Source organism: Strongylocentrotus purpuratus, unplaced genomic scaffold (assembly GCF_000002235.5).
Source record: "Strongylocentrotus purpuratus isolate Spur 01 unplaced genomic scaffold, Spur_5.0 spur5_scaffold_13, whole genome shotgun sequence".
Lineage (NCBI taxonomy): Eukaryota > Metazoa > Echinodermata > Echinoidea > Camarodonta > Strongylocentrotidae > Strongylocentrotus > Strongylocentrotus purpuratus.
This window is the reverse complement of record NW_022145598.1, coordinates 24962483-25015537: the sequence shown is the minus strand read 5'-3', so window position 1 is coordinate 25015537 and position 53055 is coordinate 24962483. Positions and strand designations below refer to the sequence as shown.

The 53055-nt window shown below is 37.9% G+C and overlaps 2 protein-coding genes across 2 annotated transcripts; both read left to right on the top strand.

Moving 5' to 3' along the window:
- The first annotated feature begins 11722 nt into the window (after positions 1-11722).
- LOC100892771 (coagulation factor V) lies at positions 11723-19481 on the top strand. Its single transcript, XM_030983643.1, has 5 exons — positions 11723-11839; positions 12935-13549; positions 14860-14937; positions 15498-15579; positions 17981-19481. Exons 1-5 carry the CDS (start codon positions 11746-11748, stop codon positions 18162-18164), a joined length of 1053 nt encoding a protein of 350 aa, XP_030839503.1. The 5' UTR covers positions 11723-11745; the 3' UTR covers positions 18165-19481.
- Positions 19482-23977: 4496 nt separating this feature from the next.
- On the top strand, positions 23978-52424 carry LOC100892467. The gene is made up of 5 exons (XM_030983227.1): positions 23978-24371; positions 46001-46189; positions 47296-47383; positions 49060-49259; positions 50620-52424. The coding sequence occupies exons 1-5, from the start codon at positions 24308-24310 to the stop codon at positions 51288-51290; spliced, it is 1212 nt and encodes a 403-aa protein (XP_030839087.1). The 5' UTR covers positions 23978-24307; the 3' UTR covers positions 51291-52424.
- Positions 52425-53055: the final 631 nt, after the last annotated feature.

Genomic DNA, 53055 nt, shown 5'->3' with positions numbered 1-53055 from the left:
ACATTCGTTCCATCAGCCCAAACTTGGAACATGGCGATTTGGACAACATTTTTTTAAATACCCCGGTGCTCAGTCACCCGTTGCAAAAATATTATGAATAGGGTATCATTCGACAGAAAACAAATTACTCTTTATTAGGAAATAAATTTCAAAGTCATATTGGTTATGACTTTTTAATGAGGAGCTACCAAAGCTGGGTACACTTTTTTATACGCACTGTACAACCGAGCAAGGACAATCCTAATGATTGGTAAAACGACCTCCATTTTAATAATGAAAATGAGTTTAACGCTTTCAGGTTAATATGAAATGATAGACAGGCGGGAGATCGTTAGTGTGAATAGTGTTTTTACTATTATTATTGGTGCTACTATTACAGTAATCAGGGTAGTGGTAGTAGTAGTAGTAGCAGTAATACATTTCGTAGTAGTAGTAGTTTCTTTGTTAGTTTGTTTCTCAATTGATTCTATTGTTTATGCTGTATGTCGTGAGAACAATCACCGTACTATATGCGACGTTATCGGAGATACGAATCCAAACGTACTATGTTCTGTACCTAATAGGCCTGTCCTCACTATCTCGAGATTGCCAAATATCCAGCTATTTGAACTATCCCGATCGCAAACTATCCAGCTAATTTGCGTCTTCATCAGACCGAAGTAACAATTAGAAGGATATATGGTCAGGATTGTCATCCCAAGATATCTTGGGATAGTTTGCAAAATATCCCACTATTTGGCAAAATATCCAGCTATTTGTCCCGTGCGTCTTCACTAGACTGAAGATTCGCAATACGCGCTAACGCTGAGCAAAATATCTCGAGCTAATTCTCAAGGTCGAGTTTCAAGTTTCGAAGTCAAATCTCGAGATAGTGAAGACGCGATTTGTTACTTCGGGATTATTTCCCAAATCAGAAATAGCAGGCTATTTGGCAATCTCGAGATGATGAGGACACGCCTAATGAGCATATAAGTACAATATCTGCTGAAGCGGCATTGCTAATCCACGTATGAAATGAAGGACAAAGCGTTAATTGTTTTGTTACAGCTTTAAAACTCGGAGAGGTAAAATATGACCAAGCGTGATGAAGAAAAAAGTCCCGCTGCTTTGTTATGTAATTATTGTGAGCGACACAATTAACATTTCTATTTCTTTTTTAAATAGAAGAGCGGGAATATGAATTGCATAGTTTGGTTACACCAGCAAATATAATAAAGTAATTAACCTTCATGAAAAGAACGTACAATTATTGATACAAATGAAAAGGACTTCAAAGTATATTTTGAAAATAGAACGACATATACTACAGAAATTTCCCTTTCAAGATGTTTAACCGCATTAGATGTGAGTGAGTGTGAGAGAGATATAGAGAGAGACAGAGTGAGACAGACAGAGAGAGAGACAGAGAGAGAGAAAGAGAGGGAGAGTGAGAGATATATTTATATTCATATATTCGTAGAGAGAGAGAGAGAGAGGGGAGTGAGAGATATATTTATATTTATATATACGTAGAGAGATAGAGAGAGAGAGAGAGAGAGAGAGAGAGAGAGGTTTAAAATCATAAATGATTATTCAGGTCAATGACATTTTTAGAAATATAAAAATGTTTTTGTACCCTGCAGAAAATACGGTGATTGATTTAGTAGTTTAATGTTCCAGAAATATGAAACTGATGTACAGGGTGTATATATGTATATGAGGAATGGAGTTTCTTTCATATTTGTTATTTTATATTACCTACCCGTACACTTCTGCGATGAATCAAGTCTATTTCATTTCCTATTATAAAGGATACGATTAAATATCTGATGAGTAGGAAACTGATCCGTTTCGTCACCTATGGTACTGGTAAATAGAACTTTAAAAAGAAAACAAAAAATGTTACAGTGAATGACCAAGAATATCACGAAAGGATACCAGCATAAATATGAAAATGGTAAAGCCATGTATTTATTATCATTTTATCATTCGAGTCATAAAAGAGCAGACATTGAGAGAGGCTGATGTATCAAAAAGATACCTTTTAACAAACAAAAAAATCCCTTAAATAAATAAAAATGGATTATAATAATGAACTTCAAACTGCCTTAAAAGCGATGGTAATAAAGTCGTTTTTGTTCCATCGTGTAAGTCATGGATTTGTAATGTTTGAGAAGGTATCCATGGAAGTGAGAGATTGGAAAATTATATTTTTGATAAAATGAATGAGTCGAATTCTTATACAGGCTTTATCTCTGTTAGGAGACGAATACAACTTACCTAACGTTTATATAACCTTATACTGCATAGTGAATATTACATTCCATATTCAATAATTATTTTGGGGGGTTTTCTGTCCAGTTAAAATCAATTGAAAATAATTGTCTGTGTATTATTCGGATGACCTGAATTACACAGCTTATCTCCATTTTGGTTTGTGTGCTTCCTTTCAGATCTAAGTTAGTTGTCTCGGATAAATGGCTTTAAGTTGTTGCATTATTATTTAGCATTACCGTTACAACGACACCTATACTAATAAATGCACCTTTTTGCGTAAGGGGAACTCTGTTCACGCTTTGATTTTGCTGACCGCGAATTTTGAATTTGATACGGGTAATGAATGCGTCATGAGCTGAAGCCACCGATCATTTATTTGCGCTGGGTCGACACGCTACACTGATTTGCAAAAGGAAACATCAGAAATAGATATGCGAAGACAATGCGTTCCCTCAGGATCCGGTGTTTTAAGGACACCGTACCCACTGTTCAAAACACAGGACAAAGAGTGTAGACAATTATTCCTGATCACAAGTCAGAGAGGAGTTAGAATGTATAGAGCTGGGTAACATTTCCGGAGAATGACTGTCTTAATCGATATCTGCCAAATGAATAATCCAAGGGGGTTCCCCTATATAGGCCACTATATGCACACAACTCGATGAGGCTTTTTAAAAAATTGTTTTACCCCCTTCTGAATTGTTGTGCTAACACTTTTTAAACTTAAAAAAGGTCATGTTTTAATCATCTTTGTTCAGTCAATACCAGTTCGGGTTCTTGTTCTACTTACTCGAGTTCCCTACGTTTGCATTTTGGAGGAATAATGGTGGGCAAAAATATATCAGAGAAAGCACATTTTCCCCTTAGTTTCTATTTACATCACATCCACACGAATTATGGTACGGATTTATAAAAATGGTTGATTCGAATCCGTAAACCTCGGCTTCTCGTGCGACTCTAGCAAGCTGTTAGGGGTCGACTAGCATATACAACACTGTTCATTTTGTTCGGTGGTGGGAATTTCGACACCCCCAGTGAAACCGATATGTGTCTGATATACTACGAAAGTCTATGACTAATACTTCGCCGTAACCCATGCTGTAACCTTGGTTTTGCATTTTTGTTAAAGGAAACCTCACCCTTAACAATAGGTATTCTGAAAAATGAGATGTATTCCCGCCCTTTGATGTACAATAATCCTTGCGAGCATGTACAAGAGATATATAAATGAAGATATTCCCGGCATGATGTGATGCCTTTTAGCTTGACGTTGACGCAGCCATTTTCTTGAAAATCATAATCCTCTTTTCGTCCCACTCTTCATCCCACTTTCCCCCTCCCTCTCAACCTCCCACTCATCCTCTCCCTCTCTTCTTCTCTCCCTTCCTCCTCGCTAACGCTTTTATCCCCCTTTCTCTCTCTCTCTCTCTCTCTCTCTCTCTATCTCTCTCTCTCTCACTCTCTCTCTCGCTCTCTTCCTCTCTTCCCACTATCCCTCCTCTTTCCCTTTCTCCCCATCCTCTTCATCCCATCCTTATTACCCGATTGCCGCAATCAAATCAGAAGAAGATGGAATCCACCAGTGTTATTACGGAGGAGAATTTTCCTGCATATCAATAATATTGCTTTGTCTTTGATATTTTCACAATGGTGTGAAAACAATCGATAATACACCGTTCAATGGATTGGATAGACAATTATGTCTACGCATGCATGCAAACGGAATATTGGTGTGTTTTTTCCTTCTTCAATCTTACACTTAAACCTGTATTTCCACGTCATGCCAGTTATGGGGCTGTGATCTTCAAGGCATCGTTTAACAATGGTAAATCTGAGATGCACGGTCCTACGTGTTATCAGTGTCTGTGATATGGTGTAATATTGAGGCCCTAACAAATTGCGCTTCAAAATGATCAAGAAGTGCCTCACAAATGTAAAAAATCTTTGAGTAACCGGTTTTTACCATACTCGTTTCCCCCAATAGACTGTAGTGTTATGAAAACCGTTTGGCAAACGCAAAATTGGATTTCGATTTTCAATCATAAATATCTTGATAATCAGACAGGCGATCGGCTTGTAAAGGTCATGGGGTTCCTGACTGACCTAAAGGTGTATAACTATCATTGCAGCGTGAGTTAAATTTAGAATTCTGTTTCAGAATCTGAGTCAAATTATTCAAGCTTTATATGATATTGCTAAGAGGGGAAAATCGTAATGGTCATAGAAGCATATTGGTGAAGTATGAAGCAATCGGATGAAGTGAATGAAATCACTAGAGTTATGAAAGCTGTAAATTGGCAGTTTTATTGGTAATGTCTCTATGATGTAGCACTCGGGGACTCTGCTCTTAGTTCCAACACTTGGGGCCAACACGCAAAATGACTAAAGATACAAAAAAAATCATCGTTTTCGTCATCGTCGTCTTCATCTGATCATCAATATTGTCATTTCTTTGGTTCGTTTGAAAAAATTCTTGATAAAAACCCATAAAAACCTGTACAATAACATTTGTTTCCTTTTTAAAGACACATACTTACAGCTTTAATCTGTAAACATGGTAAGTTGAACGTGGGAGAGACCGTCGTTACGAAAAAGAAATTTAAAACAAAGAGGAAGAAAGTAAACTGCATTTCACGAAGTCATAATACGTAATTTGTTAAAAGCAAATTTCCTGACCTAAAACAGAATTCAATTATGGTTGTGACATGAGTAGACTCCAATGGTTGATCAGGAAAAGAAACGGTGTCATTCACGTGAAAGGTAAATTTGATTTACAGTTCGAGAACGCATACATTAATCATGAACATGATGTAGGAAAATTAAATGCTGTATATTCCAGTGCGCGTGTGACTTCATTACAATATACTCGAAAGAGCTTTGAAACAGAGCTTTGAGAGAGAGGCGATAGGGGGAAAAAGGGAAGAGAGAAATAGAGAAAGGAGGAGAGAGAAAGGGGGTACATGGAAAGGAGAGAGGGAGTGAGAGAGAGATAGAGAGAGAGAGAGAGAGAGAGAGAGAGAGAGAGAGAGAGGGGGGAGGGAGAGAGAGAGACACACGTCAGAGGGGCTCGAAACAAAGAGGGATGAAAATAACGGAGGGTATAATGAAGGGGGAGAATAAGAACAGGAACATGAAAGAAAAATAACCACAACCACAAGAACTATATTCAAATAGATATAACGGAATAATATCGAACAAATATAACACTACACAGAAATATGAAGGAAGGAAAGAGAAAGAGATGCGGACACGATGAGTGAGACCGAGAATAAAGGCAAACAATGAAGAATTACAATATTTTGACACCTTACTGAGATCGAAACTAACTCGGAATAGAACAGCGTAATAAAATAAAATACTTGTAAATGAGTTAACGGGACACATCCGTCCGTTTTCTACCACACACGAAAGCTATGTTGAACAAATACAACTCTACACAGAAATATGAAAGAAAGAAAGAGAACGAGATGCGGATAATGATGGCTTAGACCGAGAGTCAAGACAAACACCGAAGAATGACAATATATTGACACCTTACTGAGATCGAAACTAACACGAAACAGAACAGTGTAATGAAATTTTTTTTTAAATTGTAAATGGGTAAACGAGACATATCAGTTTTTTTTATATACTATAAACACAAACGATCCTTAATGACAGAGGCACTTTGTGCTTGTATCATGAGCTGCACTGAGAGCAGTTGCAATCTCACATAGATTACAGGATTACACTTTGTCTCTCCTGTGACATTTTTGCCCCTTCCCTCCCATTTCCCTTGACTCACATTAGAAGGCCCAAGAAAGAAAAAAGTCAATAAAACTAGGGCGCGGTAGTACATATTCCGGGGGACCGCCCACACGCCTTTCTTTAATTAGTTTGGATACGCCACTGCCCCTTAAATTCCCCGTCCCGATAACGGAGGATCGCTGCCCCTGGTCGACATTATTATATTGCTGGTGAAAGATACGATACATATTGAAACCAGACACGCCCTAATGAATGATGATGACATCATCGGGTAAACACCCTTATTTATCACACGAAAGTAATAAACACTAATGGTAATATTGATATACCACCAATGTATCATTCGAGTCTCTTTGTGATATTTGAACAGTTAGTGAATGGATACATTTCTAGGTCCGTATTCGCCTCGTTTTGTGTTTATTCGCAGTCCAATTAAACAAAGTATTATGACGTATATATCCCGTATTCTTTTAAAATTTTAACCCGACGCTGGGCTTAACAATTCGTTCATAATCGGATTTAACGAAGGAAGTTGGTCTGAGTTCTAATTTTTCCCTTTTTTAACGTATTATCTGAGTCCCGGACTCTGTTTTACCTGAAGTAAAGAATACGGACTGTCGAGTTCTGAATTCATAACCATGATTTTAAAGTTTTATAGATTTCAATATTTCAAAGAGTATTTCAGAGCTTTTAGTGACAAAATATTATGGACAACTCATTTGGCATCTCTTTCCTAATTGGGTAGTCTTAATGATCCATAACTCACCTGACACTCGGCTAAACATGACACTAATGATATAAGCATATTCATTCTAAATATACATGTAGCTACGCAAAAACGTTGTAATCATGTACTCATTAGGGACTTTTAGATTTGCGTGGACTAATACGTGTGACGTCCATTCAAGGCAGTGCTTAATAAGGACGTCGAGCGTAGCTACGACGACTTCGTACACTCCATGTAGGCTAGCTCCCTTGAGTAAAAGCTCACCATCTCCCATTTTTTACTTCTCAATTTCTCTTTATTTTACCTACTACCATGATGGACTATTGTGAATTTTGTGTTTCGAAAAAATATCTTGAATGAGAAGAGGAGAATAAGGAAAAACTGTCAATAATTCAAGGTCAGTGTAGCCGATGGATTCAACTGACGGTTGCCATGGAAATGGATTTGATGATGTATTCCCCCTACCATTGCTGCTGTTTCTATCTCATCGTTCAAAGATTCCGCCCTCGAACTGGCAAATAAAGGTTGCAATTTGCATGAACAGAACAAATTCTTTAAAAAAAAAAAAGGGGGGGGGGTCCTTCAGTCAAGCAAAGGAATATCCTACGTTACATGTGCTTTGGGGATCTAAAATGGCTGAGGGTGCATAAATTGGGGCAAATGTCGTTCTTGATGTTTCATGTGAATATGACATATAACAGACATTTGGGAAACGAGCGCCTGCAATCCAAAAAATAGAAAGAATATTTTGATTACTTCTCGTCTTCTAGCACAAGCAGATCCCAACTTAGATTGTCAAATGAAGTGGGGGAAAATAACCTCCGACTTGTTTGCAGATGACTTCCCGATCAATCATTATTCAATTTATGATGTCTCGAACATGGTCAAAATACCACGCGTTTATCATGTGACGGTCGCGTTTGACCGAGATAGGTAAGACTCAATGTCGTATTTTGCCCGTTTATATAAGGTCGGTTTTGATGATGTTTGTGAAACTTGACAGATGGCAAACACCCATAACCATTAAATTAAACTTGAGCCCCATTTATTGTTTCGGAAAGGCAATAAACATCTTTGCACAATATTTCTGAAAAAGAACCGCTACACTTTGTCATACTAAACTTCCTATATTTCATATGCTAATCCACTTTATAATGACTAAAATGCTGGATATTTTGTCTTATTAGACCTTTACTGTTTGTATACGATAATAATTGCAGCGTTTGTTTTTAGTACGTTTTACATTTGTTATTCTAATAGCCCCTTTCATATTCCGTTTCGTAAAATAGCATCTGCCTGTGATGTTTTTTGGTTCCTCGATATAATGTTTACATCTAGACTACGTAGATAGATCGCTTTATTCACAATATTTACACAAATTAGGTTAAATAACCTTCGTAATTTGTTTTAATTGTTTGATGTGAATGCTCATTTATGTGCAATATTCATTGTAGAGATTTATATTATATAAATGTACTGGGAGTAGCAAGTGCGGGGGCACATGCCACTGGGCAACAGTATAGCATTTCACTTTTACGCACCCTGACCCACTTGCCGCTCCCACTCCTTTAATTGTTTCATATTCTTATTCATATGTATTTGTCTCTTGCCATTGTTTTGTATCTGTACTTTTCACGATTGGTCAAATAATTAAATAATAATAACAATTGTAATTTTAGGTCATAAATATTCGTCCGATTTTGAGCAACTGTGAAGTCTCTCTCTCTTTCTCTCTCTCTCTCTCTCTTTCTTTGATACTTAATCGTTATCAACATGTCAACATCTACTAAAGATATCACTTTATTGCGAAATAAATTTCTCATATTCCAAATATTCAGATTTGGACAAGCGATACACCCTATCATTAAAATACATGGGTGTATCATAATTTGTCATATATTATACAACTCCTACGTAGGTGCTAGGTTTGAATAATTTATTTAAAGGTAAAGACCAGTATTGGAAACGCCCCAATTTCAAAAAATGAAATGGAAGCTCTTTATTACCAATCATGTGAAAGAATATGTTTTGACTAATACATGATGATAACAATTTTGCGGGGAAACCGCCTACTAATTGATATATTTGGTAAATTAGTTTATCTATTGGACTGTGAGAGATAAACGCACGTGTCGCGCACGTGTGCGTAGTCCCATATACATCTTTCTATGTACAGTGCTTGTAACTTTACCAAGACTGGGCCAAATTTCAGAACCTTGCAGTACACACCAATACTTATATGCTAGATGATCAACATTTTCTTATCCATTTCACAATGCAATCGCATTACCAGAACTCACCTTTATCTCTAATACCCGGTGATGAAAAGCCATAATGATAATGTATATAAGCGTTACGATTTTCCTCACTACCGTCACTTCGTGAAAATAGGGACGAATATTTATCCTACTGATAACCTTGAAGGTCTATTCTTTTACGTATAAGCTTAAGTTCAGCTATTTGTTTGATACGCCTATAGTGCATGAGGAGGGGGGGGGGGTGATTTTCATCAACCAATGAATACTCTCATTCGGTAGCATAGCAACCAGGGGACACAGAGACACGTGCCCCCCCCCCTCCCCCTCCGCATCATCGGATGGTGAAAACAACATAAGACAGCAATGTAAAGAAGAATGATGAAACAACCAACAATTAACCACCTCCCATTTTCTCCATTCCATGGAATTCCTCGCTCTCTCGCTTTTCACCAATATTAGGTAGACCGATGCCTCCACTCCCCCTCCCCATCAGATCCAACTCACATTCAACTCTCATGCACCACCGACTTTTCATGCAAGATGAAAACACTCTTTTATCTAACCATGCATAATTTCCCTGCATAATGTCTTCCATGCATTGGAATGTTGAATAGCCATGTTGACAAAAAACATACACTTGCAAGTTGCATACCTAGTAAGTTGCAGTACCATATTCATGTACAGTGTATACCATTACCATGCAGCGTGCTTGTGCATCTATCGAGTTGTATGTTTGTCCAGGCGAGCTCGATACCGTTCCTTTTCACACGTGGTCGTAATGACGTCACAATCAGAAAGGCAGCCAGAATTTGGCGGTCTCGAATTATGTCTCTTGAACTCTGAACCTTTGTCCGTATCTAAATTAGATATGAAAATATAGCGAATCCAAATCTGTGTAGATCATATCGCGATTTATGATTTCATTCAGTACGAAGAAATAAATTATCAATTAATTAATCCAGTGATCTGACAGAATGACATCTACTTGGCTTGTCCCGTGGCTAGTCCGGTTTCGTTTGTTTTATGTGTTGTTTTTTTTAAGTCGTTGTTGTTGTTGGGTTATTACTATCGTAGCATGTCTTTTATGGGACGCAGTTCCAAGGAGATGATCCAACAACTGTTATTTGTCACTCTATCTTTAATAATCCATTGTGTTTAGTTGTTTGTTCATTTTTTGTCCATCTTAATTAGTGTGACCTGTGAAAGATTTGTTTATATGGTTTGTTCATCTGTCTGCCTATCTCTATTTTGTCTGGTCATATTTCATCGATCCTTTATTCCACTTAATAATATCCACTTAAAAGGAATAATGTAACTTTACATGAATGAGCTGCTTTTAGTAAAGCTAATTCTTTCACACGCTCACCACGCATATATATTGTCATGCTGTCACTTTAAGTAGGTTGCTGTATTCAAGTTCCATCCACACATGCTATCTTTATGAGATCTTATTAATAAACCCCATATGAATTAAAGCGATCCGCTCGACTCCAACACACTTTCACGTGTCGTGTTAATTCACGCATTTTGGTATTACCATATATACATGAACAGTTTCCATGGTAACCAAAAGTAGCGAATTGACAGTATTGCCATAGCGATAGCACTTGACTGGTCCGCAGCCGATGATGCGATTTAATCCGTGGTTATTTGCAACGATTTAGCTCTGTTTGTCGTAAAAACTAACCTTTTGTGATGAATTGCGGTATCTCGTTCTTCAGGGATTGTGTGTTTATGAAAAGGTTGGGTTCTAGAAATAGTTTGAATAAAAAATGATGTCAGGTTTTCATTCTTAGCATTGTGGAGGTATGGTGGTGTGGTGGTACTGGTTCATTCACCTGACTTTCAATGCAAGGGTTGAGGATTCTAATCTCAGCCAGGCACGGCATTAATCCACATTTGCCGCTCTCCATCCAGGTGTTAACGGGTGCCTGGTAATCGCTAGGGTAATAATGATCGCGAGAACCTCGCATAAGGAATAACAACATTGAGACTGATGGGGATGTCTTGGTTATACGAAATCATTAACAATATTGGCTGAAAAGATGTCAATATCCAGCGAAAAATTGCCACTAGTTTTGAAGTGCTCTTGTATCACATATTTCCCTAGACAAAAGTTTAATCTTTCAACAAAATTGTGATGTCTCGTGTGTTTGCACATAGCCCCATATAGGCCTACATAAATATGGGTGTGTTGTCTTCTTTCCGTGTTTAAAAGTGAGTTTCAGGAATGTTTTAAGACGACTGCAAAGACTTGAGAAATCAGATAAACGTCAAGTTTAATACCTTATCCTAAATGTCATATAAATCAAGTTCGGACTACGTCATCCATCATTGCACCCGATTTTTTAAATAATTGATGGACAAGGCTCACCATCCTTCCCCCCCCCCTTTTTTTTTGGCTTGTTTGTCGAAACTCTTTATGATCGACGTGTCTTTAGCCAAAAATATTGTATTAATCATTTTAATCATTTCAGGAATCTCGCAATACAAAATTCATCATGTGTTCTACATAATCACAACTTTCCAAATACATTCAAGACATTGTTTTTCACAACACAATCACATGGCCAGAACTCAATCTTTAAAGACTCCAGTACCTCTTGCACCATAAGGATCCGCTGCATGCATTTTATCTTCTTTTATCAATCACAATATTTTTCACCTATGTACTTTTCCCTTCGCATTTTTGTATTCTAATACAAACTAATCCCTTACATTTTACTCTATAATCTTATTTCAGTTCCTCCGACAACGATGTCTTCGATATCAACAATGCCTCCTTCGCCGATGCCTGCGGTAGAAGATAATACGAACTCGATGACGACAATGGCGATGATGACAACTGATGGTGGGTATTGTATTGTATTGCATTGTTCGTTTATTGAGATGAAACTATTTAATTTACAGAGTAAAAAAGTACATGGCATAAAACTTAATTGAAAGCACATTAGAAGATATAGAAAACTTAACAAGTACTGTTTATAATAGATACGACTAGAAGTTTCATAGATAATAATATATAGTTGACATTTGTTTTGAGTAAAAAAGAAATCCGATAATTAAGAATGTACAGGTTTATTACAACAGTGACGCAGTAGGTAGCCCACGAAGACTCGAAGACAAAAACAGGTTTTAAAGGAAGTGTATTATAATGACATCACTTCGCATTTAGTATATTGATATCTGCTGCTTACAATATCCCGATGTGTCGACAGCCATGTCCCACAATGCATCACCAACTGCATGACCCGCACGTAATGATGCTTTTTGCGTGACTTGGGTACAGCATGGACTTAGTGTGAAAGGGTACAGGAAGCAGAAATGGCTCTTCGTACGCATCCACCGAAAGATGGCGCAATTGAAAAATACATTACAACAGTGGTAGCGATGTCGATAAAATACCCTGTCTTTTATAGACTAAGATGAAACTTGTCTATGATTATTCAGTCGTACAAACTCATGCTCAACATGATTACACGGATTCCTGCATTATCTATGTCACAAAGCTCCTGACCTATTAATAATCTTGAACATCTGGTGATTTTAATGATTTGCATTGAGAAAAAAAAGGAGAATCTGATGGAAGAATATGAATATTACTATTAGTATGATTTAAAAAATAGCATAGGTTCATGCAGTCCAGTTTCATGTATTTTACCATATATTTCATGTTACAGGACATCATAAAAAGAAAAGAGAATTACATAGGCTGACAATGCATATTTGGCTTATAAATGACATTTATAGAATTATTTACTTGTGTTTTGAGACGCAATGGATTGGATATTTCCAATAAAAGAAATAATGAAAGGTAAAGGAAATATATAAATGAAAGGGGAAAAGGCAGATACAATTGGAACATAATATTTAACTTAAAAGAAAACTATACCCACCATAATTTCTATTGAAATTTGATAATCTGCCGCATTTGTTACTTTTGCAGAAGAAATCAACGACAGCGTAACAGGGGGCGATATTGCTGATTTGACGACACTGGCGGTTCCAAGTCAACCACAAACGACGCCCAGCATGAACGGAGACAACGTTACCATCACGTTATCATCATCAACTACAGGAAATATGACGTCAACGCCGGACATGGGGAATACGACGTCGACGTTAGACATGGGAAATATGACTTCCACGCCAGACATGGGAAATTCAACTTTGTGGCCAGATACGGTAAACGTAACGTCAAATCCTGTTGCCGAAAACACAACGTCACTCTTTGACATGGGAAATTCAACGTCGACGCCGGACATGGGAAATATGACGTCGCCGTCCAACATCGAGAATTCAACGTCGCCGTCGGATATGAGGAATGCGACATCGTCGAGGGATTCTAATGCGACGGAGACATTGACGACAGGCTCGATGACAACGTCGGAGTATGTGACTGTGACCTTTACATCTGAATATACCGATATAGTGACGGATGGTTTGGAGGACAACAATGTGACGAATGCTACAATGACAGAAAGTAACAACACATTTACTGCAAATACAGGGAATTTTACGATAATGTGTAAGTTTACAGTGCAGTGTTTGTGTCTTTTGGGTACATTTACCTTTCTGGGGCCTGTTTTATAAAACTTGTTATCAATAACATATGCTCAATTTTTATGACAAAATAATTTGCTCTCATCCATTGAAATGCCACAATTTCAGTCGCTTATAACAGTAACTGTAACTGGTTTCATGAAGCAGTAGATATATCAACAGATTTAGGGGGCCTGGCATCGTCGTGGAGGGGAACCGGTCTTGTGAGTTTGGTGAAATTAACGACTATTAGTAATTGTCAAATCGACTTAGGAGCTATAGAGCTGATAAGTAATAGTCTTTATTTTCAGACCATTGTACCGAATGGTCATACGTTTTATGCTGCGCAAAAATTCAATCAGTTTAATTTTGGTCATCACAAGAAGTGGGTTATTGATGTAGATAAATGCTCATGTACCCTTTACAGCCCATTTTAAGTATGTTATTACCAAAGTAGAAAAAGCCAGTCAGTCACTCAATAGTGTCTGACAGAGAAGTCTAGCAAGTAAACGGGTTTCCTAGCATCTGTTAACGTTTAAATTTAACAGATAGGACATACATGACATATTCATAATTCCTGCAAAGTTCTACAGAATTTGAGGTTGGCTGCAAAAGGGACAGAGTACCTTTAACTGAGAGCTGATTTTATGAGATAACCACCTGTCCAGTGACCTTGCAGGGTAGTCTAATCCCTCCTGTAAACTAGTACAGATGGGCTTTAAAATGAGTTTAAGAATGCTCAAAACCTGAATTGAATGAACGGCATTTTGACATAGAAAATAAAAATGGCAAGTTTAATAAATACAGAATTGCTTACTGAAAAGACCAAACTGGCAACGGGACGCATTTTGATCTTCGCAAATGCATAAAATGGTATGTTTGGCATTTAAGATTGCTCCCCCCCCCCCCCCCCCCACAAAAAAGAAAATAGATTAAAAAAAATATAAAAAAATACAAGCGGCCCGGAAATGACGAGCGGGCGAGGACAACCAAATGATTTTTTTGCTTTGGCCTAATGGGTAAAGGATATAAAAGGAGTCAGTGACGAACGCGGGATTTTTTCAAGGAGGAACTATTTTTTGGGGGCCCTGCAAATGTAAAACTCGCGTCGACCGATATTTCGCTTAGTGGGGGGGGGGGTCGGGGGTAGGAAGTCTTCATTTTCTTCTTCAAAAAAAATTGAGGGGGCTTTGCCCCCCCCCCCCCCCCCCGCCTGGGAGGAGTCGTGTTGTTTTCACGTTGCCCCGCCCCTTCCTTTGTCATTCGACCGGGGACGCATTAAATATCGACATATGAACATCGTATTATTTCTTTTTGCATTTAATCTAGTTACAACATCGGAACCTGAAACAATTACAGACACAGATGCTAACGATACTCGAAAGAGAAACGGACCAAGCCTACCAGGTAAGTAACTGCAAAAAAAAAAATCAGCGTAATTTTTTTTCTAGACACATGCTGGGCTTGCTCGGTCTTCATGATACAGAAAAAGTTATTAATTCAAGTTTATTTGTTCGAATACAATTTTAATTCATTTATCTCAATTGTAATTTATGTCCTAGAAAATTCTTTTAGACAAATAAAGCAACAACAACAAATTATTCATGGTTTTTCATGAACCCTATCAACCAGTTATACATGTATCTGTGAAATGTTAGTGATGGGTCGACAATAATTCAATTTTGTGCGTTTTTTTGTAACAATAATTAGGTTTCTAAAAAACTCTAACAAGAAACTCCTAATATAATAATCATTTATATATTAAATTGAAGTTGACGCAGTATGCAGTTTTTTTCCATGTCGGACAAGCCTCTCACAAGTTTCGTATTGTAGCATCTTTATACTTTATTTGTCGTGCCAGATAAAGAAAAAGATTTTTTTCTGTGGCTGATTAAAAGAATTACATATATATTGTTTTGTAATTTCAGTAACATTTATCGTCGTTTATGTTCTTCTTTTTCTTTCAGTTGCACTGTACATGTGTATCTCAGTTATACTGGCACTGTGTGTTGTATTACTGATGGGTGTCATTGCGCATGCGTGCGCCTCGTAAGTAATCACCGTTCATCCCTCTCCCCCACCACCCCTCCTTTCTCTCTGTCTCTTTATGTCTCTCTCTGTCTCTCTCTGTCTCTTTATGTCTCTCTCTGTCTCTCTCTGTCTCCCTTTCTCTATCTATCTATCTGTATCTCACAATCACTTGCAAAACAAGCAACAAAACAATCATTTTCGACAGGCTTATTTTCTATCCTATATTCTGTTCATTGTTAGGGTTACCTCCCCCCCCCCCCCTCTCTCTCTCTCTCTCTCTCTCTCTTTCTCTCTCCTTCTCTCTCTTTCTATCTCTTTCTCTGTCTGTATGTCTCTCTCTCTTTTTCTCTCTCTCCCTATCTTCCTCCCTGCCTCCCTCTCATTGTCCATCTGTATCACACCCAAACACTTGCACAAGCAACAAAACATTTAATGATTACATTCAACAGGTCTTTCATTTTCTCCCTCTCTTCTTTTATCCTGTTCCCTTTCCTTTCTTCTCCAACAGTTGTTCTTTTTACCTGCATAGCCTTAATTTATGCTGTGTGTATCGGCTTAATAATCGGGCTTCTGTCTCGAGTTTATATAACGTAAGTGTTTCATCCTACACTGTTGCCCAAAATATTTGGCATAATATTTTCTTTACCTCTTTTTTATGATTTGATTGTGACAATATTGTGTTACTTTTGATAGATAAGATTCGTATGTGAATGAGATGTAGTAGTAGTGGTGGTTATTTTACCTGCCTGCCAAGAAAGCATGCTTGTAAGTAAGCAGCCAGAGGACCGACGGCTTAAGGTCCTCTTCGAGAGACCAGGGTTGGTCCAGTGGTAATGTCCGTGGTACGGTCAGGTCTCAGTCTTCGCTTACATACTGACTCAGCGGACCCAGGTTCGAGATTGAGTCACGTCCTTCGGATGGTGACGTTAAAGGTCGGTCACCAGACGTAAAACAATAATATATGATACCCGTCTGTTAAAACCAAAGTAACATAATTATCTTCTTGGAACTTTAATAATCAATGAAGTTCCGACATGATAATACTTTATCTATCAAGAAAAGGTTGTATTTTCTCAATCGTCATGAAAAGAGGTAAAGAAAAAATCCAAATTTATGGGCAGCAGCGTATCTTGGCTTAAAATCTCGAAAATATGAGGAATTTTTAGGGATGCTCAATTTCGTATATTTTTTTTTACTCGGGGTCATAATGCGAAACTATGCTTTTTTCTCATATAATTCGAAATTGGAAGACCTTCAAAATTATGCGCAAAGTACCTAGTTTTCTCCACGTATGTCACTGGAGTAAATGAAAAACTGGAATGTATTCTGCTCTTTGAGATAGAGATATCTGTTAGAGAACCAGAAAATCGTAATTAAAGTTCGAACAATTTTTTTCTAAATAATAAAGGGCCCCTTTTCCCTGCGTGACGAACTGGTGTTGTTCAAGATAAATTCGCGTGAATGAAACCTGTCAATGCAATGAAAGTCTTCTCAAGTATACATGAACTGGCGATCTAGGTCCCGTTACGTAAAGAAATGTTGATAACAACTACCAAAGATCTATGACCAATCTCCTCATATAGCCAATCAAATGTCAGGATTCCATTACCTTATAACAATAATTGTTTCTTCTTATTGATAACAAGTTTTATAAAAATGGGACCACTTTGGTACTTAGATAATTTACCGTCTTTCGTCATTAAGATTTATGAAATTCGATATTTATAATTTGGTTTTCAATATTGTATGAGAATTCCATATTTGCATAATTCCACTTTACACACGATCAATTCCTTTCCAAAGTTATGTCCATCACGGTTTGAAACGTGCAAAACACTGCAAACGTTACAATGCTATATTACGTAATCCAAACATGCCTTCTAAAGAAATATACGATAGGATATTGAAATTCCCTGCCCCCCCCCCCCCCCCCCCCCCACTCAGAGGTCGGAATGACCGCATGCGTGTTGCCAAAATGTCCGGTAAAGGGGTACTTTTCGTGCAACAAAGTCCGGCCCGAGAATTGTAAAAAAAAAAAGGGGTGTATTTGACTTTTCACCCGGAGATTTCTTTAAAAAGGGGGTGTTTTTCTTTTTTTCACTCATCTCTTTGGACTCCTGAGAAATTATTCCGAATTTAGGGGGGTATATTGAGCATTTTCCTGATTTAGGGGGGTCTCTAAGGCAGGAAAAACCCGCGAAAAGCCCGCGAAAGGGGGGTTCGGAAATGTTGGCAGTCCTCAGATAGGGGGTGCTTTCAAAAAGAGGGTACGAGCATATGCGTACCCTAAATAACACTGAGGGGGGGGGGGGGGGGCCGGGTTGAAATTATCCTTGAGTCCATTTTTCGAAAGGAGTTAGCGTCACTTCTACGGCTATTTATTGTTACCTTATTATTATCAACTTTCCTTCCTCTTTAGATTGCGAAACCGACCGACTTCATACAACATCTCCAGCCGGGTGAACGGTCACCAGAATCCAGCGTTCGACAGCGGCGAAGTCGCCGACGATGACGAGGATAACCCGGTCAAAGGCATCATGCGAGGACCCAGAGGCGACATCGAGTCGGGAATGTACAACGACAACGAACGAACTCCGCTATGATGACGGGGGAAAAGTTCAAATCAATACCGCCATCCTGGGGTTGATTGGGGAAAATGTCTTTGGAAAGAAAGGGTCGATTCCAAACGTTTACGGAGTGACATTTCCAAGAAATGTTTTTTAAACGGTTTTTCAAATTCAAACTTACCACCCTTGAAAATCATTGTCAGTGTCATATTTTTGCTGTGAACAAATCTACATGCACCACTTTTGAGACTGAGTTGATGATTTCGCTCCCAAAAGGAGCGAATTATCTACACTGTGTAGGCATGAGTGATAACATTTTCAATTTCCAAACGATTGGTGTTTTACTCTTTCCTGAGTGAAATATTACGGTGACCACTCTTTTTTTTTCTCTCGATAAAAGGATTGTCCCTTATTTAACTCCTTGTGATAGTGGAATATCACTCTCTGTTGAGTGCTTTTTCACTCTTTCACATATAGAGAGTACAGAATGACCGCAAAATACCTTCTATGGCATTCCGTAACAAAACTATAAAGTTTTTGAATGGTTATTTGGTTGATGGAAACTTAAAGGTCGTGAAAGAACACAATTTCAGTTAATTTTATCATATATCACTACTTTGCAGGTTTTTATCAAAATGTCTGTGCTATTTTTAATTCAAATTGAAATTTCTCTGTAGGCCTACATGTCATTCTGTAAAGGCTTGTTCAGATATGTCTCGGTAAATCGCCGCAAAAAAAAAAAGCCGCCGTGGTTTTGGGGTTTTTATAAGTTATTTATATCATTGTAAATGATTGCCAACTGCATGCAGCAACATAGGACTTGCTCGTAATCACCGAGCTATAAGATACAGAAATGTGAAGCGTTTCACATTTAACGTCCTCATAAATAAAAAGAACCGCCGCAGTTTTGCCCGTCATATCTGAACGGGCCTTAACGTTTGGAATTGACCAATGAAAATCAGTCTCGATGTCACATGAATGAAGATATGAAAAGCATTCGGAATACACAAATGAGAGTCGTAGATACGGTGGAGTCAATTTTCTACCTTGAATACTTTTAGGAGGGGCGTTCAATAGCGTGAGACAAGTGACAGTGTGTGACTTTCCCTAAACCCTCTCTCGTCCGTCTGCCTTTCTTCTTTCTTTATCTCTGTCTCTCTATAAGCGCGTCTTCATCATCTCGAGATTGCCAAATAGCCCGGTATTTGGGAAATAATCCCGAAGTAACAAATCGCGTCTTCACTATCTCGAGATCCGACCTCGAAACTCGAAACTCGAACTTGAGAAATTAGCTCGAGATAGTATTGCGAATCTTCGGTCTAGTGAAGATGCACGGGACAAATAGCTGGATATTTTGCCAATAAAAAGGATATTTTGCAAACTATCCCAAGATATCTTGGGATATTATCCCGACCAACTATCCAGCTAATTTGCTACTTCGGTCTAATGAGGACGCAAATTAGCTGGATAGTTTGCGATCGGGATAGTTCAAATAGCTGGATATTTGGCAATCTCGAGATAGTGAAGACGGGCCTTGTGTGACTCTCTCTCTCTCTCTCTGTGACTCTCTCTCTTTTTTTGTGTGTGGAGTTTTCTGCGTGCTATAACTTTTTACAATATTAGTACTTACCGTAACCTATAACATTTTGAAGTATTGTAACGGGGGTAAAATAATTAGCCTTGTTTGTGGGCTCTGACTTTTGTATTTATCTTTTATGAAAAAATATATCGTTGTAATCGTTCAAAAGAAAAGATAAAAGCGGTTTCGTAAAGACTTGGCTTGACGAAAACAGTAAATTGTGCATGGTAATGTTCTAATCATATTACGATATAACGTGCATTCTTTTTAAAGTATTACCAACGGGAATTTTAGAAAAACATATTTTGCTGTACATAAGTTTTATTTTCTACCATAAAAATTGTATGAGTGCTAAAAGCCTCTAACTTTAACACGTTAAAGAGAATTGACCGGACGGTTTGACTGACATTATGGCTGTATAGTATAGAAGTTTGATAGTTTTAGTTAGATAATGACAGGTCGATGAGGCTATTTTTCAAACAGTGCCTTGAGTACTAACTGTACATAGTATTGCATTTAAATGATAAAAGTTTCACTTTATGTTAATCAAAGTGCCAATAACTACATTTGCATTGCATAATAATAATGTAGTTTACCATGAGGGTTTTGATGGCTGGCCGTAGAGGGTGGTATAGGAAAAAGGAAAAAAGATACGTGATACCACGAATTATTGTACATGTCTACATACATATCATGTGTACATGTACTATAAAGACTACTAAAGTCAATTTTATTAAGGTAAAATCATTGTATATCGTATGTTGTGAACCGAAATGGCTGTAACTCTAATAGGTGATGTTCAAAATCGCGATTTATACTAACACGGGAAAGGTGCAGTTGAAGTGAACATCAGGGGGCGTTTCATGAAACAATTAGTCAGTGGTTTCCACCGACTAATATCATGTTCGCCAAGAATTTAGTCAGCACTGACTAAATTTGACCAATCACAGGCCTGGAAAATAGTCGGTGACAAAAGAATTGTCGGTGAACATGATATTAGTCGGTGAAAACCACCGCCTAATTGTTTCATGAAACGCCCCCCAGAATATGCCAATAAAATATCGCGTCGTTGACAATTTCATTGCGATGTTTCGAAAGAGTGTATAAATAGAATCTTAATTCGTACGCTTGTTACCATGGAACATTGGAACTTTATTATATAGCTGCATTTTGATGAAGTTAAATCATGATTTGATATGTGTGAGGGGATATCTACTTCAATTTAGCAGCCTACAATCTTGCCACATTAAATGTAGATAATAAATTATGGGCATGTTGGGTTTGCTGCTGCTATGTGTTCAATTTTTTTCAGTACAGAATGGTCATTAATGGTGGATGGCTAATGATTGTTTTACCTGACTGCTAAGAAAACATGTTGTAGATGAGCAATCAGACTGTTTTAACTGAGTAACTTAATTAAGAAATTCTTCTGTCCAGAGCCATCTGTACATTAGGCCACCTTGGTTTCACTTAGTCACGAGATGGCGTATATCATTTTGTTTTGTGCTTGCCTATCTAAGCCGTATGCGCCAAATTGTGCAAAAATCGAACTGGGTTGGCCAAACTCTCCCATTGAATTAATGACCCCGATTCTGTTTCGGATATGGCGCCCTCATTTGGTTAACAAAACGTTTATCATGCCAGAGGTTTCCACCTTAGTTTATGACGTGCAGGGTTATTGAAATTCGTAAAGGTTGCAGCTTGTTTTTTTCTCGGTATCTTGATAAAAGCATGAGATGTCAAATAGTCATAAATTTAAATGGATCGTGTTCAAATGGATTAATCCAGTGGCGTAGATGCACGTGCCCCCAATCGAGTGTTAGGGGGGAAATGCGAGAAAAGAGAGAAAGGGACATGGAGAAGGGGAAATGGACAAGAAAAGAAAACGCCTGTCCACCTTACGCATCTTTCCCTTTATTAGTAATCAGCCTTGCAAATTCGCTTTCCATTTTTCGGGACGGATGCCGCCCCTCCACTTCAGTGAATGGGCTCACGCACGCTACGCCGGCGACTAAAACATAGAACACATACTCCGATCGGTACTATTTTCAAAAAATCAACTCAAGGGCAAAAATTGATGCAAATGCCTTTGTGAAGCGCTTCGATACGGACTGTTTCATTCACCTGTTACGAATAAATGTATCTCAATCAATTGTCAGAATTCAAATTCCTTGCATTAATTGTTTGCTACATGTAGGTAGGACAAACATCATGGCTTGCCCTCCGTAACAATTCGTAATGTTGCAATTCGCATTCTGACTATTGAAATATATTTATTTGTAACAGGTAAATGATATACCTTGTACCGAGTCGCTTAACAACGATTTATGCATTACATTTTGTTATATCATGTTTACCGCGATTTGATATATCTTGCCAACTTTTGTTCTATCTTCGTTAATATGTTGACTTCTATAATGCCAACTTACTGAAAGTTGCGTTTAAATTTCATTATGTATATAAAATGTAAATATACTTTCTTGTTGGGGCAATTTGGTAATAAAACATACTTCACAGTTATTTTGCATCTTCAGTGATTGTGTCTTTATTGATTAAATTTACATGGGATAAAGTTACACGAAACTCAGTGGTATAGTATGATAACAAGAAAATCATAGTTAATTATGAGATAAAGATAATGTATATTCAAGGAAAAACAAAGTATATAGCCTAGTCTACCAACACTGCATAATCCTAATTAAAAATACGAGAAAGAAACTAAATACACCGAAGACTAATTATAAGGATGTTGTTCAAAACATATAGGCCCGAATTCACAAAGCAAGGTTTGAGCTCAGACCAAGGTTTGAGCTCAAACCTCCTTTTGTTTCGCCAAACCTCCTTTTGTTCTTTACAAACCAGGTTTGTAAAAAATGCGTAAAACGCGTCATATGACGTACGAAAACCTTGGTCTGAGCTCAAACCTCCTTTGTGAATTCGGGCCATAAAGTACGAAAATTATTACATGTATTACAAAAAAGACAACAGACAATCAAAAACAAAATCAAACAAAACAAAAGATGTGTCATACTTATTTCAAACTGGATTCCTAACTTTCAGAAGGCCTTATTTAATAGCGGTCAAAATCTGATAAAATAACTCTTAAAGGGATCGTTTAACAATGTTAAATCTGAAATACACGGTCCTACATTTTACCAGTGTCTGTGATATGGTGTATTATTGAAGCCCTAAAAAAATCGCGCTTCAAAATGATCAAGAAGTGCCTCAAAAAAAGTAAAAAGAAAAACTTTGAGTGACCGGTTTTACCATACTCGTTTTCTCCAATAGACTGTAGTGTTATGAAAACCGTTCGGCGAACGGTTTTCAAAATTTGTAATTCCGATCATTAATATCTTGATAATCAGACAGGCGATCGGCTTGTAAAAGTCATGGAGTTCCTGACTGACCTAAAGGTTTATAATTATCATTGCAGCATGAGCTAAATTAAGGATTATTTCTAAAGGATCTAAGACAAAGTTACCGGATCCCTTTACTAACAATAGGTTTATATCTAATGTGATATGTGGTTTATGTTGATTAATTTCCCCATAAACAGATTCGCATGGCAACATAAATCATTCTGATGTTCTCTAAACGTTTCTATTGTAAGTATTTACGACTGGAAGCTTTCGGCAACACCATAGCCTTGCTGGAACTGTTAATAAAATTATTCTTTTGTCAAAAGAAACGGACTTAGAGGCGCTTACACGAATTAGATAAATTACCATAAAAAGAAAAATGTAAAGGAAATAGAGAGAAAAGGAGAGAGATAATACTTTTATGGAGAATAAAGAAATCATCCAATATAACCCGACTCCTGTTAAAAACACAAATTGTCTACATTTGTATTTTTGTAAAAATATTTAACAGTGTATTCCGTAAATGTTGATATTGACGTTCATAATAAACTTTGTAAAAGGCTTGGCAAAGAAATTAATCTTTTATCGAAACACCTTTCGAAATGGGAAATGGCAAAACGCTCCCTTCGAACGTCGCTATTGTATTCGTCATACCGGTGATTCACGAAGTGATAAAGAGAGGGAAAGAAAAGGGATCGAACAATAGAGGAAAAGGGTAGGGCTAGTCCCGTTGGTGGGCGCTCACAAACCAGACCCTGTGTTTGATGTTCCAATTCAGTAGAGCAAAAGGCCCTTTTTGGCGTGGTTATTTGCATATGAAAATCCACCTTTTCATAGTTGCGCATGAGACAACAAAACGTTCTATTGTGTTGGACTGCGAAGGAGTACGGGTTGTTCGCCCATCTGTACACATACAGCTAGTATGAGAAATGGTATGAGCATGAGACTTGTGTGTAGTCATTGTATAGTCTATAATCTGGGCGTACAAATCGATTACAAGGTAAATTAACAGGTTTCCTTTTCTACTTCTTTTCGGATACAACGAATGCACCTGTTTTCTCAATGTTATGCATCGTTGTTTGGATTTAATTTGAGAACCGTTTTGGTTTGCGATTCTGGGCCGCTGACTGCCGTTTGCGAATGTGAGAGAGAAAAACTGGAGATATTAACTTGATGGTGCTTTTCGATTGGAGTTTTGTAAGGACTTTTTCTCGGTGAGGAGTGGAGAGCGGATATCAGCTATGGATCGTCGGGGGACCGTCGGGGTAGTAGCTTTCACTTTCCTGGCTGCGACGTGGCGCCACGGTAAGTCTTCTTCGTAAGACGTAAGCCTGTATTGTGATGGCAAATTTAATTAGTCGTCATGCTATTCTGCCGCCTTTTCTTTCAAAATGATATGATGTATGACACAAAATATGCTAAATAACAATACTGACTATGAGTATGACAGGGAAAGTGTGTTCGTAAAAGCCTACACAATGCATGTACCAGATTAATTTAAAGAATCATAGTTTAATATTATTATATATTCAAAGTTTTGTAAATGCATGCACAATAAGTATTAATTCGACATAGCAACATGTAATTCATGCAAATCTTATCAGTCGTGATTAACCATTTTTGCAATAATTAGTTTTAGGTAAATGCCATCTAGTTTATCGCCATTTACCTTTTAGTAGAAATGTTTTTTTAAGCCTTTGTCAACTAGAGACAAATTTATTCTTTTATTTTTATTACAATTTTTGTTTTGAATCATTATATATATCCACTAGGTTCATTAAATTGTAATAAAAAATGCTGATTCTAGTCTACATGTACACAATTGAGTATTGGTGACAAATGAAATGGCGGCAGTGGCGTACGCAGGATTTTGTTTAAGGGGGGGGGGGGTTAAATCAAAAGGGGGGTTCCAAAAAACATACATAAAACATATACATAAAAAAAAGTCGAGGGGGGGGGGGTTTAACCCCAAAACCACCCCCCTGCGTACGCGCCTGAATGGCGGTATGGAGGTGCTATATGTATATCCTGCCGTATTATGCAAGGTTATCTTGGTGAAGAATGCTGGAATTGGCTACTAGGAGGAAAAGTGCTCTATTTCCCCCGCTATTTCCATTTCCACAGGAAATATGGCGATATTATAATTATGTAGACACAGGTTATTCATGCATGGAACTGCAATCAAAGGATGTATTATTTGTCTTCTCCTGCTCTAGTTCATCTAGATAATTATGTTCATCTCTCTGAATATTTAAATGATAATGGTGGTGTTGATGATGATGGTGGTGACGAGGATGATTATGATGATGGTGATGATTATGATGATGGTGATGATGATGGTGATGATGATGATGGTGATGATGATGATGGTGGTGTTGATGATGATGGTGGTGACGAGGATGATTATGATGATGGTGATGATTATGATGATGATGATGATGGTGATGATGATGATGATGATGATGGTGATGATGATGATGGTGATGATGATGATGATGGTGATGATGATGATGGTGATGATGATGATGATGATGGTGATGATGATGATGATGGTGTTGATGATGATGATGATGATGGTGATGATGGTGGTGTTGATGATGATGGTGGTGACGAGGATGATTAGAATGATGTTGCTCAATGCTGAAAATGATAAAGATGATGATGATGACGACGATTACGACACTGATTATGATATAAGTTGATTAGGGTAATAATGTCGTGATTATGCTCATGATGAGGTTAATGGCGATGTTGCGGTTTTGTTGGTGCTGATGGTGGTGGTGGTGGTGGTGGAAATGATGATGATAATAGTCATGATAATACATGTACATGTACATGTTTTTGCGAAGAAAAAAAGGGTGGCTCTTGTTATATTTTCATATTAATGTACTGATCATACAAACACAACGAACAACTACATGTTATTAATATCAATACTGTTAAATCATAAATTGTAGTACTTCAAGTAGTCACGTGTTTATCTTATAGCAAAAACGAAACCTCCATCCAATACATGCAATACATGCAATAATATCCGTATAATTATATAAACTGTCTCTGTTCATAATAATAGTACAATGTCAGGACTATTGATTTGATTAGGGTTCTTTTATTATCATACTATGACATGATATAAAACTAAAAGGTGTTTTTCAAGTTAATTTGATATTGTTAAATCATCGCTCATTAATTGTATTATTCCAAGTAGTCACACGTGTGTAGCAAAACGCAAAACCGCCATCCAATATACATGCAATACTAGATGCACAGTGTCTGTACATAATAATGCGTGTACACCACCAGGGCTATAGTATTGATTTGATAAGTTCTTTTTTTATTATCATCCAATGGCATGATCTAAAAGGTGTTTTTTTTTATTAATGGTAAGACTTGCATTGACGACCCTCTTGACAATGAGATGAGAAATCGATCTCGGTTCGAGTATTTCACACAACTCGGTCAAAACAACAAGGAAGAGAATGAGTGGTTAGAGAATGTGTACCACGTGGAATTTGTTTACGTTATATACAGCCAAAGATATTTGTAGCAGATTGTTAGCATGTATCAGTATAGATGATGAAAATTAGAATTGTATGTACAAATTAAAACATTTTTTTGTGATGAATAACAAAATCTTGGATAGGCAAGCGGTTGCCCCCTGGTTGCGCTTCCACGTCTCACCGACTATTTAATGCAATAGAGTGAACAACTGAATATGAAATTAATTGTTATTTGAAAAATAAAAAAATCAATAAAAATGGCGCCGTATTTATAGGACCGCCTGTGACGCTATTTTAAATGCGGTGTGAAACTTTTTCCACATTTTCGACCCAATATGCACCTCGAAAAATTAATAACCTTTTACAGTTTCACATATAACTTGTCTGCTTAAATTATATATAACAAAATCTCTTCAAATTGTGATCACCCGCACATCAATACCTTTACAAAAGTCGTTGATTCATTCCCGAGTGTATAATGAGTACATGTTTTGATTTACTAATCACAGAAAATCTATGCAATATTACATTCTTTCTCTGAAATGTCAGAATATCCATCTTGTATATAGGGGCAAACATTCATACAACATACACTTTTGTGTTATTGTATGTACATGTACACTCTGTATACACAGGAAAACCTTACAGAAGATTAGTGCCTCGACCCTGTACTTACCTGTCTCCACGGGCTCTACTTTAAGACGTATAGTCCTATAATGCCCACCTTCCTTCATTCAAAATCTACTGCACGTGACATCATGTCATACAATGCAAATAGCTTTACCGTCTGCTGCAGATAGCTAACATAAGTTTAAACAAATTATTGCTTGGTACGAGGGAATTAGGTTGATATTTCGAGAAAATCGGCTTATCATTCTACGGAGTGCTTAAACACAGAGGTGTCTGATCGATTAAGTTCCTTCTCGAGGGGTTAAAAGACCATCTTGAAGGCAATAGCCTGCATTGACCCTCGTAGCTCCTTTACTAATATCAAGATTACACATACTGCAAGGGATTTTAGTTGTGCAGTACAGGGTTCCTAGTATACGAATTCGCGTATAGGGTTTCTTAACATGAGTTTGTATCACTATTCTTTGCAGAATATGTTTGTTTGTTTTACCTGACTGCTGAGAAAGCATTGCATACTTGTAAGAAAACAACCGTGCAGGGGACCAACGGCTTTAAAGGTATTATATCCCTTTTGCAGCCAACCTCAAATTCTGTAGAACTTTGCAGGAATTATGAATATGTCATGTATGTCCTATCTGTGAAATTTAAACGTTAGCAGTGTCCTCATATTCAAATTATGCAAGGAAAGCCGTTTACTTGCTAGACTTCACTGTCAGACACTATTGAGTGACTGACTGGCTTTTTTTCTTCTTCGGTAATAACATATATGAAAAGAGTTGTAAAGGGTACATGAGCATTTGTCTACATCAATAACCCACTTCTTGTGATGGCCAAGATTAAACTGATTGAATTTTTGCGCAGCATAAAACGTATGACCATTTGGTACAATTGTCTGAAAATCAAGACTATTACTTTTGGGCTCTATAGCCCTAAAGTCGATTTGACAACTAATAGTCATTATTTTCCCACTTGAAGACATTTTCAAGCCCCACCTTTTTTAGGGAAGTTCTAAATTAGTATAATCTTTCAAATGCAGTTGGAATTTAACTTTTTCATTTTTATGGCCTGCAATTGGGACATAGTACCTTTAAGTCATCTCCGAGGGACTTGGTAGTGAGGATTAATGCCTTACTACATGTACATGTATAAAGGGCACGAGCGCATCGACTTGGTTTCGAACCATTGACCTCCCAGTGACGAGACCACTGCTCTACCACTGAGCCATCGCGCCTCCTCGTTTCATACCTCCGATTTGAAACGTTTTCAAGGAACAGTCACTAAACTGTACATGACATATGGCATCAATGTTTGGACGCGAGAATGGCCTCTCTTTTTGTCTTCTTCTTTTTAAACAAGCTCTTCCGCAAAGTTAGCGAGTTTGGTTAACAAGCATTGCAAATCCCTCCTTTCAATCAGGAAAATTTGCAAAAATTGTATAGGTCAGTGGACCTGTTTGTATAGAATTAGGATTATGACATCGTAATCTCTTTTCTCCCGAAAATTTGACGAGGCCACGCACTGTCACATTTCCGCATGTAACATTGGTTGTTAAATTGTTAAAGAAAGATCCGATTATGAAGTCGAACCCTCAAAGCTTGGTTATTCATTTGCAACATTTATGACAGTTTGTTATGACAGAAGCGCAGTCCAAACGATATCAAAATACATACGTCATCCGTCTTAGGTAGATGTAGACTTACTGTTCCCCTCCCCCTCTTTCTCTGTCTCTCTCTCTCTTTCTCTATCTCTCTCTCTCTCTCTTTCTCTGTCCCTGTCTCTCTCTCTCTCTCTTTGTCTCTGCATGTCTCTCACTATCTCTTGGAAAACGATATAGGTCACTAAGATATTGCTGTAAACTCGTCAGTCATTTATGTAAGTAAGCAAATAGGATTATGATAATAGCCGAAACCATATTATCTTCGTATGCAGTACGAAAACTAAAGAAATTCTTCGCGAACTTTTTCTCTTCTGGCCATGTTGTTTCATTTTGTCTGAAAATCTCTGCTTCTAAAAATGTACGTTATGTAAAGAAAGAGCAAATCCACACGGGTTTTACATGTAAATGAGATGTGTGTGTGTGTTTGGGGGGGGGGGGGGCTGGAAGAAATCCCCCCCCTCCCCCCGACTCCATCTGATGATTGCAGTGGTCGCCATTTACATGATTTTACAAATTGCCAAATTTAAATGTAAACATGACTTCACTATACCATCAGCAGTTTCAACAAATACATACATTTTCAGTTATTCATGGTTCTGAATGATTGGTTGTGTAACATTCTCTTCGTGTTTTAATAGTTGAAACTGTATGTACATGTTGGTAATACATGCCTAGGCCACGGTCATTTTTACCTTTTGGAATTGTAATTGTGTGCTTTTGTTGGGGAATTGTTGAATTAAATCATATAGTCCAATTATGTCTTATGAATTTGCTCATGCCAATTAGTGTCCTTTGGCAAGGCATTAATCTACATTTTGCCACTCCATACACACGAGAGAAATCTGGACCCGTATAGGATGACGAAAACAGATTGCGTTAGTGATTGCCATATGCCCTCAATGTGCCTATATAGTAGAAATACTCCCCAGGGAGTGTAGATGGAGCAAACTGTGCGAGAATGAATCCGATGACCGGGGTAATAACACCTGTAAAGCACTTGGAGACATCATTTCGTACTAAGTGCTATATATAAATAAATCAATAAATAAATCCAGATTATTATTATTATTACATACATATATTGTACAATGTCCCCTGATTATCCCAACGCCCCCACATCATAATTGTATACGATGTATACATTGTCGTATTGACTGTGGATTCGAACATAATTGATAATCTGCATAGCATGAGTGGTGTGATTTCGTATTTGCGATTGACCTTGGAACCTGACGAAGAATTGACCAAACTACTGCTCCAATCTGACCTACAAAATAAAAAGTCCTGCATTGGCGTGCGGGTATTTCTCACAGCTCCTTTCGGAATAAGTGAGTTAATAGTACGATTTTCCCAGAGTAATTTTATTGTTTTACGGTATTACCAGAGCTCCTTTACAGCTTACCAGAGTTTTTTTAAAGCTTTCTACTTCCAGAGCTTAAAGGAGAACTAACCCCAAAGAATAAGTGTAGGTGTTCCGAAATACGAGATGAATTCTTGCCTTTTGATGTACAATAAATCTTACGAACGTGTACAACAGATATATAAATGAAAATCTCTTGGCATGATGTTAATACCTTTTAGCATGACGTGAGCAGGCGGAATGCAAGAATGCAATACATCTTTCGGAACAACTAAAGTTATTACATGTATTTGGGGTTGGTTATCCTGTATTCGATCGGCCCTTCCGTGTAGATTAGTGGGGCTGTCTTCTTTTGCCCGATAATACACTTTTTTATTTCCTAAACATAGCAAGCGATTGAGAGAATAATTTAGACATTCTTACCATTGTAAATACCACATTTATACCGTTCCAATGTCATCTCATCATTTTAAGTAGTGGTTGTGTATAGGTTTGAAATAATATAAGGGGACCAACTTACTCCCTAAATCATGTAGATATGAGGTGGTGGTTACCCTAATATTGATAGTTTCGAAATTCTCGGAGAGAAGAGGGGGGGGGGGTGGTCTGAAGGTAAAGATATTCTTTTATTCGGGTAGTCAATATTAACACTTTTTTTTGTATTGAGACGGAGGTGACATGGTGATACATCTCATTTTCCTATCTGTTCAAAACCAACAGTTAGATTCCCAACTGCCAAACGCTATTCTCAGGTAATATTGGACTATCATTTTTAAGCAAACGGCTCCTCCTCTTTTAATCTATGCCCTACATGAACACGCAATTACAATTCTAAATGGTGAAACTCTCAAAAGAAGCTTTCAAAGTTATTTGCCTTCCTTTTTTCTAAAACTGGGCAAACACATTTTATTGTGAAAGAATTACCGAGGAGACACCGCATTCCACACGCTACTTGACACAAAAGACACCACATATCTTTACACTTTAAGGTCAAATTTTCGTCAACCTGCCGGCGAAGATTTTATTTTCCCTTTCATGCGTCACAGGTTTCATGCCAAGCACAAGGCTGTCTATTTTGAGAGTTCTTTGACTAAATTTGGATCAAAAGAATTCTTTAACTTCGATGGAAGAGCAAGCAGTTTTGTTAAGATGTACATTGACTCAATAGGCCATTTTCGTAATGTAACCAAATTTAATGCATAAGTCTTTGTGAAGTGCCTCAATACATATAATTTCATTCACCTGAAAAGAATTATAGTATTTCAATAGACAGAATCCGAACTGCATACATTAGTTGTTGTCAGGTTGGAAAAACATTATGGCTTGACCTACATAGCAACACTTAATATATACAGTTTGAATTCTGACTATTGAAATACTATTATTCATCATATCAGGTGTATTAAGGCACTTCACAAAGACTTGTGCATTAAACTTGGTTACATTACGAAAATGGCCTATTCGTGTTTGGCAGATACGCCATTACTGCAATACTTTCAAATTTAGAAGTGACGAATTATTATTTTATATTCACCTGTCTCAGTTTCTTCGAGTTTCAATCGTCGAAATGCAGATTTCATCGTAATTAAGTTTGTCAGATTTACAATTATGGCTAATTGTCCGACCCGACAACTCCTAACATATAGAAATAATAGCAATAATTGTGTATATTTAATAGATGTGTATTTGTATCACAACCCAGCAATCCGTCTTAAAACGTTCCTTTTAGTGACAATTTCAAACATTTACATGTTTACCTGTGAAAAGTCGAATTTCTTGCCAAGTTGCAGATTCCGTAAATCATTACGTTTAAATTCGGACGAACATTACACATGTACAGGCTTGTTCGAATGCATGTAATTACGTCTAAGGCCATGTAAAATTGATTACATGTTGATCGTCCGGATTTTTTGAAAAAGAGGAGGAGGGTGTACCATGTTATTTGATATTTGATATTTTTCAAAATGGCCGCTCAAAATGGCCGCTCGGTACATTTTCCCTGACAGTCGAGGCTATTTTTTTTCAAGATGGCCGCCGACAATTTTTTTTTTTTTTCAAACCAGAAATAGAGCCATTTTAGCAGTGTTTTTCATATTTTTTTTTTTTTTTTTCAAAAAAAAAAAAAAAAAAAAAAAATTCAAAAAAAATTCAAAAAAAAAAAAAAAAAAAAATAACAAATAACAAAAAATAGGAGGCGGCCCCCAAAAAGGAAGCGGGCGGGGACGATCAACATGAAATCAATTTTACATGGCCTAATGCATGCAATATAAACTATTCCTTTTTAAATATTTATATAATATTTGATGGCTTTGAGTGTGATACAAAAGTATATTGCTCTAGCTATGAAAATATTGGACGAGTTGAAGACGAGTCAAGTATAGCGAGAGCAATATACTCTTGTATCACACGAAAACAAAGCCATAAATATTATTATTATTATCCACACCAGCGAAAGCGTGTTGATTTTCGAAAATCAAGCAATATTGTATCGACAGTCCCTGGATAACAGAGCAATACGAAAACAATATCGATCTGTTATCCGGGTACTGCATTGAGTATATCAAATAGCCTACACTGATTTATTGTACCACTTGGAAGCCTTATATACATGTAGATAATAATCGAATGTATTACTTCGCTACTAGGAACTTGACAATCAATTCTGCTTTTATGTTTAGTGAATTACGGAAATGGTCTGTTACTATTTGATCACCTTTTCGTTAGTTCCTTTGTTGTATTAATTCTCGAATCAGTCTAATGCATTCAATTTGTTAGACTCTGTCGTTCAAACAGTTTGATACGTCATATACACCATTGACGCTGTTGTAACCAGTGTTGTAATAGCCGTGATCTTTGAATACAGTTTCCTGATTTATTTGTCTTAATCGTGAGAAAATAAAAGTATCAAAAAGTGCAAAGTACTATACGTCAATCATTTCGTACGATGAATGCAGAAAATAATTAACGATGACATTAATGTCAAGGATCAGTGTAACTGTCTTGCAACATTGGTTTCGTACAAAGGCAATGGAAAAGATTTTCAATATGCCCATGGTCATGGCAAACTCTAAGGTGCCGTTCTATAGTTTATCAGTATTTACACACATGTAGCTGTTGGGTGATTATATAAAGCGTTGAAGACTTTAATGACTCAATCTGTCTTGTTGTCAGTAAATGTGAGAGAAAATGAGAAAGTGGAAGAAAAAGGAGACATGTTGTAAATGTAAAGACAGCGAGGGTAAAATAAAAAGGGGGGACTTTGAGGAGATGAGGTGGGGAATGTTTTAACTTTTCCTTCAATCATTCCAAGCTCAAAGATCAGAAGAGGATTTTCAATCGCCGGTGAATTACTCCTTCAATTTACACTACATGTATATCACCTACATGTATTACTTCCTTCCCTTGCATGTACATCTCTTCTAATATTTGGCAAGTCATGGCAACAATGTTTAACGTCACACATTGTAATTCCGTAGAGACTATAGGCGGCTGTGGATATGTTGAATGTCCGTGACCGTAGAATTTACTTTTCAAAATCATATGCTTGGGTTTGTACATTTGCAATATTAGGGTGAGAAGTACATACCGAACGGTAAACACAGACAACTTGACTTGTATTATTTTGACTTCCATTGTGATTCTGTCGAGTCAGTCAGCATCACATCTTCTTCTTTGTTCCTTTCTTTCTTCTTCTTCTGCTCCATCTCCTTTTCTTTTCTTTTTTCTTCTTCTTCTCCGTCTTCTTGTTCTCTTTCATCTCTGTGAATGACATCAAGACTAAACCGGACTGTTATATTGAGTGGACGAGAACGGCGTGAACATCCACCAATTATGCGTGTCTCACTATGAATATGACGGACAAAGAAAGAGGACAAATATACAATTCCTCATTCTACCTCAACAATTGCTGTGGTAGACAAAGGAACATCCCTTCACTGCTATTATGTAACAATGTGTAGAACAGGTGAATATGCATGTGACACCTGTTCTACATATTTTTTACATAATATCAGTGAAGGGATGTTCCTTTATCTACCACAGTAATTGTTGAGGGTAGAATGAAGAACTGTTTATTTTGTACTCTTTCTTTATCCGTCATGTTCATATGTCTATGGCAAGCTGTTTTAACGTTTATTCATATTTCTCGATATCAATAATTCAATTCTTGATATCAACAATTCAATTCTTGATATAAAAAATCACTATTGCTTGACCACAGAATATCACTTCTTGATATCAAGAAATAGGAATAAATGTTAAAACGGCTTGCCATAGAAAAGCATGATCAGTGGACATTCACGCCGTTCTCGTCCACTCAATCTAAAAGTCCCCAATAACTAATTCACCCCTCCGTTTAATAATTTTATTGGAGCAGCTCGCGCCTTCGAATGTTTTTTGAAACAGATATATGGCGCCATACAAATGCTGTTCATCATCATCATCATCATCATCATCATCATCTCCTTTGAGTCTAGTGCGCTAGGTGTTGGTATTTCGTTCAACCCAATTTTTAGTAGGAGACCCTCTATCTATTGAGAATAGGTGCTTAACCACCAAGCCACTAGACATACCGATTATTGTAATCGTTAATTGGCTGAGATCCCTAATAATAGCCACCCATGATTTGGGGGTCTCACACCAATGCCCAGGGGTCACTGTACATGTATACAATGTATGTCCTTGTAATTCTTCCACACTGCCCTTTTTTTGGGGGGGGGGGGTGCAAGCTTGGTTCACAGTATGCATTATAGTTGTTGTTGTTGTTGTTGTTAGTTGTATTTATGGTGTGCAGTCAAATTTGACTATTCACGCTCAGTCACGGACTCCCAGTCTATATATAGTTCTTTAGTCGTGTCGAGATAGTCGAGTCGTATTATTATATATTAGTTCCTAGTTTGGAAACTCTGTGCGCCTGAGGCGCTTTGCTGGTCCACTGCTCGGGGATGTGTATCTTCCCGGCTAACCTTGCTACGTACATTGAGCGGGCTTATCAATCTTTCGGATCTAGGCCACGTATGCATTATGGGATGAAGTTTTCAGGTCATATAGATGCAGTGTCCTTTTGTGTTCAAAGTAACCACAACTAATTCTTTTGAAGACTCCGTGACCCCTCCCATTGTTTCCAGCTTATCACGTGAGGACAAGACAAAGTTGAATTATCCTAGAAAAAAGACCTAGAGTATCGTCCTCAACCTCGCATTCATTTTGTATGATCCTGCTCACTCCTTTTCAATAACGATTAGTACATGTATAACTATACTTAAGATCAAAGGAATACCATCATTATTAATGATGAGTCACCCAGTCTAAATATCAGAAGTAAATAAATAAATGAATAAATAAATCATGAGACTGTAATGAACTTTTTCTTTTAAAAGCAAAAAGTAGACATTGAACAATGAATGAATTGGGTTGCGGCGCATATTATTGTCTTTCAAGCGGTTCGCAGGTTTAAGAACAATTTTTAACCATTTTAAAACCAATAATAATTGAGCCATCTTATCTACCCAGGTATCAGTATTAAAGGCACACTGTCCTACTTGTAGCTACTTGCTCCCTCTATATAGAAAACTTCCCCAATCGGTGCCTGTTGGTCCCCCATGATCCTCTTTTTCTTATGTTAAATGAGAGCTGAGTTAATGAGATAGCCACCTGTCACAGTGACCTCGATGGCTCGCTGTGTGGTCTAATCCCTTCTTGCCCAGTAGTGGTGACGGTCTTTAATAGTTTTTTTCTGTTCCACCTGAGAGCCAGCAATTTATACGCCCGGGTGGAGAGTGGCAATTGAGGGTCAAGTGAATGAACCACTATACCGCGACACCTATACATCTTTTAACATGCCAACTCAGCAAGTAAGGCTTATGTTAATAATTTGATTAGATTTTTCTTTTCTGAGGCGGTTTAATACAGACTCGAGAACAATATGAAACCAGTTTCATGGAACCTATATAACTGTATGAGCTAGCATGACTTAGCAATAAGCTTATTCTTTTCAAGCGGTTTAAAACATATTTAAAAGCAATATTCGACCTTTTTTCATATAAATATTTCATGTCTAAAAGCAATATTTGACCAATGTTCATATCTATCTAAACACAAAATTATCGAGCAGGACTGAAGTTAAATAATTCAATTCCTTTCTGTCGCTATGACGCATATTTCGGAACAATTTTCAAATTTGCTAAGAAGGCATGCATGTTTGTGCTTGTATAAGCAACCAGGGGACCGACCACGGCGGCCTTAAGTCCTCTCAGTGGGGCTTAGTGATGAGGAGTAATAATGCCTTACCAAAGAGTAGTATCAAATCGAATCGGTTTTGAACCCGAGATCTCCCGAAACCACTGCTCTACCACCGAACCATCGCGCCTCCGTTTATTTTTCTTTGAACCTTAGAGAATGATATTTTACAGCAAAAGCTATTCAAGAGATAGAAAATCGACTACAAGTATAATTAGAAAAGAAACCATTCAAATGAACGCCATTTAGTTATAAATGCAATTTGTATTTACATGAAAAAACGCCTACATGTAAATTGTTTTTTGTAGGCTCTGCTATCAGTTTAATGTCCTTGCATACACTCACAAAATGGAGTTGCCAAACTAATTTGTCTGGGTTCCTGTGCATTGTTCGCCGCTTACCTTGCGGTCGCATCGTGCCACAAAAGACTACTTGCTTTACTGGTTCCAAAGCTATAGAAATACCCTGGATTTTGTGAGGATTTTTATGATATTTTCATTTTTACTTAAAATAAATAAGCTAGCATGGCTTAGCAACAACGTCATTCTTTTCAACCGGTTTAAAACATATTCAAAAGAAATATTCGACCAATCTTCATATTATGTAAACCCAAAATTAGTGAGTACGACTGAAGTTAGTAATTCGATGTTTAACAGGCGCCAAAATTTCAGATTTTGTTTTCGATTTGTTTTCTTCTTTACTTATCAAAAGGCAAAATTAGCTGGTAATACTTATTTAAATTCGTCCCCAAGCGGTTTAAGAGGCCTATAGAGAATAATAAAAGGCTACATCAATTTGCATGTATACTTAAAAACGAACTTTGCTGAGATGAACTTAAAGTCGTAATTTTTGTTTTGTCTTCTTCTTCCTGATCACATTCTGTTCATTATCAGCTCTTTAATTTTTCAGGGTTTTTTTTTCGGGGGGGGGGGGGCAAACACCCTAAAACAAAATGCGACGAAAAAGGGCCTTGGAAAAATAAACATTTCATACAGATGTGGTTCTTATTCAGACCATAGAGTTTGTGAGAAGAGACCAGAACTTGTCACCTCACATTTCGTTTTCAAAGCCGGAACATATTTTACACACCCCTTGTTCGGGAAACCGCACACTATATGGCACATTCAGTGAGCCCCTGTGGCCCTGTCTACCACGCTATTGTGCGTATCAAAGAAAATGTGATCATGCACGATACATAGTCTGTTGTGAACATGATATTGATTTATGCATTCCAACGCCGCGTGTGTGGGTTCGCTTTAGTCAGAAGCTGTTGGCCCCAAAATTGTATGACGATACACAATATGCGGTTTACGTCATCGGTAGATAGCGATCAGAATAGAAATGCATGGTTATACTTTATCCCATGTCTCTCTTTCTTTTTTACATTGTACCACCGACGTTTCCTGTTTTTCTAACCTGTACTTGTGCCAGAGTTTTATAACTTCAGACGTGTGAGGTGTGTTTTTTCTCTACCTTTTGTATGAGCATGGTTTACAGTACAGTCCTGCTTGTTAAACCATGCATAGTGTCTGTTGCGGTACATAATTATGAACTACCTTTCCGTGAGAGGCGTCGCGAAGCGATTTCTAGTGGGGGCCGGGGGCATTGGATCTGGTTTGCGCTCAACTCAGCTTAAGGTTTAAAGAAATAATACCTCAAATTGACCCATAGTTTTCAATACCTCAAGACTCAACATTGATAGTAAAATATAAAAATGGTTTTCAGATAATTATCACGGATTTTCACATATATTTCATTTTTAATAGGATGTCGACACCCCTCCTCCTCCCCCGTCTCTCTCTCTCTCTCTCTCTCTCTCTCTCTCTCTCTCTCAATACCACAGTTTTTCAGCAACTGGATAAATTTACAACGCCTATTTTTGTTCACTACCCACAACTCATGCACTTGTACATTTTATAAAGCATTGCTATGCTCTATATATGTTCAGTATTCCGTTTTGATATAAGTATAGAAAACACTTTGGCAATTTTTATTCCATTTTAGTTCAAATGAATAAAGCTTTTAAATCGTATCCATTTTAAATCATATATTTAACCGCTTGTTCTAAAGCATATCAACCTTTACATTATTTTGATGCCCGTTGTATTAAATGTCCAACACGGACATACAATCGTCCACAAAAATACTTCATCACAAGTCGGTTTGTACATACTTTCAACTTCTATTCATACCAGGATCTATTTTTCTCTATATACATCTCGCCCGTTTGGGTGCGATCCGAATAAATATTGATCATTTCTATTTGCTGATATCCGCGTTCAATCATTGCGATTCCTCAAACGACCTTTTCCCCATTGAAGATAATGTTTAACGAGGGACATCTCATGTTTATTGTTGGTGTTTGGGCGAAAATAGGCTTCCCTTAAGGCAAAGACGGAATCTTGTTTTTGTAGACTTTAGGCGGCTAATGCTTACTAATGCAAGATAGTCGAGTCATTTCTACAATAAGATTCGACATGAAAATATGTATAGTTTTCCCCTCATACTTCCCGATTATTTGTCAAAGATTGCGATGGGTGTATTGTGGTTTTAAACCCTCTGATATATACGCTCGAGCCCTCTCTCTCTCTCTCTCTCTGTCTCTCTATTTCTCTCTCTCTCTCTCTCTCCCTCTCTATCTCTATCTATTATCTTTTTTTTCTCTCTTTCTCTCTCTCTCTCTCACTCTCTCTCTCTCTTTCTCTCTCACTCACTCTCACACACACACACCCACACACACTTACTCACACACACACACCCATATACACTCAATCCTTTTCTCTCTCTCTCTCTCTCTCTCTCTCTCTCTTGCTCCCCTCTCTCTCTCCCTGTCCCTCCCTCTGCCCACGTAACTTTTTGATTTCCTAATTCTGCCAACAATTCAATGGGTGTAACAATGGATTCACTCTTGCTCACATCTGTCATGCATGTCAGCATAAATATAATATGATTACTTATTCATCATTGTCGATATTATGTGAGAAATCTAGATTATTTTTTGTGGTCATTAATCTGGAGAATGTATACAAAAAGGCCACGTCAGCAGACACCAAGTTAGAAATCAAAGTTAAACAGTACCGAGCAAATAGCTGCACACCTGGGCATTTCCCTGTTCAAATAACATAATGGCTACCATGGCAACACCGTTGTTATGCACTGAAAACAAAGTTTCAAGACATATATGTCATTGAAAATGTGTCAGATAATAGGTGCTGGATAATATATTTTGGGGGTTTTGGGGCAGATAATCTATAAACGATTAACTTAAGGCTATAGCTCGACATTTCAACACCGTAACACCCACAAGTTTTCCGTTATTAGATTAGTTCTAGTGTGATACTGAAACGTTTGAAAATTGGTAAACCAAGTTTAGTTAAACGAATAAACGGAGTACCTTATGTTGTTGTTTTTAATCTGCGTGTTCCCGAATCGCAATGACTCTGATTTACATGATTTACATTTCAATCATTCAATTCAATATTTATTCAATTTACATGGTGGTAGATGAAATTACTGATAGGGATGTTTATAATGATAACAATAGTAATCAGGGGCGGCGATTTCGTTTTATGACCGGGGGGGGGGATGCGAGGGACGAGTGAGCATAGTGAAGGAGAGGGGCGAAAGTGACGGAAGTGAGTATCCCCTCACAGGTTTTTGGTATTAAAAAAATACATTCCTTAAAAAAACATTAGTATAAAAACAAGCAATATACTTTTATCTAACTTCACTTTTACTCAGCCGCTAATTAGTGTGCAGTCCGAAGGGTTTTTAAATATTTAGTATGTATATTATAGTAAGTAGGGTGCTTTAATTTTACAATATGCGAGGGAGTGTAGCGACCGAGGAAAAAGATTTTTTCTTCATTTTTATTAGTCTAATCGCTGCACTCTTGGACCCTCCAGAGCCTAAAATGTGCAGTCTTGAGTCAGTATTTGCTATACATTTTTGTTTGCACTTTTTCAAATTTTCGGGGGCGGGGGGGGGGGGGGGGGGGGAGATCCCCCTAGAAAATGTGTCCCCTTCCCCCACCCCTCCCCCCCCCCCGGATCGCCACTCTTAGTAGTACTAACTTATAACAATTATGATGATGCGGACGATGATTACAATGATGGTGACGATGGTTAAGATGAGAAATTATAGGCGGACTGAAGAAAAAAATAATCAGAAGGGAACGAAAGACTATCGAAATTAGACTTGTTTTGCCCCCTGAAATGGCCATTATAATTATCATGCGGCCCTCCCGTGAAAATGTGACTTTTAAGGTCTATTTCCAAAGCCTAGGCAGAAGTGGTAAACGTGGGATGACGACCTAACGGAACTATCACTTCTCATGGTCAGTTGAAGTTCACTCATATTTACATGACTCCGTGTGATCATATTGCTTTCTAATGTCAATAAATGACGGGGTCGATATAACGTCCTATTATAGCTCTGACATATACTTACATTAACTGTGTATATTTATAGGCACCATCGTACTATAACGTTGTGTATGATGTTTGTTCGCCTATTTTAGCATACTCATTCCGAATCCATTTTTTCTACCATTTCGAATGAAATATCATGCATACTTTGATTACAAAGTCATGTACAGTGTACACGCACATACGACAGCACGATGACAATGTCCATCACCAAAGCCATGGATATTTATTCTATTTTCATAATACTTATAGGGGTAAATTACACAGTTTCAGTCAAATGTCATTGCTTATTATGTCGTGAATGCATAGCATTCCCTTTAAATTTCAAAACTTATAAGAGAAATGATTGAAATATCGTCTCAATTAAAAATGAGAAAAGACAAGAATAAAAGACTCTACTAAGTATATGTAACATGAGTGAATTGTGATAAAATTGTTTTTAACAAACGATTGCTTGTATAAGCGACATTTACTAGAAATCCGTTTTGTAGATACATAACTGTATTATGGAATCTAAATTTAATATATTGTAAACAAGTTTCACCTCGAATGAATTCGTGAGTATCTATTTCCATGATGTTATGTGTGATGACAAGAACAACAAATCTGATAAATCAATATTTTGGCGCCCCTCAGAAGCGTTAATAAATTCATGTCACTGTTCGGCAATACAGTCATGAAGGAGTCATTTGTACTCAACCCGACTGCTAGGATAGTATGTGTATGCTAGCATAATCAACCAGGGAACCGATGGTTTTAATTCCTCTCCGAGGGACTTGGTAATGAGGATAAAGGCCCTATCAAAGGGCACTCGCGTGTCGTGTTGGTTTCGAACCCCGGATCTCCCGGCTCAGAAACCAATGCTGTATCACTAAGCCATCGCGCCTTCATTTATTTTCCTTCCGAGCTTAAAGAATAACATCTATAGAAAAATCTATGTCAGAGATAGAATATCGAATAGAATTATATATTTGGAAAAGAAACCGTTCAAGTGAAAACCATTAAATTATAAATGCAACTTGTAATTACATTAAACCTCGCCTACAGATAGCTCGTTTTGTGTTGGCCCTGTAATCTTTTAAATGTCCTTGGACACACAAAAATTGGAATTGCCGAACTAATCTTTTTGGTTTCATATGCATTGCCTTTCTCTTTACCTTGCGGTTGAATTACTATAGAAGGACCAGGGGCGTACGCAGGGGGGGGGGGGGGGGGGGGTTTGGGGGTTCAACCCCCCCTTTGGTATTTTTGGTGTCCGCTTACCCCCCCCCCCCCCCCACTGAGCGACTTTTCGGCTGGCTGAGTCGTTGCGATTTTTTTTGGCCTCCAAAAAAAAAAGAAAAGTGTCCGCTTACCCCCCCCCCCCCCCCCCACCCTCTCCCACTGAGCGACTTTTCGGCTGGCTGAGTCGTTGCGATTTTTTTTGGCCTCCAAAAAAAAAAAAAAAAGTGTCCCCTTCCCCCCCCCCCCCCCCCCCCCCCCCACTGAGCGACTTTTCGGCCGGCGCGATTTTCAAATTTTCGGGAGCAAAATATTTTAAACCCCCCCCCCCCCTTGAAAAAATCCTGCGTACGCCCCTGAGAAGGACACATGCTTTACTTGTTCCAAAACTATAGAAATAACCTGGATTTCGTGGCGAATTTTTATGACATTTTCAGCCTGAAAAGTTATAGTTAATGGAGCTTGGTTGCTTTCTGATGACAAATGGACATGCATGAACTTCCTTGGATCAGGCTTCCTGATTGTGTAAGGGATACTTTTGTTATTTAGCATGGAATGTTCGGCTTCCTGGGAGACTTTTTGTTATAAACTTGTTATTAATTAAAAGATCGAGCGTGTGATCTTTATTTACTGGCTGCATGGAAACCGAAATTTCTTTACAAATTGAAATTACTTCCAATGAAGCCTAACATTCACAGCTACGGCTTTTTGTCCTAATATGACGGATTGATGAACATCAATAACTCGGGATTACAAGAGCTGATGTATTTGTTTTCAGCTCATGTGCCATGCCCCATTGATGGCCGTGTAGCAGCTTCCCAACGGCGTAAGCAGTATAGTAGATGGCGATTTCAAATCCCGCTGGTTCCAAGAATTTATCTGTCCAAAACAAACAAACAAACAAAAGAATATACGCCATGTTCTGACCCAGTGAAACCAAGTTGGCCAAACTCTGTGTATACTGTAGATGAATCTGGGAGGAAGGAGGGGAGGGGGGGGGGGGGGTGCAGCGCAATCAGAGAGAACGGGAAGGGGTCAGCATAATTTTTCTTCCCCGCCTGCTCCTCCATTCATCTCTGTCTCTCTCTCTCTCTCTGTCTCTCTCTCTCTCTCTCTCTCTCTCTCTCTTCTCTCTCTCTCTCTGTCTCTCTCTTCTCTCTCTCTCTCTCTCTCTCTCTCTCTCTCTGTGTCTCTCTTTCTTTTTTTTTACTTTCTTTCTCTGATTCTTTGTCTTTCACGCAATAATCCTCAGAAACAAAGGAAAACGTAGGGACCCCATACCACTGCACCCCCCCCCCCCCGCATTAAACTGGTGTCACTTCATTGTCTAGACTCACGCTACGTGATTGGAATTGAAATAATGAAAAGAAAATATAATTTCTTTACCGAGTGGGCGACAGGGAATATCGGTTCCCTCACGATAATACCTGCAGAAAGTGTAGTGCATGTATATATGCCCACATGGAAGTACCTTTTACCTGCTCCTGATCATACCACAGCCATCTATTCACAAAGTCTGGCCAACTTGGTTTCTACTGGTCCAACATGGCGTATATTCTTTTGTTTTGCGCTTGCCCAACAAAGCAGTTCTCGCTATATTGCGCCCACGTCTGACCGGGTTGGCAAAACTCTCCTAATCAGTTGCCCTGGGTTGCACTATAGCACCAGAGCCATCTATACACAGAGTCTGGGCAACTTGGTTTCACTGGGTCACAACATGGCGTATATTATTTTGTCTTGTGCTTGCCCAACAAAGCAGTAGTTGCAATATTGTGTCCAACTCGAACCGGGTTGGTCAAACTCTGTGTATAAGATGGCTCTGCTCAGTACTAGTAGTTCCCGCCCTCTCCGACCACATGCACTTCAATCTACAATCCAAATATTGTCATCAAACAATCTTAAGTAGTCACTCGGGGATTTCCAAGTGGCAATGTTCAATGCATGGTCTTCACAAAAACACCCGCCAACAATAGTTTTATGAAGTATGTTTATCGAAATGCTTAAAAAGTTGAGATAATTATGTGGATGTCCCACTAGACAACGCCGAAAGCTTTGCAAACATGTTTTGTTTTTTGTAAGTGCACTTTTCACCAAGCACCTTCTTCATTCCCCCTGGTTATGTTTTTAATGCGTTTGTCATATCAAAATTGGTTGAACTACTTCCTTAAATGTGTTGACATTTTATCAGGGCTTATATTTCCCGCATTTAGTTTTACATTGCATAATTGGTGTCGTCTGTTTTGATGAATAGAACCTTGCTACATGGTTACATTCTATTGTAGATTCTACCATATTGATGTGTTCAAATCATTATCAAATATCGCGCAGGGTCTTCTTCTTCATCTTCTTCTTCTTCTTCCTTCAATTTTTCTTCTACTACTTCTCCTTTCCCTTGTAGTCATCCTTCTTCTTTTACTTCTTTTTCTTCTCCTTCTTCTTTTCTTCTAATTCTTTCCTTTCCTTTTCTTCTAATTTAGCAATGCAGTGTCCCATGCCAGTACTATTTAGATCGAACTTGCATATTATGTTGCATGTGTATTCCATCGTTTGTCACTTATTTAGATTCAATCTTCTACTCTTTCAAAATAAACGCAAACATTTACGCCGCGACTATACGATAATGATGTGGAATGCATGTATTTGTTTAGCACGGGGTGCGGATGGCATTATTCTCTACAGACCTCACTTTTTGTTTTGTTCAGCCTTGCAAAATTGGTGAATTTAATTGAAAAAGGGAACATTCCTTCATGGGCTCATGATTATATATGTTTGCACTGCATTTGCATGAAGGTTCCGAAAATTAAACAATCAAGGTGGGTTCTTTTTACCATGGTCGGAAACATCAGAATAGGCTATTTTTGTAATGTAACCAAATTTAATGTAAACGCCTTTGTGAAGTGCCTCGTTACAAACTATTTCAATCACCTGATAAGAATAAGTATTTCAATAGACAGAATTCGAACTGCATACATTGTAATTGTTGCCAGGTAGGAAAAAACATTATGGCTTGCCCTACCTAGTAATACTTAATATATGCAGTTTGCATTCTGACTACAGTATTGAAATACTGTTATTCTTATCAGGTAAATGAAACAATTTTTATTGAGGCACTTCACAAAGATGTATGCATTAAGTTTGGTTACATTCACGAAAATGGTCTATTTAAAAGAATCGAGAGTTTAATTTTGACAGGCATATCTCATTAGTCATTTAGTCGTATTGAATTTTTTTTATCATTTCTTGTAATGATTAAAAGAATATTATTGTAATGGAAATATACAATCAGTACATTGCATAGACTCTTATTAATAAATGCGATGCTTTAGTTGCCCAGAGCAAATTCTGTTTAAATGTAAGCCTCCCCCTCCCCACCCCTCCCCACCAGTCCTTTTCAACCAAGTGGGGCTAATACACACTGTACGTGATAATATTTTACTATTATACTGTGTTTTAGTCCGTGTCAACGATTTTTCATTAGACATCCCTTCACCCCCCCCCCCCCCCATCATTAAAATTACTCGTGATCCAACAAATACAATTGTTTGTTATTGTTGTTAATGTTGCTGTTGAGGTTGATGTTGTTATTGTTGATGTTTTTCTAACAGTTGTTGTTGTTTGTTTTTATTTTAGTGTGCCGGTCACAGACTCAATTTTTTTTTTTATCGGGACACCCTTTTCTTTCATTTCATTTCCTTGTATTTCTTTGTATTACAAGCTCATTACTCTGTTATCCTGATGTAAACATGAAATTATGCATGACACACTGTTAACTTTTTTTTTTTTAATTGTACATATTGGAAGAAATAAGTTAGAGCTACAGTATACGCTCTCTCTAAATTTAAATTTAATTCATGTCAAGATCCAAATCTGTACTTATTTCTTCTTCTCACCTTATTGCACAGTTCAAGCCGCTTGCACCGTACCTTCACCCGCAGCGGGCACTCGGCACAACGGAACCCTACAGGTCTACCAATCCGGTGCTGTTCTCTCCTTCAGCTGTGATACCGGCTACAAGGCCAACTTCAACCCGCCTACCATCACCTGTCTCGACACTAATAAATGGAATCCAGCTAATGTCTCATGTGATCTAGGTAGGTACATTTTTATTCATATTGTTCAGAAAATTCGCGAGTCCTCTCATTTTATCATATATCCCAAGATGGCCACCCAGTATTCAAATGTGCATCTTCTTTTTTTATCTTCATATGCCAAATTGAAATCTAACTACCACATACATCTGTGAATCTGGATGTAAACCCCCTCTTTCTTTTTCTTTTTCTTTTTCTCTCTCTCTCTCTCTCTCTCTCTCTCTCTTTTTTTCTCTCTTTTTTCTCTCTCTCTCTCTCTCTTTCCCCTTTTGCCCTTTTGCCAATATATTTTCCTACTTTACCAATATATTTTCCTCTTTTACCAATATATTTTCCTCTTTTACCAATATATTTTCCTCCATATTTGTATTATTATGTATCCATTGAGAGTAGTCATGCTATCAAGCTTTGCTTTCTTTGTTTTCGATTAGTTACAGCCAGCCTTACTTTATTTTACATATATTCTTTTGTCATGTGTAAAATTTGCAATGTTTTGTTTGTTATATATATGTAAAACTGCAAAAGAAAAAGAAAATCAAACGGAAATAAATAAATCAAATCAAATCAAATCAGGTCATATGAATTCATTTACAAGAAGAATAGATGCGTTCATACTTTCAACATTTCTGTCCCAGAAAGATTCATGTGAACGAATATAAATTCATGTACAAGAAGAATAGATGCTTTCATGCTCGCAACATTCCTGTCGTTGGAACTTGGAAGACTCATGTAAACGAAGTCCGTATTAACATATCTACTACAGCAACCAATTAACGCTCTCTATCTAGACAGCGGCACATGAAATATAGCTGCAGTCTCGTATGAACTGGGTATATATAACTCTTAATATTCATGTACAAAAATATTGGATGCGTTCACACTTTAAATAAAAGTCTCATGTGAAGGAAATTCAGATTAGCTCATATTTACCACAATACGCATACCAACAACTTGGTTAGAGAACGGCAAATGCATCTGTTTAATGTCCCTTGTGAAGTAGGTATATAGAAGTCACGATATGCATTTATAAGCTCAGTGGATGCATTTTTCGCAAACAGACACATAAACCTTTAAGTATCAATTGCAATTTTTCTTTCCTTTTTCTGCAGACGTTTTGTCTCTCGTGATCGCCATCGTCGTAGCCTTGGTGGGCATCATCGTCTTCGTCTTAGCCATTCTTTGGTTGAAGAAGAGAAGGTAAAATTATGTCGCCCTGCTAGGATTAGTCGCTTTCGGAGGACAATGAATTTCCTTCAATTACGGGAGAATTTCCGCATCAGTAAACACGCCTAATTTTAGAGCCAGAAAATTTACAATTTTGACTTCCGTGTCATGCTGTGTCTTTAAAAAAGATCAACAGTTGTTATGCATTGTGAACCATGAATATTTGTGACAGTTATTTGTGCTTTTTTGTAGTCGAGTGTGCAGCGAATTACACCGCCCCTCCTCTGTCGTTCTAATCTAAAGTTATTTGTGAAGGAGGAAGATAAAGAAATCCTCTTTTTTCCCCGTAGGATTCCAGCAGATCCCCCGAACAAATGGAATGGGTCGGGTGCATGTTTTCCATCTAGAAAAGGCTTGCTTTAAACCTTCATAGAAGATGTGTCTACTTGAACTTGCTCATGCGACATTTGTTCCGCGGCAATTTCGAACACAAACAGAATTCCTAACTTTACCCCTGTACCCAACACGATACTTAACCCTAACATAAATCCAAACCTAAATCAAAGTTGCTTCCTGAACCGTAACCCTAAACCTTTAAAGGTGAACTTCAAAGAAAATCACAAATATGTCAACTAATGTATCACTAGAAACTGGTAAGCTAACAGATAGCCACCGTACAAGTTTTAGGTCAACTACATATCGGGTGATTTATAAAAATACAAATACAACCACCTCCAGTAGCAGCTGGGATATGCGAGAGATTCGCCGGAAAAATAACGATGTTTTTAATGACGTCACTATATGGACCAACACTGCCCAAGCAGACGACATCCCATAGAGAATGAACATAATTGCAAAGCTATTATTTCTCAAATTATAATGAGTTTAGTATATATAAATGTAATGGCATGTCAAACCATTCAAAGGGGGATATGACCCGATTCCGATAACTAAAATCTTTTGCTTGTAAATACGAAGGATATGTGTTAATTAACGATCAAAGAAACCAGACTTTCGAATTGAAAACCCCCCGGAATGATATCAGGACGGCATTTGTTCCCTCTTGAAACGCCGAACATACCGCGCTGTGTGCAGCTGAATATTCAATACCGCCTTATTTTGTTTACAAGCGACAAATTCCTTTATTTTTGTATCGGTGCATTTGTCATCAAAATAAAACCGTGTGCGGGGTTTAGAGTGAGGCAATAGATTATAATTTTAGCCTGACGGTAGTGAAGTAAGAGAAAGAACTCAAGAGAAGATGTAAACACAGGCACTGAAAATGTGTGTGATGTCATGGGACATCGTCTGCTTGTGCAAATCGTGTCCATACAGTGATCTCACACATCTCAGGAGCGTTCGGAGAGCTCTTCAGGTGCTATGCCGGGGCTGTATTTAAGCGTTTTATAATTTATAATAATAATCACCTCGAATGTTTCCAAGCATTGAAGTTTGATAACCTTGTCGAATCACAGTTTCAACTTTGCAATAATGAAATTAAGTTAGTTTTTAAAATCAATGAACATCAACTTTAACGAAATAGACCCTGTCGCCGGAGCAACGGTTGGATCACGGACGGACCTAATATTCGTAGTAGGTCCATAGTTGGATTACCCTAACAGAGGTGTAGAAATCATAATCGAATATCTCTCTTTCTCTCTCTTTCTCTCTCTTTCTCTCTTTGATCTTTTTCCAAAAAAAATCTACAGGTCTGAGAGGGACTCGAGGCGAATCCGCAAGAAGAGGGCCAGCTCCAATAAATACGCCAACTATGAGCCTCGACGTTCGACGACCAGGAATGGCCTCGTCAACCACGGTATGACCGACATCGAGATGGATAACATGGGTCAACCGATGCGGAGCAACGGGAGCATGACATCGAGGAATGGTACCAATGGACACACCAATGGTAGGTGCTGTGTCTGGTATAGGAGTTCGTGGCGTGTTTGGTATAGGAGTTGATAGGAGATGGTGATGAGGATAATGATAATAATATGTGATGATGATGATGATGATGATGATGATGATGATGATGATGATGATGATGATGAGGATGATGATAATAATATGTAATGATGATGATGATATTAATATGTGATGATGATGATGAGGAGGAGGAGGAGGGGGAGGAAGAGGAGGAGGATGAGGAGGATGATGAGGATGACTTTATGATATGTGATGGTACCGATGATAATAGCAGTGATATTGAATGATAATGATGGTGCATGGTGTCAATAGGTGAAACTAATTACAACCATAATGGTGAACGATGATGGTGATGATGGTACCGATGATGATAGCAGTAATGGTGAATGATGCTGATGATAACGATGACGATAGATGAACCTATTTACAATCACGATGGTGATTGATGATGATGCTGACGATGATGATGGTACCAATGATGATAGCAGTGATGGTGAATGATGATGATGATAAAGATGATAATGATACTGATGATTTATAGTTACTATGGTTATGACGATAATTATGATGGGTAGGTAGAATGGTTTTTTATTAGACAACTTCAAAATGGTAGCTCGAAAGCTAAATTACATTGCAAGTTTTATATGTATTAAAAATCATTTCAACAAACTTAGATAATATGGACAAGTACACATAATACACAGTCGGTTAGATCATAACTAATTACATATTCCCTACTTACAAACAAATTGATGAAACAAATAAAATAGATTCGGCGTTCTGAAATTTGTCCAGTAGATTCTATGATGTTAGATCAGTCATCTGGTGAAAAGATGAATAAGTAAACTTCCTTAAAAGAGCAAAATCCAAAGGAAAATGAAGAGCTCAAAAAGGTGTGTGTCTGGTATAGGGGTGGTGGAGGTTGGAGTGGTGGTATTGGTGGTGGCGGTCGTAGTTATTGTGATGGTTGTGACGGTGATGATCGTGGTTGATGCGGTGTGTACAGGAGAAGCTGTTGGGAGATAATGATGATGGTGGTTGGTGATGATAATGATGGTGGTGATGATTACGATGGTGGTTTGGGTTGTGGTGTCGATCATGAATGTGGCAGTAATGGTAATAATGTTATAAGACAACGACAACAACGAAGGTGATGATGATCATAGTGGACATAGAGGTTGATAACAAGAAATGTCCTGATCAAAGACCTCATTAAAGTCACTAAAATATCATAGAATAACATAACATAACATAGCTGCAATTATAGTTGATTTAAACCCTGGAGATGGCTAACGAATTATTACTTTCTTTGTATTATTATTGTATTATTATTTCCTTTGAAGGTCTCCTGTGGAGTCCTCCATCCGCTCATGGGACCGTCACCCAGGACGATGAGTTCGCCGTCCTTCAACGCAGCCGAAAGTCATCGGGCACCTCGAGGTCCAGCCGCACCGACAACATGCCCATGAACACGCCCAGCGGCGTCCAACTCAACCCCAACATCGGCGACGTCGAGTTCGGCGCGGCGAACGTGAACATGCAAAACTTCAAGGGCATCGGGTCGACCATGAACGCCATGGCACCTCCGACGCTGATCGCCAACTCGATGGACATGTCCCTGCCCATGCCGGATTCGATGAGCCCAAGATCGACGGAGGACGACGTTGACAAGGCGGAGGACTACGGCGATCTCTACGCGTCCGTCGACATGTCGAAGAAGACAAAGAGCGTGAAGGGAGGCAACAACAACAACTCAAACGGCGGCGTAAGATCTACGGTCGCGGCGACGATCGAAAGCGACGATTACTCGGTGGTCGGGTCCTCCAGCAGTTTCAGTGCGCACGAGGAGGCTCTGGCGGGCGACTCGCCGTACTCGGAAGTCAAGACAGGCGAGTTCGACGAAATGGACGACGATGGCGACTACGCTGTAGTCAAACGCGCCGAGGAAACGCCCAAAGAAGTCGCCGAGGATGATGACCCCTTTGGGCAGATATACGCTAAGGTTAAAAAGTAGGCTGATGAACATGTTAGATCTTATGGAAAGAACATGGAACCGGAAACATGACGATCAATATAATGTCTTATAATAGACGCAGACAGTCAATGTCATTGTTAATACCGGTAGGCTTTTTTTCTGGTGTAAGCAAGCAGTTTTGAAATACGGATACAATCGAACTTGTCGTTACAGCTCTTTGTTTTCTAATGTATTGCGGAATAAACTGAACTTTGCTTGATGACTGTCAGTGTACATGATGTATGGGATAGTTACCTGGAAAATTATCGAAGCGAATTCTATGCATAATTTCTTTTAGTAATCATTATACTTGTTTTGTATCAAAGAACGTTATATATTTCTACTGAAAAGCATTTATATTCATAATTTGATACATGTATTGCGAACATATTTCATTTTGATAGGTAGTTTGCGTATAATCTCATTCGAATGCTGTATTTTGTATATTTTAACGTTTTGTAAACATGGTAGCGGAGAGAGCTACATTCGGGGGACTCTACTCATTTCGTTTTTTAATTTGTCCTCGGCGGGAATTATCTTAGTAGCGTGACGTAGGGAGGAAATGGCGCCCAGAACATGAACACTAATACACGAAAAGGTGCTTTCTTTAACCAACTGATGTCGATCATTATGAGTTGAAGTATTCAAATTAAGATATTGTTTACATAGAACTTATGGAAAATCATGAAAATGATTTTGATGAGGCACTTCACACAAAACTAGAATCTGAATTTGACAACACAAAATGAATAGACGCGAGGGAGCAGAAGGACCCAGCGTTCAATTACCCTAACTGGGGAGGGGGAGCAAACTTGGATATATATATATATATATATACGAGAAGAACAAAAGCGAACAACTTTTTTTTCCTGTTTAAAATAACTTATACTCAATTCAGTCTTTTAGATGTTATTCTTCCATTACAGAAACTTGTGATTTTGTGTGTGTAAATCCTGATAGCACTATGAGAAAACTGGTAGAAAGTATATACAAATGTCGGATCAAGCATTATTCAATTTTTGCATTATTCAATTCACGCATGATCAACCATCTGTAATAAATCACAGAGCCTAGCTATACAGTATGTCAACTTAGCCTCACTGTGCAGAAACTGTTACGCACAGCGACTGAAAAGAGTTTGTTACTGCAAACTAGCCTGCCCCTCCCTTTTTTGTATTTTCCGCCACCGTATTAAAGTGGTGCTCGTTATGCAAATATGACGCCTCCCTCTAACGCATACCTACTCAAGGGCATGAATGTACCAAAAAAACAGGGTTTGTTGAAAAAAATAAATGTTTATTCTTCCTTTCTTGTATGAGAAAACTATATGTCATTCTAAAACGTCTTTGATGTCTCACGTTTAAATATCAACCCATATTCATCGCATTAGTTTCAATATGGACGACAATACATAAAGAAAAGTATTCGTATCCATAACGTGTGCAAATATATGAGTTATGTAAAACGACGTCATAATGCATTATATTTTATCAGCGAACACAATATCAGGCAAAGTTATAACCAACAGTTCAAGAGTATACTGGGGTTTCAGCATGCATCACCTTATATATCATTGTATATGGCTGTAAAATTACAGACTTAGGTAAAGAGATATAATTTAGCATACCTGAATAGGCCATTTTCATAATGTAAACAAATTTAACGCACAAATCGTTCTTAAGCGCCTCGTTACAAATTATTTCATTCACCTGTTACGAATGATCTAATTTCAATAGTCAGAATGCGAATTGCATATATGACGTGT

Excerpts from the sequence above, each read along its gene's own strand:
- LOC100892771 (XM_030983643.1), top strand. The coding sequence starts at position 11,746 with ATGTCTTCGATATCAACAATGCCTCCTTCGCCGATGCCTGCGGTAGAA. Across the intron at positions 13,550-14,859 it reads GCAGTGTTTGTGTCTTTTGG|TTACAACATCGGAACCTGAA; the intron begins GTACATTTACCT and ends CATTTAATCTAG. Across the intron at positions 14,938-15,497 it reads AAACGGACCAAGCCTACCAG|TTGCACTGTACATGTGTATC; the intron begins GTAAGTAACTGC and ends TTTTTCTTTCAG.
- LOC100892467 (XM_030983227.1), top strand. The coding sequence starts at position 24,308 with ATGGATCGTCGGGGGACCGTCGGGGTAGTAGCTTTCACTTTCCTGGCT. Across the intron at positions 24,372-46,000 it reads GGCTGCGACGTGGCGCCACG|TTCAAGCCGCTTGCACCGTA; the intron begins GTAAGTCTTCTT and ends CTTATTGCACAG. Across the intron at positions 49,260-50,619 it reads TACCAATGGACACACCAATG|GTCTCCTGTGGAGTCCTCCA; the intron begins GTAGGTGCTGTG and ends TTTCCTTTGAAG.